This window comes from Vigna umbellata, chromosome 10 (genome assembly GCF_029865625.1).
Source record: "Vigna umbellata cultivar VRB3 chromosome 10, Vumbellata_1.0, whole genome shotgun sequence".
In the NCBI taxonomy this organism is placed as follows: domain Eukaryota; kingdom Viridiplantae; phylum Streptophyta; class Magnoliopsida; order Fabales; family Fabaceae; genus Vigna; species Vigna umbellata.
Genome location: NC_142174.1, coordinates 13,280,640 through 13,352,728, shown reverse-complemented (window position 1 = coordinate 13,352,728; position 72,089 = coordinate 13,280,640). Strand labels below are relative to the sequence as shown.

Genomic DNA, 72,089 nt, shown 5'->3' with positions numbered 1-72,089 from the left:
CTTAATGAAAAAATAGATTTTTAATCAAGCTAATATGCAACGTTAGACTTTTTAAAGCCTAGAAATATATATATATATATATATATATATATATATATATATATATATATATATATATATATATATATATAAACATTCTTAGAGAAAAACAAATAAAAACGTAGATTTCAGTTTTAACTTTTTTTTAATAAATCGATATTATTTAAAATATTTAAAAACTCTCGTATGAACTGGTCTATTTCCATTTCTTAAAACTACAAAATATGAAAATTAAGAAAATGATAAACTTAACATGATAAAATAGAAAAAATATTGCATTCCATTATTTTATGTATGGTCAACCAAACAATATAACATTTTATTTATTTATGTCAAATAAACTTTTTTCCTAAAAATTTATTTTGAATTGTGTACGACAATGTTTAAATTTTCATTTAAATAAAATCCAACATGCATTTACTCCAACATATTTTCTTGTACGTTTTCTCTTCTACAACTCGTGTAACAATTATCAATAAATAATCAAATACAGACCTGGTTCAACAAATTGTCAATTAAAATAAATATTCTTATTTTTACTAATTTATCGCTAACGCATATTTGTAAACGAGAAATATTAAAAAAAAGGACAATTATTTTCCCTATTTTTCACTAACTGAATATTAATAAAGTACAATAATAAAAAAATTATAAAAACAGTTTTAATATAAAAAATAGTTATTAAATATATGGATAAAGGTTTTAAAATATATTAAGAAAAGTTTGGTGAGTCATCATGATTCCTAACGTCATCCAACCGAGATCTGCCTCTGCTCTCTCCATTAATTCAATTTTAGTGGCTCAGTTGGTAGTTGCATCTAATGTTAGGTATAATTGTACCAAAGAAAAAAAACTAAAAATATATATAATTATTTAGGTGATTTTGTTATTAACTTTTAGTTAAGCTTTTAAGTTTAGTTTTGAAAATTTTGGTATCGAAGATTTGTATTTCAAATATCGAATTGGAATTTTCCTCTTGGTATGAGCGTAAAACAAAAAGTAAAGAAAAAACTTTAAAGATCGTAAATAAATTTTGTCCACTCCATCTTGGGTGCATTACAGGACTGCCTGTCTCGTTCTCTCCTTTTTTTTCCTTACTAATATTAAGCATGGTGATAATTACGTGTTGCTTTAATGCTTTAACATCAAATAATTACATTTTTCACACTTTAATAAACTTTTTCCTTTTATCTCATTTTATTATCATTTAAGGTAACGTATGTATTAAAAATTTAATTAAATCAAATTTTATAATATAATAAGGTCGATGATAAAGATTACTTCAATAAATATGTCCCACTTTCTTCAATAAAATAGTATAATCTAACTCAAATAACTTTATTTCATATATATATAACTATACTATTAACAATATATTTTCTCGTACATTTATTTCTCGACAGTGTTATTGAGAAAAGAGAGCAAGTGATACTTTCTTATGTTCAAAAGTGACTTAACTAATTTGAGACAAACTAACATTAAATAAGGACAAATAAGATGTGATAGAAGGAGTAATTCGTAACAGCCCAATTATTATTAACTACAAATACGGAACTAAACAATAAATTAATAGTTAAATTTGAGCTTACTTAGGAAATATTAAGTTATCGAAAAATTAAAAAGTAGCGTAAGGCAGTTAATTAAAAGATAAAATTAGCCACTAAGAAGATGAGGGGTTTAAAAAAATATGCATGTGTTAGATTCCTACATAAATGAGATCATTGTTTAAAAAGGTAAAGAAAGTGTTGAAAGTCTCACATCGACCACTGATAAGGCCAAATTATAATATATAATTGAGGCGCAAACCTCACCTTACAAACCGGTTGTGTGGGTTGAGTTAGGCTTAAAGTACACTTCTAATATGACATCACATCAGAGTTATGGTTAAAGCCTATCCTAACAAGTTTTAAGTAGACATTTCTGTTTCTATTCCACCCATTTAAGCCTAACTCAACTCTAAGAGTTCATAATAACTAGCATTGTCAAATTTGTTACATAAAAATTTCATCACCTATTTAATCAGATTGTTATTTGTATGTTTTGAATAAATAAATGAGATAAATTTTGTGTCATTTTGTAGAGTATTACCATCAGCATTTTGAAAAATGAATTGAAAGAAGGTATAGAAAAGAGTAGAGAAATATGGTGAATTACGTACATAAGATGAAAAACAAGAGTAAAAGAGAAAAAGGAAAGTGAAGAAGGGACAGGGAGCGTAGAATAAAGCAAAAGGGAATGTCTTTCTCAAGCACGGATCCCAATAGAAGGCGGGAAGTATACCTAGCAATGCTTGCTGGAACACATTCTTTTTGTTTAGTTTAAAGCATTTTGCTTTGTTCCATACACATATCTGTCCATTCACACCCTCGTTTATACACGCACAAAAACTCATTTATTTTTACACACTCGGATAGAATTTAGATTTCGCCTATTCAGTTCTGCAACCATCAAAACATAGGTGTATATTTAACAAAGCAAATATCGGTTTCAAGGGGGAGGAAATCATAAGTTAGATATATATAAATATGTGTGTGAATCGTGACTTAGTAGTTTATCTGTTTTCCAATGATTGAGTTGTCTTGCCTTAAATCTGCCTACAGTTTCTGTTAGCCAGTGAAGTTAAGTACTCTACTGATACTCAATCAATCTACAAGATCATGAAGCCTGTAGAAAATGGTGAAACCGTTGACATAAACTATCAAAATAGCTGGTTAGGTTTCTCCCTCTCCCCGCAAATGAATATAACTGTTCCTTCACACTCTCATCAAACACACCCTTCATCTGCTGCTGCTGCTGAAACAGTTCCACCAACGTATTACCACCACACACCTCTTCATAACTATGGAATCCTAGGTGAACATGTTGGAATGTTTTCTTCCTTGCCTATCGTGCCCCTTAAATCCAATGTCTCGTTCTATGGAATAGAGGCTATCAGCAGGTCACAAGCACAAGGTTAGTTCCAACTCAAACTTCTGCTTTTTTTGTATGACTGTACTAATTATTCAACTCGTTCAATACTTTTCTTTTATCTATACATTGTGAAGAAATGGCAACTACTTCGGCAATACCTCTGAGCTTGGATAGTATGTTTTACAACCAACTCTCATGTCATGGATCGAACGATCCAAATAACCAAAACCATGTACAAGAGAACATCAGCAAGCAACAGCCACCATATTATTCTTCCTTAAGAAACAACCATGATGTGATTTTAGAAGGGTCTAAGCAGCAACTCCCTTGTATAGCTGAGGATGAAGTTGCTTGTCTGAAAAGTTGGTTCTCGAGGGACTTTCCTGCTTGTCAAGCGCAGGAGTCAAGGATGTTTGTTCCTTTGGAGGATAATGGAAGCAAATCTGGACCCAATATTGGATCAATAACATATGGGGATTTACATTCGTTGAATTTGTCTGTGAGCCCTACCAGACCATCAAGCCGTGTTACAGGTTCGCCTGCCATCAATGATACGAAGAAAAGGGGGCTTGAAATGGTGGACCAGAATCAGAAGAAAATAGTACATAGGAAATCCATAGACACCTTTGGGCAAAGAACATCTCAATATAGAGGTGTAACAAGGTCTGTGCTCCTCTGGTCATTTCTAAATCTTATTAGCGCTTCAGGCACATTTATTTTAAACGATAAGGCTATAATGATATTCTCTAACTTGCTTAATAACTTTTAACTTCTGTTGTGCTCTTTGCTTAAGAAGTTAAGATTTTTGTCAGGTTTCATGCAGGAACAATGCCAACAACATATTTGATTGTTTATTTCCTTGTTATTTTTTGCGTCGATTTCTAAGAATGTTTGTTCATCAGGCATAGGTGGACTGGTAGATATGAAGCTCATCTATGGGACAACAGTTGCAAGAAGGAGGGCCAAGGAAGGAAAGGAAGGCAAGGTAAGAAAGCGACTATTTTCCCATCACTTTACCTTTTTTTCTTTTTCGGTGAATATTTTTGGTCAAACAAATCCATTGACTTCATTTTTATTCCCCTTTGAAAAGCTCTGCATTTAGTGCTGATCCTCTTTTTTTTCTGTCTTTGATTCGATGATGATTCCACTCGAACATGCAATGCATCTCAGTGTATCTGGGTAAGGTTTTCCAACGCCAGAAAATTTTATTTTATTTTTAATATTGTTCTTAAGGATAGATTAACTGGAAGTTTAAGATATCGTTTTTATATCTTGGTCGTGATGATAGCAAAAGAAGAAAAACAATTTAAACAAGTAAATTCCAAAAATTTTATTGTAGGGGGTTATGATATGGAAGAAAAAGCTGCAAGAGCTTACGACATGGCCGCACTCAAGTATTGGGGACCCTCCTCTCATATAAATTTCCCTGTAATGATTACTTTCTTTCTCATTTTTCTTCTGATTGAGGCTGTATTCAGCTACCAGGACTTAATTGACAGTAACTTACGTTATTCTTTAACAGTTGGAAAATTATCAAAACGAACTTGAGGAAATGAAAAACATGACGAGACAAGAATATGTTGCTCATTTACGAAGGTAAAATATCTTTGATATCTGCATCATCTTGAACTGAATTACTAATCCATGTTCACAACCATTACATTCAACTTCCAACCATCAGGAAAAGCAGCGGATTCTCAAGAGGAGCATCCATGTATAGAGGAGTAACAAGGTCTCACAGGCTAGCATTTACATTGTATATGCATTGCAATTTAACTTAATACGATTGAAATCTGAAGAATAATTTACTTTGTTCTAAACTCGGTTCATTATTCTTATTAACTTGGTAGCAGGCACCACCAACATGGAAGGTGGCAAGCTCGAATTGGGAGAGTGGCTGGAAACAAAGATCTATATCTTGGAACCTTCAGTGAGTTCTTTCAAATTATTTGCTTTATTGTTTTTTTTTACAGTTAAATCATTATAATATTTCCTACACTACTCACCACTGTTCTTTTCATGTAAAATGTTTTAAAATAGGAAATGACTAAGAGGAAGCTTTATGACTTAAAAGCCAATCTTTGATTGAACTTTTCTTTTCAGTCACATATATAAGGCTGATCATGAGCCACTTTAATATTGTAGAGCACTGTTAGTCTTCAAGGCAGCTTTTATCAAAGCTGTTAGTTCAGAAGGATAAACAATCATGCTTTCAACTAATATTTTTAATTATATAAAATTCTGATTTCGTTCTCATTCTCATGCTTTAGGCCAAACAGTAATATAATACTCATCCACTGTCGGTACGGAAAAAGCTAATTCTTACCTTCATTGAAATAAAACTTTAGGCACCCAAGAGGAAGCAGCAGAAGCCTATGATATTGCTGCCATTAAATTCAGAGGAGTTAATGCTGTTACTAACTTTGATATAACAAGATATGACGTGGAAAAAATTATGGCGAGCGACAACCTTCTCAGCAGTGAACAAGCCAAGAGGAGCAGAGAGAAGGAGGATGGAACAAGAAACGAGGCCTTCGTTAACCAAAATCCTTGTGCATATGAACACAATAAAGAAACCATTGTAATGCAGAAAAGCTGCAAGATGGTTCCTTATCCACCCCACCAACAGCTTGACCAGAATCCACCAAGAATCGAGAGTTGCAGAACTCATTCCTTCTCAACGGCTATAGATAACATATTTCATCAAGAAGTAGAGGAATCGAGTAACATGGGAACACACTTGTCAAATCCTTCTTCTCTGGTGACAAGTTTGAGTAGCTCAAGAGAAGAGAGCCCAGATAAGACAAGCTTGCCAATGCTCTTTGGAATGCCTTCAACAGTGTCTAAATTATTCACTAACATTCCAACAAGTGACGGAGATTCTTGGGAGCTATCGTCCAATCTCAGGCCAGCTCTTTCTTTGCCTCCGATGCCAATTTTTGCTTCCTGGACCGATGCCTAATTCTATGTTTTTTTTTTCCTCTAGCAAAATGGCAAAACCTTGTTTTTTGCATGCATGTTTACGAGAACAGGTGAATTTCGAGCTCGTAGTGCAATAGCGAGCCTGTGCACAAGTTTTAAATGTTAGCTTACATTAATCATTTTGATCCCACAACACAATTCGTATCATTAATTTTTGGAAACTTGTTATCTAAAAGCTATTTGGAATATCAACTATAATTCTAATCACGTTTAGTTTGTGTTTTTTTTTTCATATACAAAAATTGAAAAACCTGTTTTTCATACACAAAAGAATGAAGTTCTTTAATTTTACCAGTCAGAAGTCTAAAATGGCTTCTGGGAAGGAAAAGAATTTCATTAAAGCATGGTTAGAAACTGACAAGAAGACTGAGAAGGATTATGATTGAAAAGATAAAAAGATTATCTTGGGCAATAGAGGGGAGACGCTATTCGTCATTCGTTTGAATCCATCATTAGCTTCTACTTTGTTGGTCGTCGCAAGTACAAAAACAGCTCATTATGGTCTCAATCATACAAGGCTGGGCCTGGGATTTCTCTTTATCATGTGAAATTCTTATCACAAGTGCATTCCCCGGGGACTTCAATCATATTCATTAAATATATATCTTAAAGATTTTAAAATATTTTACATTTCTTTTGAAGAAATTTTGATTTTAATTTTCTCATACTTTACTGTTTGTGTTATAGCATCGTTTTCGAATAAACTATTAGAATGGGCGTGTTAAAGCATCGTTTTCAAGTAAACTATTAGAATGATTTAAAGACTAAAAGATGGATTATTAATGTTTGTAAAGGACTGATGTCCATTCTGATGATTACTTAATCGTTTATTCTGATTGAACTTTGTCTAAAGGCAGCATGACATTAATTCCTTACCCAATTCAATCAAAGAGGGGGTTATGTTATGTTATGCTATGTGCAAAAAATAGATTCCCTCATAATAAGCTTAAGGTGATCTGATGAATGACCTGTATCGAGTTACAAATTTGTCTGCTACTTTAAAGAAAGTTATTGTTGAAAAATCCTTTCCAGAATCTATCTGTAATCTTAATGATGGTGTTCATAAAAGCAATCTGATCTATATTCTAATGGGGTTTGGTCGTGGCAAACTGACCACTTGACATGAGCAAGTTTGTTCCAACGTGGGCTATTTATATGTAGTATTATCAATTTCCGGCACATGTGTGTGCTTATGATCTAAATTGAATCACCGAACAACAAGGAAAAAACCAACACGTAAGTGCAGTAATGTATATAATAAACTGACACCCGAGACCACTATTTTAATTTGAACGACAATCATAGTTAAATCATTCTCTCAGGATACTGGCTCAAAGTTTACCCTTGGAAGCCAACCGACATAATTATCATTCTGCATCCTAATCACTATCCAAATTAACCACGCAATTAAGGAATTGTACATATTATTAACAGTATAAAAAGGGAAATTCTTAAGTACTTCTCCAGTAATTTGTAGCACCACCTACAGAAAGACCTATTTGAGCAAAACAAATGATATATTAATAATATTTTAATTTCTGTTAAGCAAATATTGTACAATAAAAAACACAATTAAAGCTTAACCAGTTTTTTTATGCATTAATAGAAAGTTTATTGGTGGAAATGGACTCCTCTAAAGTACAATATGCTATTTAAAAAGTTGTGTGTGTGTATATATATATATATAATTTAGAAAAATGTTGGAAAATACTTTTTTTTAATATTAATTATATTTAATTAGAATATTGTCATATACATCTTAATTTAAAAAAAGCAAACCAAAGTTTATTCGATGGGATTTTAAGAAACACAATATATATATATATATATATATATATATATATATATATATATATATATATATATAAGTATGCTAGCCACGGGAAAGAATGATATAAGCACATTTAGAAATGTTTAATGATCAATAGTGTTGAAGAAAATCAAGAAGTTAGTGGAAGTAAATAATTTGAAAATAAAAATATAATATCATTTTCTGATTTTCTAACTCATTTCGCAAAAACACATCTGTATTATTTAATATATTTTTTTCAAGAAAGTAAGAAGGGCCTAAATAAATTGTTTTGTTCTACAAATATGTGACTTTTTTTTTCTGTATTGGGGCTATGCCCCTTTCACTTCACCAAGAAAATGTTATGTTCATAAAATACTTTTTCTTTGAAAAATTTATAGGGTGAGTTAAAATTATGGTAAATAGTTTCAAACAAAATTAACTATGAGCAAAATTAAAAGAGAATAGGCTAAGAAGGTGATTAGAAAAAATATAAGAAAAACCTTTTCTAAATACTTATCTAAACACGACCACACTTGTTACAAATTCAAGGCTTAGTTACCTATTCAACATTTTCATTTATTTTCCCTGACAGATTATAAAGTAATCCAGGACTAGTTTACAGGAGGCAAAATACTTTCATTATGGTGCGCAGTTACTAAGAAAAATTGAGAAATGGACTAAAAACAGTATATTACACACTGTAAAATTATAAAAAAAAAAAGTCATGATAATTTAAAACTGGACAAATGTCATATAATACATGCTCAGAGCACCACAAACACAGGTTTTGTTTTGCACTCATAACTTTTTTTTTTGACATGGATGGTTAAAAACCTGAAATTTCTTGTTGTCGTTACCATAAAGGAGACTGAAAATAGCACAACCAGAAAATATACATAAACTTAGGCAACTATTTGAAAATGGAACATTAAAGTATTTGATATAGTTTTTGAAATAAAAATGTGGTCCTTTTAATATTAAAAAAGGTGTTGTCGAATCCTACTGATGGATGGATCCTGGGCAGGAAGAAATGTTTGGTTGTGCATGTCGATGAATAATGAAGAGTGACATTTAATGAGAAGAAGTATTTTGGTGTCCATCCTTTTAGCGCAGACATTCTCCCGTAGTGCATGGCTTTAATGCCAAGAGGAAAGGTTTTTTGTGTGCCTCATCTTCTATTGAATATCCCATTCAGGCCAAAAAGAAAACCCTTTGTCCAACATTATGCCGCCAAAGTCTCCTTCATGAATCAAGATATGCTATTTTCATCCTCAAACCCTTTACACCCAAAACAACCAGAATGCGACTTTGTCTTCCCTTCCATCTTTTTTTTCTTTGTTGTCGTTACATGCACTACTAGTTTTTCTCTTCTTAATTCCTATCAAATCTTTTATATTATGTTCGATATAAATTTGATGAAAATAATCCTAATATCTATTTTAATCCAATTAGTTATAAAAATCAATAGACGACTAAAAAGATAGAAGGGACATATATGCTTTTGGAGATTATAAATGAAACTTGGGTTTGTACTATTCTTTTTACAGTAAGGAAAGTGATAACAAAGATGGGAGAAGTGCGGGATAATATAATTGATGTGAAGGCTGATGAAAATAGGATAGAAAGAAAAATAGCATTATAAATGTACATGATAATAACATTATATTAAAACAGTTTTATAAAAGTAAATGCTTATGTTAAGAATGAATGGGATGTGTGCTCCCAGGTTATTTCCCAGGTTATTTCGACACATACTAAACTATGGGAATTATATATATAAAAAACAACATTTTTATTAGTTGTACTTTGATTATATTTAAAAAAAATTAAAATAGTTTGAACATACATTTTAAGATCCAAGTTGGTCTGTGTTAATGATTATGGAGCTTGATACACAATTATTCTCATTTTCAGAATAAATTCGTTATAAGTTGTATTAAATATTAAGAAAACTAAAATTATCATGATATATTTCTATGTAAATGTGGGTGTATAACAACTAGGTCTGTTCTGTATGTTTATTACAAATTATAGTTCTATGAAAATTATCATTTATCCTTTGTTAAAACTATATTTTAAAACAATGATGATGAAATTTATGTTTGTTTGTTTTTTCAAAAATAAAGGAAAAATCAATATCATGCTCATCTACCTACCAAACAAGAACAGAGAATTAAGATTTGATTTAAATACTGTTTCTGGTTAGTTAAACATAGGTCACATCCAGCAGTGTAACAGACAAAGTCAAAAATATCCAATTGTCTCGCATTATCGCATAAACCAAAACCAAGATGCTATCCATCAAATTCAAAGCCAAGAATAAGATTACTCTTGTTCCATTGTTGTGGGACCATATTGGGCTGTGGGAGGTGCACGATCCATGACATTTCAGGGCCTCATTTTCAGCATTCAACTCAAGGCCCGTATTTCTAACCACACGAGGGTCGTGGGCCCCTTTATCATCCTCAAACAACTCTGTTTTACAGTTGCAACCTTAGCTGCCGTCCCCGAGAGTATGTTGTTGTGTCTACAAACTACACTCACGTTGGGCCCTTTGTTACCTCCGTCAGAGGCAAATACGGGCCCGATAGAAATGGGACCACCTTGCCTAATAAATAAAGCCCAATTAGATAAAGCCGTATGACCCAAACAAAAGAAAAGAATTAGTCCTAAACAGCTTATCTTATGCTGTTTCCGTAGGTTGGATTTTGTGGGTTAAATGCTCCGGCAAAAGAGACTAAGAGAGTGAAAACGGCGTGCGTAGGTAGCGTAACAAATTTAAATTAAGCCATCTTGTATTTTAAATATTCATATTCCCTCAGATCAATGCAGCCATTTAAAAATTATACCTTTGACTTATTGACTATACGGGAAATAAGGAAGGTGCTGCAATGCATATCCAATTTTTGTTTTTTTCTTATTGCAAAAAGCATATCCATTTTCATGTTGTTCATTAGGGTTTTTTATTTGGCCAAACTCCACCACCACTCTTACTTTCTTGAGATATTATTAATGAATGAGTCAGAACTAAAAGAAATTATTAAAACTAGTTAATATATTCTACGATTTTTAAGATGTATTTTCTAGCATGAATTTAAATAATAAAATTAGTATTGATTCTTAAACACGTATTTTACAAAAAAAAAAAAAAAAAACCTTTACCCTTTCTTCCATATGAATTAATGAATTGTAATATTTTCATTTGGAACAATTCCCAATCCGCAATCTCTCGTGGAGGGTGCAAAACAAAGAAAACGTAGCTATTATCCCCATTCTTCAAAGGTGCAGCATGCACGCTTCTTTTAGGTGTTACCAATATGGTACTTCCCAGTGCACACATACTTATATATATAATATATATTTATAATTTACAAAATGTTCCTCCAAGTGGAGTTTGATTTTCAATACCCTACCTATGATTAAAGAATTATTGATAGACACTTTTTTCTGTATTGCAGTGAATTAAAATTGTCGCAGGTATAACAATAAGAAACTAAAAAAGTTTACCTCATTATATTTTATTCATAACCATATGATCCTTCCTTTTCTTATCTCCAATTAATACGAAGTTGTTTAAGATTCGCTTGGATTATATCTACTTAGTCTATTTGTTTTCTTTTAGTAAAATTTCTTTAGATGCTTAACATTAACCTTGCAAATAATGTCACTGTACCTAAATTTAAAAATTCATTTGCATCCAATGGCCTTGGTGGTATGAGATAAATCATACATTATCTACATAACTTGAAAAAAATTCAAGTTTAATTAGATCTTGTTTTACTATGGTTGGCTCAATTTTATAGTCATAATTTGAATTGATAGCAACCACATGGGTTTTGATCATGAGTATGTATACCAACCATAGACCCTGAAGTCATGGGATGTATATTTGATACAATATTCTGAGATTAGACAATATGAATTATTTTTTGTACTTTAAATATATTGTAATTGATTGCTTTTATTCTTACTTTGATTAAGTAGATAATTTATTAGAACTGTTTTAACCTTATTTAAAATATTAATTTGTACTTTAATAAATTAAAACGTGACTGAAACTTATTGCTTCCATGCGTAAGACATGACTCTCATAATAGAATTTGAGAGAAATTAATAGTTTCAATGTTCGAGGACCAAAAACGTTTTTTATGTTAAAGTCATGATTGAACTTTTAGTTTTTAAGAGACTGTATTAGCATAAAAGCAATATACAGAACAAAAATAAATAAGAAAAAGACGATTCGATATATCAATACTACTCATAACATAAAACTACATTTATATAGTGAAACAAATTCAAGAACCCACTAACCGTCACATAACACGGGTCTTTTAAATTATTAGAAAAAAGATTAATTTATTTATGTAAAATTAAGTTAACAGATAATCTGAAAAGTATGTATATCTCTATGGAGGGAGAATTGTCATGATCCTAAGGCATTGGTTTTGGACATAAATTCTAATAAGTCTATATTGAGTTGAAAAGTATAAATTTGTGTTTATGTGATACATTTTTAGACTTCGATTTACTAACTGATGTCAAAAGAAGAAAATAACTTAGTTTTTTTTTTAACATAACTCATACACTTCGTGAAAATTACAAAAATATCATTACACTTTTTATATTTTGTTTTCATTGAAACTAAAACTCAATAGACAAGTTAAAAGTCATATTTTGGACTGGTGATAATAACGTTAATTTTTATGACTTATATGACTTATAAGTGTTGAGTTTAAGTGAATTTTAATATTGTTTGAACATTTATCATATTTTAATTATTGATAAGTTTCACTTAAACTCACTCAAATTTAATTTGTTTTTGCATATTACCGCACTAGAATAGATAATGAAAGAAAACTATAATAGTTAAATGAAAATACTAAAATTAAAACTAGAAGAATTTAACTAATCATTTTCCTCCTAATGTTACATGTTAAGATTATATCTAAAACTTTAGCTTATTATAAAGTTTTTATATTAGTACAAGTGATTCATTTAAAAAGTTAGTAAGAGATGATATTGAAGTTTGATGATCATCTTAGGATCTAAGTGTCTAGAATATACTTAAAGTTACATTTGAGAATACTCTTAAGATATGAATAATTAGTTTTTTTGTGAATAACAAGGAAAGTAATACATGAGAGGTATATCCAGGTGAATTTCACCTCACTTTAACATTAAAGTGTCCAACAACCATATTAACTATATTAAATTGTCAAAAAACATGTGGCTAACATATGATAGACATCGGTTAACCACATGTAATTTTTTAAAAATTATTTTTACATTTTATTTTCTTTTGGTTACAAAGAATGTATTTCATGCATTATTAAAATATATGGGTAAATTTTGTATAAACTTTTTAAGAGAAACAAATTCCATGTGTAAGTTAAGAGACTAAATCATTTAGTAAAATGTGTTTATTAACCAACAAATATCCAACATTTGACTTGTCATGTAACATTAATAAAACATTTAACATTTACCCAGCGCACTATAATGCAGGTTGAATTCTTTTTGTAAACATATAACATTTATCTGGTATGGATCCTCGAGGACCGAAAATTGTATAACCTAATAAATAATATTCTATATGAAAAAGCATAATAACAAATTATGTTAAGAGATACATTAGGTTTTATTAAGTTTATCTAGTAGCTTGCTTGGCCTATGCACACTTTGTTGTACATTGTGTATAATAAAGTTAGTAAATTAATAATGCCATACAACAACTTTTTTGTTTCATTATTTTCCTTGTCATGAAAAAAAAAATTAAGTGAAATAACATTAAATCTAATTATTTGACTTTTTGAAATATTTTTCCATTTAAAAATATTTTTTTGACACTTCTTTTATTATACATTCACTTTACAACTAATTTTTATAATAACATACTAAATATATTTTTAATCTCTCAATTTATATACAAATTTGAAATTCATTTTTCTTGAAAATTTCATATAAAATTCATCTTTATATTTTAGTAATACTTAATAATAAATGAAATATGTCATCAAGAATTGATAGGAAAAGTGTAAAACAAAGGATAAATTAAAAAAAAATTATAGATATCAGTCATATGTCATGACCTTTTAATTTAGTAAACATATTACATCTAAAAGTTAACCTTCTTAGTTTTAGAGAATATATTTCATGAATTACTAAAGTATATAAATGTACTTTATATGAACTTTAAGACTAAATTCTCTTAGGAGGATTTGTTATTCACAAGTAGTGTGAAGCACCTATTTATGATGGATAGTCATGTTTGTTTTGAGATATTTAAAGGGGAGGGAAGGAATGGATATGCAAAATACAATATTTTTATCTATCACATCATATTATTCACAAACTTTTATAAATTTCATTCTCAATCTCATTTATTTTTACCTCTAATTTTAAATTTTAACTTCTATTAGTTTATGATGCTATTTTTTGTATAACTATTAATAATGACTTTCATGTTTTTTAAATTTTGTTTATAATCTTAGCTATTTTATAAACTTTCACGTATATGTCAATAAAAATTCTTTTTTAATTTAATTATTATATATATTTTAATAGATTATAATATAATATTATTCTTTTGTTTCTATAATTAAAATGAATAAAAAAATTACATTATTTTTACATTAATATTATTTTTAAAAGTTTTATATTTATTATTATTAATTATTACAACTATTAATTAAATAAATAAAGTTGTAATATATAATCTCATTGTTTGATGAGAGTTGTTTGCAGCATTTAAATAAAAACATAATTACACATAAAAAAAACTCAATATTTCATATAAAAGTATAAATGATTTTTATAAAAGCATAATACATCAACTGACATCCTGCTCTTACTATAGCAGCTCATAGCTTCCATCACTGACATCCTGCTCTTACTCTAAATCACAACAGCTTATAGCTTTCATCACTCAAATTCACATTTACAATAATAATATGCAAATTCTTTGAAACAAAAATGCTAACTTACTCATATTTTATTATTCATAAATAGTATATCCGTTAAAACAAACAATTGGTTGATGTTTAATTCTTCACATGTTACCATTGACTCATAGTTTAAACTAATTAACTGAAAAAACACTAATTTTATATGGGTTAACGTTATCATTATTAAGATTATATACATTATATATCTTAGAGAATTTGTAAGCAGATTCTTTTATACTTCTAATAATTTTTAAACAGAAAACTTAGTGCAATATTTTAAAATATTTTAAAAAATTAATATAATATGTAAAAAATACTGATATAGTATTTTCTTAAACACAATTAAAAATCAATAGATAAATAGTATAAACAATTAAACTACTATTATTTTATCAATTTCACCCAATAAACGAGTGAAAGAGTGCAGAATGCCAGACACACAATGGAATGATTAGTTTAATGTGATTGATCGATCATCAGCAGGCGTACTCAAAAATATCGTGCAAATTATTATGTCTCAGTCTAATATAATATATATTTTTTTACTTGGAATATTTGAATTCCATACATGATATCTTCAACGTATATATTTTTTTAAAATGCTTTACCATCCACTATTAAAATATTTATAAATACTAAACTAGTAAAGTTAAAAGCAACTCAAAATAATTATAAAAACAAAATAATTAAATTAAGGAAAGAAGTTAAGTTCAAACAATCTTCTCTCCAAACATAACTTTGATTACATATAATAAAAAGTATTACACCTAAAAGATATAACTTTAAAAAAATAAAAATAATTTTAAAAAATAAAGAAACTTATATTGTTCTGTGTAATGAAGAAGATGGACAGACTATAAAGAAAGCAGTATACAGGGTTTGATTGTAGAAGAAGAGAGAATAAGAAAGGAGAGTGTTTGTGGTTGTTGAAGGTATGAAGGGGGGAAGTGCAGTTAGTAGTGTGGAAATGAGAGTGGCGTGGAAATAGAAAAAGGTGGTGATGTAAAAAGTCAATAATGTCCTTTGCGTATTGTCGCTGTCTTAGGCTTCGTATTTGCAGGTCATCGCCCCCCACAAACTCCAATCGGAAAGGTCCCACACAGACAACAAACCCTTTAATTTTCCTCTCTCCATCCAACCCCTCAACTCATTTCACCTTCCTCACACGCACGCGCTCGAGTGAAGAAGACCAGTTTTTCAAAGAGTCTGCCCTCTTTCTCTCTCATTCCCTCATCTCGCTTTGGCCTAAGACAACAATAACAACATCAAAAAATCCGACATCTCTCGCTTTCCCAACTTCACACCCTGTTTCTTTTGGATAGAAGGAACCCTTAAATACACAGTCTCTCTCTTCTTCTTTCACTCTTCATGCTTCTCAATTACTTCTGTTTGGATGAATCTTGATCTCTGTCTCCACCACTCTCCTACAAGGTAACAAAAGCAATCGGAGAGGGCGAGGTTGTCTGGTAATGGATGTGGGGTGCGTGCTGTTACTGTGGTGGGTGACTTTGATTCCGGGGATTTTATCAGATCCAAGCGACGAGGCATGTCTGACACACCTCAGCAAGTCCTTGGAAGATTCCACCAACTTGCCCCATAACTGGAAAGAAGAGAACTTTGCCAAGCCCTGCAACGATTCCACCTCCATTCTCCAAGGTGTCATCTGCAACAATGGCCGCATTTACAAGCTCTCTCTCAACAACCTATCGCTCCGGGGAACCATATCCCCATTCCTCTCCAACTGTACCAATCTCCAAGCTCTTGACCTCTCCTCCAACTTCCTCACCGCTCAAATCCCCCTGGAACTTGAGTCTCTTGTCAACCTCGCCGTTCTGAACCTCTCCTCCAACCGTCTCGAAGGGGATATTCCCCCGCAGCTGGCATTATGCGCCTATCTCAACATCATCGACCTCCACGATAATTTGCTTACCGGGCCTATTCCCCAGCAATTTGGCCTGCTCGCTCGTCTTTCCGCCTTCGATGTGTCCAATAACCGCCTCTCCGGGCCCATCCCCGCCTCCCTGTCGAACCGTAGCGGGAACTTGCCCAGATTCAACGCCAGCTCCTTCCTGGGGAATAAGGATCTCTACGGTTACCCGTTGCCGCCTTTTAGGAATAGGGGGTTGTCCATTTTAGCCATTGTTGGGATTGGCATGGGGAGTGGCCTCGCCAGTTTGGTTCTTAGCTTCACCGGAGTTTGTGTCTGGTTAAAAATCACCGAGCGCAAGATGGCGCTGGAGGAAGGCAAAATCAGCCACCTTATGCCCGATTATTGAAACATTAATCACAAATTACAATACTTTCAAATATTCCAACCCATCTCTCATTCAACTGCATCCAAAAAAAAAAAAAAATAGTGCCCGTACCAGGTACTTATTTTTTTTGTGTTTATAAAAGCGAGGTTGGGTGTGGGCTACCCCTAATTTCTTCGTACTTATGGGTGGTTCAGATCATTGTCTCTTATCTATCACGGGGACATATTTTATTTTGTAGTAATTTATAAATTTATAATTTCTCTCTCTCTCTCTTTTTCTTTCCATCATAAGTATTGACTGTTTTAAAATTTTGCGCTTACCCGATCCCGGTTGGCTGTATTATTGTTGTTTCCATTTATTGAATAGGATTAGCTTAGCAGCGTGAAAATAAATTTTGAAAGAGGTGCATGGGTGGTATGGTACTGATGTTGTGCAGCTTTAATTTTGTTGCTTGTTGTGTTGATGCATGGATTGGCAATGCGATGTCTCGATTTTCGTAATTTTGATATGAATGAATCTGTGGGTGGGTTGGCGCTTGGCAGGAGGTAGGGTAGGTTTACTGGGTGAGGTACTGCCATGGTAGTAGTGGTAGTGTTAGATGAAGAAGCACTGCTGCGCCGTTCACCTGCAAACCTGTCTGCCAGTGTGCTAAAATATATCAAAACCAACACAAACAGCTGGTGCCATTCTTCTCACACAAGACTGCCGCGTTTTCCTCTCAGTATCGGACTTCTTGGTGGAGCCACATGGATTGGGACTTGTCTTCTCTCATAATCACTTGTTCTTCCACTCTTCACTTGTTAGTCCAACGTCAACTGGTCAACCCTGTTTTTTAGAATCTGCTTATGTGTCTCTCCCCACATACCATTAGGATCATTATTTTTAGACTACACACAACACTTGACATACGTGTTCTGTTTTACCACCAAACACGTCAAACCATTACACTTAATTACTACTCAATACTAAGTCAGATATAAAATCATTTTTATTTCCCAAGTGTTTCTTACTTTTATTTTAGGTTTACAACTGTATCAAATATTCGTAAACAGTTTTTCCAGCTCTAATTTCAGCCAAAAGAATATACCACCATACTTAAGTACAGTAATTAAGTGATATGGTATATTTAATGAATTTATTGTTATTTATGTATATTTAATGGCACTTTATGAATGATGATGTTGGAGAAAGTGTGAGCAAAAATTAAAATTTACAGCAATAAAGTTAAGAGGGGTTAGCGTGAATGTGGTGCTTCCCATAATTATGGCCAGTGGGTTCCTTTGTTTGTTTATTTGCTCTCTCTCATGCTATTCTTCTTTCTTTAATTTTTTGGTGAGTCCTTCTTCCTGTTCTTCTTATGGCCTGGTTTTATTTCTCCTAAAAGCTAAGTGGGCCTGGTCTCTCACACCAGGTTTGGTTTCTTTTTAAAGCTATACTGTTCATCTGGAATCATCGCTCACAACAAAATAAAACGTGGAATCGTTGCATATGCTTCCTGTTGCGAGAAACTGACAATACATTTTCCTTCCTTTAAAGATCACACTGAATTTATTCGAGGAGGAAAACTTTGACTGGGCCGCATGGTGGTGGCACCCCAAGATTTTTACAGGGTAAAGCCGCGTTACAAATATTCGATAGAATTTAGGTGAAATTTGTCAAGATTCAAAAGTGGTGATTAAATTTTCTTGGTTGGAAAATAATTATGTTGTCTTATGCACGTTAAGGGGATGGACTAATGATATTGTCCAGCCGAGAAGGAAGTAATGTATATATGTGAGTTGTGAAAGCAAATCCATGATCCATCCAACAGTTGACAAGTAAATCTAGAACGATACACGAAAGAGTTGGTATGATTAGTAAAAGGTGATGATTAATGGGAGACTTTTACGTTGAGATTTAGCAAAGCAGTTGAATGTGACAGGATTGAATTTGGGGAGAAGAAAAGAGAAAGAAAAAGAATGAGAGCAAAGAAACATGTATTGCTAAGATTGGAGTGGCAGGGATAGGATGTGTTGCTAATCCTGTGTATTCCGTAATAAATCATTGTGACGTATAAAATATAATAGATATTGAAGTTAGATAGACCGAAAGTGAGAAGGGTGAAGGGTTCTTTATTGTGTTTTGGGGTGAAAGTCAAATATGCTTTCATTGGGTTCATTAATGGGTTCTCCGAGATTGGCATGAATGCGATGATGGAGCTGGGGCCATAGCCCCACCCATGTTGTTCGTTTTATTTTATGCTCTAAAAATTGAAGATGATATTTTGGCCCAGTTCCTCCTACCTAATTAATGGAATTTCATCATTCTCACTCATCTCATACCTTCACAAGGAAACTGCATTTGCTTTTAATCATCTCTTGCTTCCCCAAACACAGCGAGACGCGTGACAAAAATTAATCTTCCTATTCTCTCTACCCCATACCTCATCTTAAGTCAGATATTCAATTTCGATATTGTCTAATTTTATTATTATTGTTATTAGAAATTTAAGTATGAGGTAAAAGTTTTATTCCAATAAAAAGGAACAGATTGAGTATGGTGATGTTATAATCCTTGTATAAACTTACTTAGGCTAATCGGTGATGAATTTTCTTTCCATGATACGATTGGGCGTTTCTTGTTCACATTTTGAAGCCCGTCTTGGCTTCTTTTCTTAAAACCACTTAGATTCTTCCTGTACCTCTATAATTCCGACGTTATAAACCTTAAAACTTCAAGTTTATCCAATAGTTTAGGATTTCAATTCCGAGTTCTGGATGGTTTAATCGGAGACTTTTTCGTGATGTACAATATAAATATATATATTCTGAAAAATAAAATAAAATAAAAGATGAATCTGGATTGGATAGTTGAAATATAGAAATACAAATTTTATGTTTTAAATTATACATTTTAAAATTATTTTTGTTTTTTATTTTAAATTACACAGAAAAAATTGAGTTTAATGATTATATACAGTCAATTAATCATAAGTTATCATTGATATAATTCTTAGCATAATTATTGGAAAATTAAAAAGAATAATAATGGTTTATGATTGGTCAATAGTATAAAATTGGTTTATAATGCGGGTGTGTATACTTTCTTAGTAAAATCTCAGTGATAGTATCAGTATTGAAAAGCGGATGTGTGTATTGCAATAACATCAACTAAAAATTGCTACTATTGTATAATAAAGTTGGACTTGTGATTTCTTTTGAAGGTACTATTGTTTGTAGCCCATTTAAAACTAGACTCCATTATTTTTCTCTTCTTGGGTTGGTTGGTGGTGTGGACTGAGAGTTTTCTCTCAGAACCCAAGTTGCGTGGGTTCTTCATGGCACTAGTTTAACAATTTCTTTTGGATTCACCAAAATTCTCAGCCCAAAAACTTCGTGGTAGGTGTTTTCAAAGTTCCAATATCCTCCAAGTTCCAATTACTGTTTTTTCTCTTAATTTTTTGTTAGATTCTACAGTTGGAAAGTTATTTTTGACTTTCGAATTGCATAGTAAAAAAAAAAAAAAGTTTCAGATTTGAAAAAGAAAATGGAAAAAAAATATTATACAGATACAATAAGAAAGTTATGTAGGTGCAGAAAGATGCTCGGGTGTTGCTTCCTCTACTACCGTCCTATACTTCCTCCACCTCCCCACATTATTTTAAATACAATTATATCCTTAAATTAAAAAGAATTTTACTTTTACCCTATTTTAAATAATTTGAAATCCTAATTTTACTTTCCCCTCACCCACCCACGGAACTCTCTTCTCCTTTCTCCATTTTCGTTTCACCTCCCCACCTCCCGCACTTCCATTCCTTTTTCTTTCCAGTTTTATTTTTGGTTTGAAAGCTTTCATTGCCGCCGTGGTGTGAAGGAGCGTCGCTGCCGAGGTGTGGAGGAACATCGAGAAGCGTCCAAAGCATCAACCAGTGTGAGGAAGTATACATCAACGAAGGTGACATTCTTCAACGGATGTCCCCTAATAAAACAAACTCTAAAATAAAAAATGTAACCTTTAAACGAAGGTGACATCTTCAACGGATGTCAACATCCGTTTAAGGTAAAACGGATGTCGACATCCGTTTTTCCTTAAACGGATGTTGACATCCGTTGAAGGATGTTGACATCCGTTGTCCGTTGAAGGATGTTGACATCCGTTAAAGGATGTTGACATCCGTTAAAGGATGTTGACATTCGTTGAAGGATGTTACCTCCGTTTACGTTTTTTATTTTAGGGTTTTATTTCAAGGTTTATTCGGATACGAGGAAGCACGACACACACTGCACCACTCCACGCACTGCACCACGAGAGCGACACTGCACCACGAGAGGGAGACTGCTTGACAATTCTTTCCACCACCACCAACCTTTGCAACTTGTAGTTCTCACAACGACGAAAGAAAGAGAGGAATAAATATAATGTTAAAATGAAATAAAAGTATTTTACTCGACTAGAATAGGTTATTAGTGAAATAGGTTGTGAATGAGTAAAATTAACAAATAATAACCCTAAAAATAAAATTTTACTGAGGAACAAAATAGTAAAGAGGAGGTGGAGAGAGAAAGGTATGGTGGTGGAACACCCAAGATGCTGCCATCTTGGAGTTTCAAAACATTTGCAATTTAGGTCCTTTCTTTCCGTAACCATATCACTTTCGTGTGCACCCTCAGAGAAGTAAGTAAAAGACAAAATTGACCCCTTGTTGTGACCGTTCACTTGCCGTTGTCATTTCTTTGTCATCAATGCTCCTTTATGGTCACAATCACTTGTCTGTGTTGTGTTATGGTTAGACTTAATGAAGATAATGTTCGGCATAAAGTTAATTTTATATAAAAGTCCTTCTTTATTGTATGATATAGAAGTAAAAAACTAACTTTTATATTATACAATTCGCAAAACTTCTTTATTACAATGCAGAATTTTTTGATGAAAAAAATATTCTATATTGTGTAATTAAATTTTTCCATTAAAAAAATAACTTTTAGATTTTCTAATTTACAGGTTAATTGTTTTAAGGCTCACGATTCAAAAGTAATTTAAAAAAAATAAAGGGAGAATTTTCGTATTTCTAGAGTATAGGAGAAAAATATGGTGGTATAAAAATGAAATCCCCTGAAGTTCACTGTAGAATGAATTGGGCTACATTTGGTACCTTCGACCCATGTAGAAATGTGGAAGTATAAAACTAAGGGGCTTTCTTCCATGCGCCCCTAAATTTTACTCTGACGCTGTCATTTTTAATATATATATAATATTAAATTAATTAGGCAAAAATTGATTCCTACTTACTAAACGTATTTATTATGGAAGGTGATATATTTATTGATCTTTTCACTCCAAAGTTACTTTTATTTTCATATGCAACTCAAAGCATTCTTTAACTTTCTTTTCGGAACAGTATTGCGTTTCTTCTTTCATTTTTATTCATCTTCGTTTAAATTTTTTTCATCTTTGTTTGTCGTTTAAAATTTTTTCATCTTTGTTTGAAAGAGAGAGGGTACACATATTAACTTCATTCTTCTTTAATTATATTTTTGTTTTGTTAACGTAAATTGGTATTTATTTTTATTATATTTGTATACATCAAATTTTAAAATATAATTTGTAAAAGTTTTCATTGAATTTCGAAAGTAGTAAAACTTCAATAATAATCAGATTTCAAAATCTGGCTCAAGAGTAGTGCCGAATTTTGAAATTCAACTTAAAAGAAAAAACAAAATTTGAAAATCAGTTGATGGAAGCACCTAATTTTAAAATCTTATTCATGTAATTACTAGATTTTGAAATCAACTGTAACTCGTTGAATTTTAAAATTCAAGAAAAGAATTGATTTTCAAATTTGGTTAGAAACTCATTAGCTTTTAAAATTTGATTTAACAACTCATCGTATTTTAAAATTCAATTAAAAATATTATTGAATTTCAAAAAATTCAATTAAAAATACTATTCAAAAAAATTCAATTAAAAATACTATTGGATTTCAAAATCCGGTTAAACATTCTTCTAAATTTCGAATTTCAATGTATTTTTTATTTTTAAATTTATTTTGCTTCTTTTCTTTAATGATTTTCATTTAGTTTATTTTGATTGTTTTGTTTTGTGAATTTGTTGATTTTCAATTGTTATTATTGAATAAATGAGGTATTATGTATTAATATCATATCGAGGGTGTGTTGAGTCTTCATATTTAAGATAAGAAATCGTCTTTCAAGTTTTATGAAACCACAAGTAATTTCAATTTTATGTCAGATTTATTTCTTTTATAAATAAAATGTGAGAGAAAATTACATAAATAACTTTACAATTAATCAAAATTTTCCACATGTGATTAATTAATTCGGCAAGTTAAGAGATTACTTTTTATCTTAGTTTTATTGTTATCCTTATAAGATCTGCTAAAACAAATGGTCAACATGGGAGAAAGAAAATTTGATGTTTAACTTAGTATATCCAACACAAAAAATGTGATTGTCCTCTTAAATCGAGAGACGATATTGTATGAAAAATGTTTGTCTCTCTTTGTCATCTCTTAACTAACACTAATGCTAACTCCTTATTGCCCTGATCATACAAAATAAGTTATAGGGGCATTGAACCTTAATTCAACACATAATTCTGAATAATGAGATTGCATGTTCCAAATTTGTTGAATTTATTTTCATTGGAAACCAACTTTATATTCCTTTAATCCTACACATAAGAATAGCATGTAAATTTTGAACAAGTCATCGACCATCAAAACAAAAACAAAAACATTACTAAACTGGTCTTCCACAAAACATGTTCAGCATATCTCGTTAACACGAAAGTGTTGTGTGAACTTCCAGGATATTTAACCACTTCATTCTCTTGATGAATAATATCCTCTTGCTACTCATCAACATTATGACCAACTGATGTTGTAAACTCTCTAGTTTCACCATCACGATCCCTTTTACGAGTAGATATTGTAAGTTTTTTTTAGTTTCACCTTGTGTTGAACTCCTAACTCGGTACGTTGAGGTATCTCATGTTTTTTTCCATTTGGAGAAAAATAAGTTGGAGTGTGTGAGATGAAAGAGAGAGTGAAAGAACGAGCGTGAAAGTGAAAGTGTATGTTTTGGAGTGCACGACTGGGTAGAGAGTGAAAAGTAAAAGAAATTTGGAATGTTGTCTAGTTGAACACTAGAACTGAGATAAGTGTTGCAGAAAATAAATATAAGAAAATAAATATAATAAAAAGAATTTAGATTTTAGATTTTTACCCTACTCAAATTGGGATGCAGGATGAAAGGATGAAAAATTGGAGCTCATGAGGAAAGCTGCTAAAACTAATTTAAAGGGTAAAATTAACTTCAGATGTCATTGGATCGAGGGGCATTTGGTGGAGGATAAGATGATCTATAAACAGCAAAAAAAACATAACTTAGTTGTAGGAGTCGTAGACTCATTAATTTATAATTTTAAATAAGATGATCTATAAACAACATAAAAATATAACTTAGTTGTAGGAGTCGTAGACTCATTAATTTATAATTTTAATTTACTTAAAGATTTGACTGTATATTTGATTCTCTAAATTTCAAATTAAATAATTATGATTTACGCTCATTATCAATAATAAAATTTTGATAGGTCCTTTCATCATCAAAACAAGGTTTAATATTTACGAAATTGCATTTTTTTTCTATAAATTAAATGATGTATCGAAAATTAACTATAATTTCTTAGGTTTGAAAGAGTAAATTATGTGATTAAATTTAAGCCTGCAAGTATTTTGACTTTAACTTTTGTACCATGATAAAAGATTGTTTGTATAATTTAAATTTGTTACACAAAAATACGTATTAATATATAATGAAAAAATGTTTAATATCAATTTTGATCCTAGTTCTGTTAGTTGTATTTAAAGTGGTTCTCATATTTTTGAGTTTTTGAAAGTGATCCATGTTTTGTAAAAATGATTCAAGTTGGTCTTTTCTACTAACGGCGTTAAAACTTATGGTAATGTCCTAGTGAATGACTTGTCCAGTTATTCATTACGTGGCAAACTCAGGTCAATTGTTGTCTAAATGTTAAAAGTTAAAGTTATTAACGTAGAAAAGTTAAAGAAGTTAAAGTTAAGGTTAATGGAAATTACAATTAGGTTAGAAGCAATTCACTATCAAAGAGCTTTATTTCAGAAACAGAACCCAACGCAAGATCACATATTCAAAAAACCAAAAGTGCAAGATCAGAAGAATACAATTGAAATCTGCAGAAGATAAACAAGACACAAGAAATTCCAAAATCAGAACCCTCAATTCCAAACGAAAACCCTAAAATCCCCAAATCACAAGATCAACAAGAACCCCAACCATTGCACTACCAACCTGCAGAGAAAACAAAATAGAAACCCAATCCAAGGAAGGAAACCCAACGTCGCGAGATCAGAATTCCCAAAACTAGAACCCAATTCGAAGCCCTAATATGAGAAAAACCAGAACAAGAAGAAGGAAAGAAAAAAGGTTCCCTATGCCAACTCAGAAATAGAGGAGAGGAAGGAGGAGGGTGTCTCCTTGTGCAACAATGAGAAACCCACACTGCTAGGTTAGTTCAAGAAAAATGAAGTCCCAAAAATGGAAGCCAAACGTTTCTAAAAATCTGATTAAGGTAAAGAGTAATTCACATGAGCTTATCACCTAATGAATCGGACAAGTTATTCACTGTTGGCTAAGATGAATATTAGGCTTGTTAGCATTTTTAACGCTATGAGAAAAAAGAACTTTCTTTACAAACTATTTTTACAAAATATTGGATCACTCTTAACAACTAAAAAATAAGAAGATTACTTTAACCACAAATAACAAAACTAGACACTAAAATTGATATTAAACCTAAAAAAAAAGTAAACCAATGTTTTCAAACATGAAAATTAAAAGTTTTGAATTGTTTTTCACTTTTATTTATTTTTAAAATGGCGAAGAGAACGAAACAAAGTTTGAGCTGTTTTCATGCATCTGTTTTTTTTTTTTTTGTTTTTTTAACAAAAACAGTACTGATATTGAAAGCATTTTTCCAAATGACCCAGTGAGTTTTTAAATTTTAGAAAAGTGAAAAATAGTTTTAAAAACATTAAAGAAACAGGAGGCTGATATTTTTTTCTTTATCGGTCTGAAGGAGTGGTTTGAGTGGCAGTGGCTGCATCTTGTTCGGGTATTGGTATGTCTTTGGGCCCAAAACCCAAAGCTCCAATCAATTTTACCAAAAAGGCAAACCAGACAATAGGTTGGCCCAATAATTCAGCTCCAAATGGAAACCCAACGGCTATTAATTTTAATGTCCCCACGTGGCTACACCTGGTCATACCAACCTTATAGACGAGTGTAGCAGAGAAATTCTTGCTACATGTTTGTTAACATCACATGTTTATCCAGTTCTTAGGAACTTTGATCGTAACAACTAATACGTAACTATTCACTTCTGCAATCGCTTTCTTGATTGTTACCACTGATGCTATCGTGCTCTTTGATATCATAACAAAGAGAAGAAATAACTTGTCCTAAGCGTTTGACAATTTCGTTTATTTCTTCGGCAAGCGTCTCTGTTTAACAGCTATACCTGTTAAGAAAATAAATAATGTTTTTTAACGCGATGTGTTGAAAGATGAAAGAAGGTCATAGAATAAGAGTTGGAGAAATAAAAGAACGAAAGGAGAAGGAAAGATCTAGACGAAGAAGAAGAAGTGGATGCCTTCGTTTTCATGTTGGGCTGGAGGAGTCCCCATTTCGAAATGCAGACTAATTAGGGCTTCTCTTAATTGATTTGGACAGCTGATGCAAATAATTTTCCTGAAGAGGTTGGTTTTTAAGTGATATGCATAGCCCACACTCACTTCCATTTTCTGTCTTCATACTTACTCACTCTGACCCACATGACTTTAATAAGACAATATAACAATTGGACTGTAGCAACTATGTCACTCTCACTTTTTTCTTCCTTTATCTCTTACCTTCTGACTTTCATCTAACAACTTGCCTTCTATTATTCATATTCAACAACATCGTTTCGTTTTTCAACTTAAATATCTCCCACATTTACAATTACTTTCAAATAATACATATTTAATAGTAAAAACTTCGGTTCAGAATTATAATGTACAGTTTATCTAGTGAAAAATAAATCATGGACATGCTGCAAGAAACCGGGCTTCGGCCACGTAGAAATAGATTTATCACATGCTTTTGTTGGAAAGAAAACTCAAACTTTTACACGTTAAATATGTGGTTTTGATCCATTGTCAATTATATAGAGTTATTGAAATTTTTATTTTTATTTTCGAGAAATTCAAATTTAATTTTAGATAAAAGAGAGAGTTCTGAGGTCTTAGAATTAAACAATAATTTACACTTGCATGCAAGGACCAGATTCCATCTATTGGGCCCCGATTTTCTATAATAAATACGTATTGGTATAAAATATCATGTAAAACATTTTTAAATAATTTAAAATATTTAAATAGAAGACAAATTAAGTAATTTAATTATAGATCTAAAACTACAAATCTCAATTCTTAGTTTCACATAAAAATTGATAACTGTGTGTAACAGTTATAAGTTTACAGTTATTAAAATTAATTTTTATGTTATAAGTTTACAGTTATAAGTTTCACATTAAAATTATAGATCATAAACTGTTTTGATACGAAACTACGAATGAAAGAATGTATTAAAATTACAATTACAATTTATAAATAATTAAAGAATGTATTAAAATTATAGTTAAAAGTGAAGTGTTTTACAAAGGAGCTGTATTAAATTTCTAATGTGGAACACACGTTTACGACATGAAGTTTATTGTTGAGAGAGTCCAAAATGGTAGGAATTTGGTTGAAGACAGTGGTTAGGAATGGTGTTCAGCAGATATTGTTATTTGAATGTGTGAGAAATATATTTATTAAAGTTGGTAGAGGTAATTTTCGTTGACCTCAATGTACTAATTAATGGATGTGACAGTGATTGAGCTAATTTGTTTTTTCACTGAGAAGTCACGAGTGAGATAGAGAAGCTTTGAGAACGGGCAGGGTCCCAAAGAACCTACTACATTGAATAAAGGGAGCACTCAGCAATGTGGATCATGGCCATGTTTTCCAGTGAGAGAATAATGAACTAATTAATGTTAGCATGGTGTCTTTGCTAATTAACATTTTAGGCAAATTCTTAACCTATGCGGGGTAGTCTTAACTCAAATCCTAGTGTGAAAGATTGAAACATTTGTACCATGAAATTCCCAAAGTTACACATTTGAATAAGTTCGATGTAAAAAACAAGGCATTAATAAATTGTTTAAATAAAATGTTGGATTCAAATCAAAGGTTAGAAAAGAAAGACAGTTTAAAAGACATTTTTCACTAAAAAATACTAATATTTTCTTGAAAAGGTAGTTGATTGTTATTCGGTATAGCAACTTAAAACATTCCGGAGGCATGTATGTAATGAAGAAGAAAGTATGTTTTGGAAATTTTACTAATAATGATTCATTGATTTGGGGTGTTCCAATATTGGGTGTAACAAAATCGGAAGGATTTTGTATCCATGTAACACTGGTTTGATCATGATTTGTGTTTGTTAGAGTTAAAATATGATGCATTGCATCAATCAGTTCCTTCTACCTCAATGAAAGACCGAATTTGTTGTTGTTTGCTTTGAAAGAATTATATGGGGTACCTATTCCCATCTTGTCCTTGAATTTCGACAGCATTATTAATTCACATTATTAATTTCTCATTGCACTAATTCACATTATTAATTTCTATATTGCCAGAGTGAAATTAAGGTGTGGGGACTTTAACTACTTTGTCTTTACTCTAGACTACCCCATTCGTCTTTGTTTAGGTCCCTTTCAAATTTCATTCCGTGCTTTTATTTAATTGATTTTTTTTAAATTTAACCTTTTATATAAGAGTTAGGTTAATTTTAAATTACCCCTCATGGTCATTTTTAACTTTGATATAACTTTTTTTGAAATAAATACTCGATAATGAAGTAAAATTTGAGTTTATGTTATCTATATAGAGTTTAAAATTTAAATTACTTTATCCACATAAATTATTTCAAAAGCACACAAACTATAATTAAAACATATAAACTTCCATGCATTCAAAATTTAGATATTTCCATCGAAACAATATCTTATAGATATTTTATAAGTAACGTGCTTAAATCTTTAAACTTTTATAATTTTGTACAACTTTTTTGTAAGACTACAAAAATTATAAAGACTTATTTCTTGTAAATTTTTTAATTTGCAAGAAAAAAATATGAAAAATTCTCAAACAAAAGTATTCTTTTGAAAACTTTATAGATACCTTATTTTAAAACTGCCACGTGGGGTTTTACTTTTTCAAACTTTCATTGTGGAGTGTTGGTGTAATAATAATTACTACTATATTGATTAAAATTGTGATATACATTATTTTAAAAAGAGACAGAAAAACATTACCTAGCACGTAAGTCATTTGTCATTGACTAAAATTGTCATATAAAGGAAGTCTATTAAAAAGTTTTCACGATCTTGCATAAAATTGGTCGGAGATGGAATTTATTTTCAAAATGTCAAATATAGTTATCCATTCTCATTTGGTTGAGTGTACGAATTGAACCATGCTATCCTTTATATAGGCAAACATGACCTGTACTAATATCACTATAGACTAACTTAATTAGTGTAAACTTTTATTAGGCTTACTGTTTCAAACCAACGTAATTCATGGTAAATAATTCTCCCCGATCTAAAAACAATCTTTTGAAATTTGGAAAGCAAATTAACATATAGTTTCATATTTTAAGCATAACGCTTTTCAACTTACACTATAGCATTCCTCACTTATCAATAAAATAAGTTTAAACGGTAAGGTTGTTTTATTAATATAATAATTTATATTGGTAAAACTTAAACTATTAGCCTCTCCGATACACTGTTGCACTATCTCTACTATATCTATCTCTCTCTCTCTCTCTCTCTCTCTCTCTCTCTCTATATATATATATATATATATATTTCTAACAAAGTTATTATTATTATTATTATTATATGTATTAGGTTTGTTGATAATGAAGTTTTTGAAAAAATATTCATTGAAAATATACAATATTAATATATATTTGTAATATATTTAACTCTTTAAATTTTTATATACTTGTAAATAAAAATTTGGGATCCTAAAATATTTTTAAAGAATTATCATATGGGTTCAATTCAAAAAAATCTCTAATCATTTTATGAGATTTTTTATATATATATTAATTTTGTTTTTTAGTATTTCAACTAATACTTATTCTCATTGTTGTCATTAATCTCTGTAACTTGCATCAAGAATTAATACTATCTCCAATCTATTAAGACAATCAATTATTTTTATATCTCAAACGTCTCATTTTTACCCTATACAATACCAGTACTTAAATTTCTAATATATTTAAGATATTATTTATTGAAAACGTGTTTCAGTCTATCAATAAAAAAATATTTATACACATAAGCAATGTAAGATTGTTAAATATATGATAGGAAAATATCCTATTAAAGTTAAATATTAAAATTAATATATATCTTCTTTCTTATCTGAAAACTTACATCGTAAATTTGTTAACATAGTTAGTTACTATAGTTTATTATACCAATAATAACACTCTTTAGACTCGTATGTGACAAATACCGTTTCACCTTCGCCACAAAGTCAATTTGACATAATGATGGAATGAAGAAAGTCTAGTTTAATACTTGATATGATTAATTTGTTTAGCATTTTCATGGTTTTGAATGAAATGGTACTATCCACACATCGAAGCACATTTTACTGCACAATGGATCATTATCATTTAAACTCTTTATTTCAAATCCTTTTGTTCATGAAAGAGTTGTACTCCAGCTGAAATTGCACTATAGGGAAGAGAGCTTGTACAGAAAAGACCCTCAATCCTCTACATTATCAAACCATTTTAGAAAATAATTTGTGGACATTTAAAATATTAATCAACATTCTCTATACATATGGTATACATATAGAGATAAATAAAAATTATAGATTTATAAATATATGGTATAATAAGAAAAAATAAATAAACTTAACGTAAAGGGGAAACTGAAATTATTTAAAAAAACAAAATAATGTTAAAAAGGATAAAAGGAAACTGGGGGCTATGCAAATCAATGAGCGGATAACTCGTGGATCGGTACCAATTAACTACCTCACCAACCTTAGGTTTTCTTACTTTGCGTCAAACAATTACTTATAAAGAGAGAGATTAACTACCGTCCCTTAATCACTTTACTATCAAAAAATAGATGATCTCGCTTTCACTTAGCAACAATAGCTAAAAGGGGTGAAGCGATTCAAACTTCACTTACATGGTAGAAAGTCAGTTTTTTCATTAAAGCATACGTGTGTTCACACTACTTCATCATAAAAAGTAAACTGCTTAGTTTGAACATCATTTTTACCAAAATCTTAATCCGAAGATCCAGTGAGTCTGTGTTATACTGTGACATTCACACAGAAAGCAAATCAAAATTTTCGTTTTCTGTTACATTCGTAAATAACTTAAGGGTAGTGTGAAGGATAAATGTGGAAGAGAGTAAGCACTGGTGATGATACAGAAAGCTAAGTTTGACCACATTTTGATATTTGATTTAGTTTAATGGTTACGTGACAGTATCTGTAGCAAGGCAAGATATGTGTCAAGGTGTAGCAGAAAAAATTAGAAGACGCTAGCTAAGAAAAGAAACAGAGAGAGGTGCTTTGGGATGAATGAAGAAATTGGCCGACAAGATGAGAGGCCAACCAGGGAGCATTGCGGTCCATGCTGTGGGTAACCTAGGATCCAAGTTCAGCTTTATGGACCCTCTGCATCTCTACCCATTTTCCATGTATTTTCCTGTCGGTAAGCTGTTCATATACAGCCGCTACATACTGTATTCCCTTCCCATCACCATTTTTGTCTTTTCTTTTACTCAATTACCCCTTGCATTCTAACCAACTTATTCATTTATAATTCATACAATACAATTTTTTTTTTCTTTTCTCACTTCATATTTATTTTATTTATTTTCAAAAATATTCGATGTCCTGTGTTGTATTGTATACCTTCCCGACACTTTTCACTATTTATATACTAAGTAAAAGTTTTTCTTGAGTTCCGTACTTCTTTTTCAAAGTTCATTTTTCAAATTTTGAAAATACGTAATTTTAGTCAATTTTATACTAAATTTATTTAACGTATTATATATATATATATATATATATAATAGTTAAATTTAACATTCAGTGATAAATTTTATGGTCAAAATTGATAAAATTGAGTAAATTTATATATTTTTGAAGTTTGATAAGTAATTAATAATTTTTAAAGCTGATAGAATGATGGGCGGTGCGGAAAGTGCGTACAATTAACACATTCGTTTGAAGTATTTGCCACCTATTTTCTCTGTAGTAAGCAATTCTCTCTCCTCGTAAGCAAGGACACTGCTTGGTCAAAAGTGTCATATTTAACGTCACGTGGCCCTATGTGGCAATGTGATTTTGGCATGTATACATGACCCCACCTATATCCTTCTTCCCCCACCAATTGCCACATATAAATACCATCCCTTGTGCACTACTTCCCCCACCAATCCTCTTCAACATTTTAGTACAAAAGGATCAAGAGTTACAACCTTCACTTTATACTCTCTCCTATACATTCTTTCTTCAAATCGCTTTTAGAAGCTACTTTTTTGCTTCAGCCTTTCTCCTTTTCAAGGAGCTTCGATTTAATTTCCTCATAGTTCTTTTCAGATAACAAATCCCAGACATCTCTTTCATATCCTTTTTCTACTCTTACCCAGAAAAAACAAAAAAATGAAGTTGTTGTCTACAAAAGCCACATGCAACTCTCATGGCCAAGATTCCTCATACTTCCTAGGATGGCAAGAATACGAGAAGAACCCCTACGATGAGGTTCTGAATCCCGAAGGAATTATTCAGATGGGTCTTGCAGAGAATCAGGTTAGGAATTAATTCTCGTTGTATGCGCATAGTAACCTTCTATTATTTTGAATAATAATTAATAAAAAGACAAAAAAAGAACTACGGAAAAGAAACAAAGAAGCAAAATTCACTGTATACGCTTTTGCGTAATATGAATCTAGCTACAGCTTCGACATGCCATCTTATCAACCTTTATTGAGTGACATTCTAATAATTAAGGTGGTGAGTTTATGAAATTTCTTTTCTTTATTTTCAGCTCTCTTTCGATCTCCTAGAGTCTTGGCTCGCTAAGAACCCTGACGTGGCGGGATTCAAGAGCGATGGCAAATCCATATTCCGAGAGCTTGCTCTGTTCCAGGACTATCATGGCCTCCCTTCCTTCAAGAAGGCATTGGTGGACTTCATGGCTGAGATTCGAGGAAACAAAGTGACTTTTGATGCCAACCACATTGTTCTAACAGCTGGTGCCACCTCAGCAAATGAGACCCTCATGTTTTGTCTTGCTGAACTAGGAGATGCGTTCCTCCTTCCCACTCCTTATTACCCTGGGTGCGTATTAATTTCATCTTCTCGATAGTAACTTGTATAACATTCTGCATGCTTCTTTTGCAATAACTATAAATAATTTCCAAAACGGGGAATCATCTCACATCTCAAATAACATATCATGTTTAAATGTTGTGATAATCTCTCTCCATAAATATTAAATAAGCCTTTTTTATTTATTGTCTATAAGGAGAGAGACAAATGCACTATTTCAACATGATCTTATTTTCCTAAAATTTGACGTAAGAAAAAACAATATATCCTATTACACATATACACATACCCATGTGGCAGTTCTTTTTTGCTCCCCATACATATCTCTGATGTTGCTTGCGCTTGTGCAGATTCGATAGAGATCTCAAGTGGCGAACTGGGGTGGAGATCGTTCCAATACAATGCACTAGCTCCAATAACTTCCAAATCACTGAAGCCGCTTTGAAACAGGCTTATCAAGAGGCGAAGAAGCGCAACCTCAGAGTCAAAGGCGTGTTGGTGACAAACCCATCCAACCCACTTGGCACTACCATGTCCCGGAGTGAATTGAATCTTCTCGTTGACTTCATCAAAGACAAAAACATGCATTTAATAAGCGACGAGATTTACTCCGGTACCGTTTACAATTCCCCAGGCTTCGTCAGCATCATGGAAATCCTTAAGGACAGAAATGACCTTAAAGATTGCGGTGTCAATGTTTGGGACCGAGTTCACGTTGTGTATAGTCTCTCCAAAGACTTGGGCTTACCAGGATTCCGTGTGGGCGCAATCTATTCTGAAAACGAGGTCGTTGTGGCGGCTGCGACAAAAATGTCAAGCTTTGGCTTGGTTTCCTCACAAACTCAGTACCTCCTCTCAGCCATGCTGGGTGATAAGAAATTCACCAAAAACTACATCTCTGAGAACCTAAAGAGGCTGAAACGACGCCAGAGAAACCTTGTTTCAGGCCTCCAGAAAGCAGGCATTAGTTGTCTTAAAACCAACAATGCAGGCTTGTTTTGTTGGGTTGACATGAGGCACCTTCTCCATTCCAACACATTCGAAGCTGAGATGGTGCTCTGGAAGAAGATACTCTACGAGGTTCGGTTAAACATATCTCCAGGGTCCTCCTGCCACTGTACCGAACCTGGCTGGTTCCGGATGTGCTTTGCTAACATGTCCGAAGAAACTCTAAACCTAGCCATGAAACGGTTGAAGACCTTCGTCCAAGAGTCAAATCACGACAACGGGTGCACCACGAAAAGAGTTCAGTCTTCAAGAAGAAAGTCACTCTCCAATTGGGTATTCCGGCTATCTTCTCGCGAACATCGTGAACAAGAACAACGATAGGCCGGCGGTGACGTGAACTGTGCTAAGTCTGAACGCATGCAGAATTAACTTTATTATTTTTTCCTCCCCGAATATTCTTGGCGGAGTTACAACTACGTAGCTATAGGTATTGCTATTTATTACTATTACTATTTTTTTAAATGATGAAATTGTAGCTAGAGAAGACGAACACTCTATCTATTATTGGATGTAAAGGGTGGTCTTTTAATTAGTGAGCTACCATCGTTTGTACAACTTCCATCTCAATCATCAGTTACCTTATGCATGAAAAATCTTATTAGTACCTTGGATGAAAAGTTTGAAATGTACAATTTATCAATTATTAATTAGAGTAGCCTGAGTTTAATTATAGTTAGTAATGAATATATGGTACATAGGTGTGAACATCGACAAAAAAAAATTAATGTATATGTGTGAACACTTACATTGCTTGAAAGCTTACATGTATCTAATATAATAGCACCGGCAAGATAATGGTCTCACACCATTGGTTCTGCCGACGCTGACACCGTGTTTTTATTTTATCCTATGAATTCAAAAGATATAAAGATGTTCAACGAAGCATAAATTCTGGACCTTGACACTGACACCGTTATTACTCACTCACTATTGATCCTCTTAGAATTTTTCACTGACAAGCTATCAGTTTTCAAAGCGTATCGGTAGGAGAGAACACGTTGTAGTTACGATGTGAGACAGAGAACACAAAGTCAATAACGCACCCCATTTTTGGTATTGAAGAGAAAGGTGAAAAGGAAACCATCTATTTATGTTTTAAACATTATTTTTTCTCATTTTTTCTTTTCATCAAATAAAATACGTATTATTATACATTCTCTTTTTCTTCCATTTTTTCTTTCTCTTATCTAAACATATCACATGTTTGGTTTTTCATATAACTGAAAAATAAAAGAAAGTGATGCTAATTGAAAAATATTTATAAAGAATTAAATTCCATTTATAAAGTTTTTTTTTTGTTTCCATTTTACGGGATGAATAGTACCAACTTGATTTCTCAGTCAAACAAAGGTACTAACTTTTATTTCTATTGTTTACAAAGGATGAAATTAAAGGTTACGTGGGGCCACGGGAAAATAAAAACTGTTGTTTTGAAAGTTAGACTTGGAATATTTCTAAACTTAAAAGAAAAATTATATAATTTTGTACATTATATCTATCTGAAACAACATCTATTTAGTTGAGATTTTGGAATTTTTAGAATTGATATTATGTGATTGACCGAAATAGTGTAGATCAATCGGTCTATACGGTACAACATCATTTATTTAATCTGATCAATTTATACAGTAGATATGCACCCGACGTTAGTAAAATTAGGAGAGTACTCTGTTTAGAAAAAAATGTTTGTCGTTCTATTCCTATAATTTGTGAGATTCTTTGAATTGCCGTCATAATATTGCAAACATATAATGATATAGAAAAACACGTGATAAAAATTATATATATTGTATCGGATATAGTGTACACTGGTTACTAATTGTTAACCGGTCACCACCAACATAATGGTCAACCAGACCATTATCTATTGCATTAATTAAGGTCAACGCGTTGGGCCATAATTGCGCCAGATAAACTAGTAGTGGGGAGGATAAAATAATAATCAAAATTATCTGATTAAAGATAATGATAAACTGTTTATGAGCAACAGAATCTAAAGGTAAGTCTGTTTTTATTTTGTTATGAGATGACTTATAAATACAATGTCAGAGCCAACAGCCAGATAGGTTCTACTCACCTTCAACTCGTAGTCCCAAATACTCAATAATGACAATCATTCACTAAATATTCAATTAAGAGCATAAGCTCTTCAATCACACGCCTAACTTGAGTGTCAGAGTATTTTTTGGAGATACTTCTCTTTTTGTCAAGAAGGCAACCCAGCGATCAAGACCGAAGTCCATCGAACGACCAATATTGAAAACAACCGAGCGACCCAGGCTGAAAGAAGACAAGTGAAACACCCAGTTCAAGCATCGAAAAGTTGCAAAGTCACATCAAAAAAGATACGTTTCTCGATTCTACAAATTCCTATCGAAACACATATTTTATTTATATATATACATATTTTATTTATATATATATATATATATATATATATATATTATTCTTTTATATTGATTCATGTATATCTATGAATATTTTTGTTATTTTTATAAGTTACACGATGGAGAGAAAGAATAAATAACTTAAATTACGGGGGAAAGAAATTCTTTTCTAGTATTGTTATATAATAAACTATTTGAAAGCGTTAAACCATTACTAATTAATTATGTCGGTAACTAAAACTATTTATTTTATATAAATAATATCAGACAAAATTAGAATTAAAGGAAGAAATCAATAGATGTGACTGTTAAAAGGTGAATCGTGCAATTGTTTTATAATTCGTGGTCACCAAGTACGCAAGCTATCAGAAAATGGTGATAAAAAGCTAGAGGTGTTTTCAACGACAAATAAAGTGAAAACGCTTTGCTTTGTTGTTGAACTTTTGTGGGAGTAGTCATCACTGCTGAAAAAGTTATTTTGTTGAATCAAAACAATTACGCGGTGTGAAGTTGTAGTATCGTGTATGTGCAGGCCATCACTCTCCATATCGTACGAACTACGAACTTTCTTCAAGCAACTTTTAGCTCAGCCACTTTTCAAGAAACCAATTAACGTGTAAGAAGTTGGAACATGGAAATATGGTTGGTAGGTTGAAAATATTGAGTTGTTGTGAAGCATAAATCATTCTTATAATTTAAAAAAGGTTTTTGTTAGGTCACTTTATTGAAAATAATTGCTTTTGCACAACAACAAAAAAAACATGTTTAGGAAAAATTAATTCTACTAATTTTAGTTTTTTCTTTATATAAAACTTGTTTTTTTTTAATTATAACTATTTTTCCATAATCTATATATATATTCATTGGTCAAATCATGTGTCCAATTTTTCTTATTGTTTGATGATTGCTGGAGATGAAAAATGTGCCCTTGCAAACCTTTTTTCCCCTCCGGTAAGCCAAATGTCAGAGTAGGTGGAGAGATTCCATTTGTTTTCTATAACTGTTATGCATGAAATAATTTTCTTTTCATTTCTCACATTTAATTGTAATGAAATAAGTATGCATTTCTGTTTAAAATATGTATATGTTTGCTTTTAACTCTCTTGGAATAATGGATGGTGTATCTTTGTGTATACTTTCATAAGTATTTGAAAAAGAAATACTCATAAAAATGTGAAGAAAACATATTTGAATATATTTTATAGATAATTGATTATTTTTATTTCTGAAACTTGTTTTAAATTATAATAATCGATTTTTACATGATAATTGATTATTATAAATATAAATAAAATATAGTGAGTAAGTAATTACCACATATGCATATTAGTTGATTATTTCTATAAATAATCAATTACATATAACAATAAAAAGTAAAAGAAACATGATTATGCTTTGAATAGCCAATTATTTAATCAATTACGTAAATGAATTATATTATATTGATTATGTAAATTTGTTTAGTAAATTACATCTAATAAGATCATGAAATCAATTGAATGATGATACGAGTGAGTGAAAAAGTTAATGAATTATGACAAAAAAGATCATGTGGAAGGTTTGGTCATGTAATTATTATGATGAATGAGAAGACTTACATAAAAGCCTATACCTAGAGAAATGTCTCTAACGTGAAATTATATCTGTAAATCTTTTTGAGCAAGAAAACCTACATGACTCACATAACACTATCTAATCTCCTTCAGATGATTGTGTCATATCAATTATCAAAACAAAAAATCGCCATGATAATAAGATTCATTCACATTTATACATTTAAATTTTGTCATATCTTTCAATATTAAGGTAAAAAACCTAATTTCTCGGTGTTGAAATTTACTACTTTGTTTATTTTTTAAACATATTTACTATTTTTTTTGTCGTTCTTATATAAGGTTACATAAACACCCTTTTTTTATTTTATTAAAAAAGGTTTATCATATTTTATACAAAGTAAAATTGTCTCATTTCTACCCATTTATTAGATAAGATAGACAATAAGCTTGTTTCTGTTACTATTTTAAAAAATATTATACTGTTGGCTTAACTAACATGTTATTGAAAATAAGTACAGTTGGAACATCCCATATAAATATATATTAGATTAAATATATTTTTATTTTTTAATATTTTGGATGTAAAATTAAAATTTTTTCATGTTCTAAATTTTAATGCATAAATTTGTTATACATGTTAAATGTATTTTAGACTAAAATTTGAGTTGTAACGTATAAAATGTCAAAATTTTAAATATGAATTTGAAACAAATAAGAAATCATCTAATAATAAATGATACAATATATTTAATAAATAAAAATTTTATTATGATAAATTTTAACTCGTGACTTTAATATTATATTTAAACATAATTCAATTTTACCAAACTTGTAAGATTAAGTTTATATTTACTTATATTATGAATTTGTGGGATTAAAGAAATATGTTTGAGTTAACAATATCGATGCCATAGACTATAAATTACATGAGAAAGTGAAAAAGTTTACTAAATTTGTGAGATATGATAAACACAAACCGATTATACTGATTAAGTATAGAAAATGATGGACGTAATTGAATAATATTGAATATCATAAATTATCCTCCACCCTCATAAAAACCATGTAAAAATAATAGAGAATCGAAAGCATAGTTGAGATTTTATCCTATGAATTTAATAATTAAAAAATTGGGGCTGGGTTAGATGTGACAATTTTGATTACGTGGTATGGGTGACATTAAGTCACATGTGGGTTTCACATGATGTAGCAGATGCTGGGGAACATAGAATACCTGCACTGCACAATTTGAATAATGCGGAAGGTGAGAGAGAAGAGAAGAGAAGGTAATTAGCAATATGAATAGTAGTTTGAGATGGAGGAGGTGAATCATCTTCACACGGAGACAAGAAGGGTCAATCGAACATGGCTCTTTGCTTCGCATAATTATGCCTCTCACCGATAACCCATGCAGGAATTTTAGTACCCTAATCATGGGACCCAGAGGTCTGCTAGATAGACCCCTGCCACGTCACTGAATGATTGATCAATTACAACACTGTCTTCGTTTTTCTTACCATGAAAATATATCCAATTTTGTCTCTTTTATTTTTTTAATGCGATGCGATTGCGAGCCACCCTATCCATTACCTTCTTCGTCAAATTAATTTACGTTGTCTCTCCGATGTCGGGAGTCTTTCACTCTCGTGTCACTTCAAATTCAAATTTCATCCAACGCCTTATTTTAAAACATAACAATTAACGAAAAACCATGTTTTTCTATTGGTTCTTATAAAAACAAATATCTTTTCAAATATTTATATTTATCAATTTTTCCATAACAAATTTTCATAAAAAAGAGCACTATAACTTTCTTGATATAATTCTTTAACAAACAAAAAAAGGGCCGAGCTCTTTTTAATTAATATTTTAATAGAGATTTTGGTAATTTTTTTATTTTTATAGTTATATTTTACTATTAATCTTATATTATATATTAAAATATTTTTCAAATATAAAATAGAAATTTAAATATAATATTAATATGATTGCTTACTCTCAAATATCAACGCATATATATGAGGCCAGCTACTGATAAAAAAAATGGGCTCAAAATAATGTTAAGGGATCGAAATAAATAAATAAAATAACCAGTGTAATGATTAAATAATTAGTATAATATAATAAATACAAAGCAAGAAATAAATAAAAACTTTTATCATACATGTAAAGGTGAGAATTAAATTTAAAATAAAATATAACGCTTAGTTTTGACCGGATGTAAACATAAAAATTAACACTGTACTTGAAATAACCTTATGTTTATACAAACCTGAAATAACTTTTTGTAAGTGGTGCAAATTATTAAAAGAAATTCAGTTGCACATTATGAATTAATAGATATATAACTACAGATGTAGAAAAGGTTTGTGATGTAATGCCAATGATGTAAAATGTGGAAACTTGTAAAAGAGGCTCTTTTGATGGAGTAGATATTTTGAAGTAGTCAATAATATTGCGAATAATATTATTCTCACAAGGAGATACAAGGGATGAGACACATTTGTTTCAAAGGTCTATGAGGAAAATATAAGAAATCTTAATATTTAGTATTTTTCTTTGACTGAGCTAATAATCAAGATAACTTCATGATTTTGATTTTAGACAATTTTATGCTAATATCGCAATTTTAAATTTTTGTTTTGATAACACATCACTCCTTATAGTTGACTCAATAACCCTTTTACATACTTACTATTTTATTAAGTAATTAATACTTTATCATATAATTTTGTTATAACTTTTAGGTCCTCGTTATGCTGTAAGAAAATTTGTACAATATAAGTTGAGCCATGCTGATTTTTCTTGTGAGTTTTACAAATTTTCTGCAAAATGTCGTCCGGTAACATTATATGATGAAATTTACTTAAGTTAAACTTTACATATCAAGATATTTATTTCTATTAATATTATTATGAACATATTTTTTATAGTATTTATGGTAACCTTTTAAAAAAAATTATCGATAGTATGAGTAAAAGTGTACTGTTAGTAATTTAATTTAAAATAAATTATTTTATTAAGTACGGAAGATTTCATTAATGGAACTTGGGTTGAAAAATTTAAAAGATTGCGCATTTGAAAAACATAAAAATAGCAATAACGCATGGTTTGGTTAGTCAAAATTGTGATTGAGACATTGGTATGCTTTGAGCGTGTAATGAGAAAAAAAGAAAGTAACCCATTTGATTGTACTATTCTTGGTGCGAATGCAGTGATCCGTGACCATGACTAAGTTGCTAGCTAGGTGACACAGCATAGTGCAGATTTTGTCCCTTGAGCAGGCTCTACTGAGAATTCAACGAAGAGTTGCTCTGGTCTCATCCACATTGAATTCATTTATGTTGAAAGCAGAGAAAGGAGACTATGAATCCATTCTTTCTCTTTAGGGAAAAAAATGAAGTGGTGGATCTCTGAACTTGCATCGCCATTACCAGTATGTTATGTTTCCAATCGTTATTGGTACATTGCAAGGGAGGTATAGAGTCAAGAAATAGGTGGTTATAATATTCAACGTTTGCAGTATTTATTGTTGTGCCTTGTCTTTTCCACGAGCAATGAAAAGGAAAAAACGTGGGTCAGTGAGCTAGAGTGGGATGTTTCCTTTGCGGGTATTAATTAATTGATTTGAATACGGTTGGGAGTGATATGTTACTGAATTTGCAAGAAACTTTAGAGGCAATGCAGAAAGAGAGTTTGCAGGATTCTGGTGCATGCCATGGGGTGTGTCCACTTTCACACTCTTTTCAAATTGTTTTGCCTTTTCTTGAACCCAAAAGGGGTACACATATCCACATTCTCATTATACTAATCTATAGTCTTGCCAAAAACCAAAACGTAACCAATCACTCAAACACATTTTTCTTCCATGCAAGATCATTGTCGGACTTAATTTAATGTCTTTTTCAATCACTTGCTTCACCCTATTTCTCTATCACTTCTATTATTACCATTATTACATTCTAAATTAACCTCACCCTATTTCTCTATCACTTCATTATTGTCTGTGTCACCGTATATAACTATTCACATCTTCTTATTATGGTTTTCTTTATCTTTTTGGCGTACGTGTATTTTAAAAATAATATTCATGAAATACGTATCGATTATGGTTCCATTATTTGAGCATCATAAATTGACAATATATGTTATATCCATCATACATAATTATTTCTATAACTGCATTTTGAAAATATATTCATGTAGACCAGAGAAAACATGATTTTTGTCCTCCAACTTTAATGTTGAAGTGAACATTTTCGATTTGTCTATACACAACACGATGTGAGAATGCACTATTTCAAAACAGAATGCCGTATTCAAAGAAGAAAAGAAAAAGGAAAGAGTCAACGTTTGCCACAAAATTCAATTCTAATTCGTTTTCAAGACCTAAAATTTTTATGACAGAGAAATGGCAAGGTTGTGTTTATATTCACTGTACCTTATCCCTTATATCTCACTTCAATGCTTGACGATGGATTTTTCTATTCTAAATATTGAATTATTATATAGAAATGATGAGATAACTATTGCAAAAATGGTGGCGAAATGTCATAGTTGAACCAGCCATAATATACCATGGTTTTCTAATCTTGTTTTAAAAATCAAGGTTTACTCAATATAGAATCATGGTTTACAGTAATATCTTAGTGAATTAGAAATTTGTTATACCTTTTACATACCTTGTCAAAATTCATGGATGACATTGTCTAATTCCCCTAAACTGACAGCATCGTGATATTTTGTTTTGAAGACCCATACTGAAAATCAAGCTCGGCCCAAAATTAAGGTACTCATTTCGTAATGTCATTTATAGTGGATCATAAGTACGGCCCATTAATGTTGACCGTGGCAATTTCTTTATTTCTACTCTTATATACTTTATTCCCGTCTTTCCAGAAGGAAAAGTTTAAATTATCTCAGTCAGAAATATTCAAGACTGTTGGAAATTTATTATGCATAATTTGAAATATACTTCTATCTCTAAAAATATATTTTTTATTACATGATTTATAATAAAAATATTTTTAGATTAAAAATAAATTTTGTTATACAATCTAAAATATATTTCTAAAATGTTAAATTTGCAATATATTTCTAAATTCAGTAATATCAAAATGCATTATATATTTTATTATTAAAATTCATAATATATGTCTAAGTTCGAAAATATATTTTAGATTAATTAATTTATAATATATTTTTAAATTATAAATTTTAAAATATACTTTTAAATTTAAAAATACATTTCAAATGGTACAATTTAAAATATACATTCCTTTTAATTTTTTGTATTCTGAACATGAATAATTTATACTTTTTCAACACTTCTACGTATGTGTATGAAAAAACTAGAATGGCAGAGGAAGAAATAGCCGTCGCATGTTGGTATAATTGAGCTTCCAAAGTCTTTTCATGCTAGAGTGTTATTCTCTACCCTATCCTATTTATTTCCAAAAAACCCTACACTTCCTCTCTTTTTCTTCAATGGTCTATTGAAGAACTTTTCTTTTAACGAATCTCAAAATTCATTGAATTTTTTTTAAAATTTTTAACAAATTTTAAAATTTATCGAAACTTTTAAAAGATCTTCAATAAATTTTGAAATTCATTAAAGAAGAATATTGGAATATAGGGTACAGAGAGAAAAGAGGAGAGATGCAGGGAGAAAAATTACAATATGATTTCTAAAAAGCCCAATTATGTATGGGCAATGGAAATTCCAAAGGGTGTTGCTCCCTCCACCTCCACAGCCTTCTCCCTCCACCTCCTCAATTATCTTTAATTCCAATTATATCCTTAAAGTTAAAATTTTTTATTTTTATTATTTTATTATATTAATATTTTAATATTTAAATATAAACTAATATAAATATACATTATTAAAATACATTAAAAAGATATTCAAAAATAATAAATCAAAATATTAAAATATCTAATAAAATAATAACAGAAACATAAAATTAAAACAAAGCTTAAACGGATGACATCCTTCAACGGATGTCAACATCCGTTTAAGGCAAAACGGATGTCGACATCCGTTTTGCCTTAAACGGATGTTGACATCCGTTGAAGGATGTCATCCGTTTAGGCTTCGTTTTCATTTTACGTTTTAGGGTTAAAGGATTATTGGAAAGATTATTGGAAGGATTATTGGAAGGGTTTAGGGTTTAGGGTTTAGGATTATTGGAAGGATTATGACTACGTACCTGGAGAGAAACCACGACAAGCACATTACACCACAAACGCACTGCACCACGTACTGCACCGAAAGCAAGAGGAAGATTGCTTGATAATTCTTTTCACGATCACTGAGCTTTGCAGAAAAATATTTTACTCATACAAGGAACTACGTAGGTTATCAGTGAAATATGTTATAAATGAGTAAAATTAAAAAACAATAATTCTAAAAATAAAATTTTACTGAGGGGCAAAATAGTAAAGGGGAGGTGGAGGGAGAAGGCTGTGGTGGTGGAGGGAGCAACACCCAATTCCAAATAGAGGAGGGCCTATGACTGAAAGTTGAAAATCTTCTATCGGGCTCGTTTCAGTAATTCTAAATGGGTCAAAGGGAAGCCCAGCCCATGTAATTATTGATCTATTTTAGTAATTTACAATTACAGGTTTGACTAGCATCGTTGTTTTGGATTTTGTTAAGATAACGGCTTCTAGTTTGTTTGATTTTTGTGGGATCTTGATATTTATATATATTTTTAATTCGTAAGTAATTTAGAATGAAAAAAAGAAAATATTTGATTTATAAAGTTAAGTTAGTTTTTAAATAAATAAATAATTTATAAAAGTTCTGATACACCTTGTCCAAATTCTCATTTTTAACTTGCAAAAAAAACTAATTTTACTTTTTGAAAAATAAAATTTTATTTTTTTATTTTTCTTTAGTAAAAGTGTTCGTAGGATTATTTGTCAAAATAAACTCTTGTTTAATGGATTAAAATATCTTAACACCCTTTCACTTGCTTAAATATGAAAGATAGAATAAAAAGACACAAACTTAAGAAACAAAAAATAAAAATAAAAAATACATTTTGAATTATATTTTTTTAGATAAATAGGTGAAAAGTAACGATATGGTGTTTAGCTTTTTGTTGGAGGAAAAAAATGAAAAAGTTTAGTTAACTTTGAAAACGAACTTTCTTTATATCAAAATGACTATCCACGGATCACACAATGCACATACATCATCATATAAAAAAAAGCATTAGAAAAACGATTTTTTAGCGCAAAAAATGGATTTTCTACTACTCAAACTGCGTTAACAAAGATTAACATATTGATGAGGCTATCGCAAAGTAAATTAAATCGAGGAAGAGAAGTGAATTAGTACAATTTGAAAGAAGTGAAGAAAAATATATCAAAACAAATAAAGATCAATAAAGGGATTAAGAGAAAGTGCCACCAAGATATCAAGAAGAGCTTGATCAAAACAAAGAAATACTGAGAAAAGAAGAATCGAGGAAGAAATTGAAACTGAATCGAGAGAGAAATTATATGTAATAATGGTTGTAAATAATGTATTTTTTTTTAATTTTATTTGTAATGTAATTACTAAATAGAGAAAAATATAAATAGGCTTCAAATGTAAATTAGGAGTGATAAATTGTGTGTACAAATCGAAATTGTTTGATAATATTGCAAACAGAAAAATTAGCTTATCCAGTATTTGTTGTACCAATTTTGATCACAGATGATTTACTTTATAAGTTCTAGTATTGTCCTTGCTAATTTTTATTTTTATTTTTTAATTTACATTTCCGTAAAACCTTTATTTCCACTTTTTTTACTTCTATCATTTTCCAGTTTTATTTTCTTATTCAGCCACCATTTCACTTTTAAAGACAAAAATACAAAAAAATACGATTATTGAAAGAAAATACACAAAATATTGATGTGATTCGTGTTAGAAAAGTGAGTTGAAGATATTTATTACTATAAATGAGTTGTTCACGAATTTAATTTAATATTGGTAGTGTGCTGGTGTGTATTGAATTGAAAAAGGTAAATTTGTCAGTCCATTTTAAATAAATCTACGTGGAAAAGATGTTGTTCATAGAATAATACCGTCAAAGATATCAAATTAAAATCCTTAAAAAAACACATGTAAAATGTAATTACAGAAAGCATGCAGTCGAATATTAGCAGTAACCAGTAGATAATGAGAAAGTGTAGCAGTGTTAAGCATAGTTTAGATCTCCACATTGGAGGTTAGATTTTTAAATAAAAACATTATATTTTGTATTGCTTTGTGCATGTGTGTGGGAGAGATTAAGAAAATAAGGAAATGTTTTTAGTTAGCATCACGATGTCATAGGTTCTTCGGTCTGCCACCGTCAAAATGGACAAAAAGAAAATTTAAGTGATGAACATATATAATTTTTTTTAATATAAAAAATAGAAATTTGGTGACTTTAATGATGAAATGAATACGAGAAGGAAGAAGAATATGTTTGAATAATGTGGTGGTGTGAGTGTGGATATGATGAATAAAGTAAGTAATGGTGACGGTGTTGTTGGTTTTGCATGAAAAGTATAAATCCTTGGAAGAAGGTGGTGATGGGCATTTGTCGTGGCTTGAACAGACTGAAGGCTTCAATCAAGGCTGAGTTTGTGTAATTAATGGAGCATTTATTGAAAGAATTGATGTGGGTTGTGAATTTAAAAGAATATCTTAAATTGAATCATAGGAAGAAAAAAGAAAGTGAAAAGGTTTGTTGGTATGCTCTGAATCTGTTTCCGAAATGGTTGGTCTCGTCAAGGGATTATGCTCTGAGTTCCTACCCACTTCATCAACCTTTTAATTGAATATTCACAAAAGCTATACCATTATTGTTCACTCCACATTGCTTGATGGCACTTCCTACCCAACCCGCTTCCATTTCTCAGTAACATCTAAAACTCTCTCACCCACACCTTCTTATAATGTCTTTCATCATCGTAAACTTTACGCTACTGTATTTTTTTAACAAAATTCAAACCTAATTTATATATCCTCATATATTACATACTCGTTTTATATGAAATAAATTAATTTGAAAGCTGGCGTCCTTCAATATTTCATTTATAATACTCAACAGAAATTAAATATAGATGGTAGCCATCTCCTTTTTCATTCATTTGTCTTCTTGCTGTTGGTTTGGAATGTTGAAAATATGATATAGTTTAAGGAGTGAAAGTGGTATATGCATGGTGTGGCGGAGGGATAAGTAATGATGTGTGTAACAATTTTGTGTTGGAGCTGATGGATAGAATGGAGATTCGTCGGTAAAGACGGTACAGTTTTGTCCACCAAGCGACAACTAGGTCTACTGAGTGTTTTTTCTTCACAGGTTACATCATGCTTTGTTAGATGGAGAATGATTTTAGATTAATGATAAGATAAAATGATTTTATTGGTTTATTTATTTATTTCTTTTATTTCTCATATTTCAATCCTGCAGAAAAAGCTCTGATTAATTATACCTTTTGTTTCCATCTTCATTCTGAAAAACATTATTACTTTTTTAAATTGAACTGAAACTGAGTAAAAGTCATAAAAGTCCTTAATTTATGTTTATAATTTAGTTTGGTTGTGTTTTTTTTTAATCACTTTGACCCTATACATTTGTTATTATTAAGTTATCGAATTAACAAGTAAAATGAAAAATAAATATTGATTTTAAGGTCATAAATAAAATTTATAATTATTTGATCTAATTTTTCTTTACATTAATAATTAGTATGATAAAAAAACTAGATACAGGACCAAATCAATTACTTCTTTCTAAAATTTGTAAAATTAGCGACAATGTTGTGCCACATTATTTTTGTGATTTACTGCAGTGAACCACATAAATTTAAACTTCCTAACTTTAGGTTAGTTTACGTCTACAGCTTGAATTGAAAAAAAAATGCTTGTTTTTTTTTTAATGATGGACAAGCCAATAATGGCTATATAAATAAATATACGAAAAGGAAATACTCGACACATTATTAATTCAAAAGCAAATTAGTGGACTTAATAAAAGTCGGTTCTGAGATCGATAGACTTAATATTTTATTTTAGTTTTTATTTTTACCTTGTTGTGAAATTTTTATGTTTAATTATTGATTATTTAATGTTTTGAAAGAAAAAAAGTTATTTTAACAGGGGTTTGAAAGTTAGATAAGGTGCAGTTGAAGTTTTCTAATGTTGACAAATCAACTATCAACATCAAATCACTTCTAAGATTATGTGGGAAAAGCAACATCAATAATTAAACGTTAAAAAATTGAGAATAAGGTTTTCATTCCAAACGAATTGAGGAGGAAAGTCAACATTAAATGCTGGTAATTTCATTGGAGTTGCATTCTGAGCTGTGAAACAATCATTCAAATATCGGGTTGGCCTGCTTTGACCTCTCAGTAAAGTTTACAGAGTGTCCTCAATCTCATAAATATTGAAAATTTATGACATGATCGATTTGAGATTTTTTTTTTCTTCAAATTATCAAGAATCGTTAGTTTAAGAAATATAATTTATTTCACAACAATAAATAAATAATAATAATTTGTAGTAGTTAATAATATTATTTATTAAATATAATAATTAAATATTTTTAATTTAAAGTGTAAATAATATATAATTAAATTTAGTTATATAAAATCTGTGGATATGAAATCTTAAAAGTATTATGTCTTGCTTTGGAAATACATCCTAAATTAGTTTAATAGTTTTTCTTTATAAGAGTCAAAAAGAATAAAAAATAAAATAGTATGAGAAAAAAATAATTTTTATATTCAAGATACATATGAAATGAAGACACTGTTTTTATGATATTAAATAAACAACGTACAAACTTTCTTTTATCAGACTACAAATTCTATATGGCATAACTTATTTATCTACATCTAAAAAAAATAGGTTTTAACCTTTTGGACAACTTTTTTTCATTATGAAATATTTTCTTCCTGGAACAAACACATATTCTTCTTCCAAATACTACAAAAAGAAACATCAAACCATAATATATTTTTTCAATATATAAACATGTCAGGATTTTTTTTTTGTTGCATTACCCTTATCATTACAAATTATATTTTTATTTACTAAATTTTATTGACATAGGTTTTTGGACTTAGTGTTTTATTTAAATTTTTTTTCATAATTTTATAATTTAAAATAATTAATAGAGGATGTTTGAAAAAATTGTGAAAAAAAAGCGTGGCAATGGCTCTTATATTGAATAAGCTTGCGAAGAAATGTGTTTAATAAAAATGTATAGATTTCACCTAAACCGGCAAAGAAAATATTAATTTTTTAAAGAGATGATCCAAAATCAACGTCACTATCTATTGGTTTATTAGATTTGGTTGGCTAGCTTTAAATCTCAACTTTGGAAGAAATGAATAATAATCTGAATAAAATGGTGAATAAAAGTCATGCTTAATAGTACATGTACAGAAATGTCAAGTTGTGACTTTCATGGAATTCTTTATTTATTTTATAATTAACAATTACATGTCTTGTATTAGGAGTCAAATAAAAGTCTTATAAAAACTACTTACCATCACACCAATTGAAGCCATTTCCCAATTTCTCATATGCATTCATGGAGTCTTTACCATTCCAAAACTTATATAATAATAAATTGCGATAATTTTCAAGTAATAATACATAAATTAATAATTTTATTTTTTCTTAATAAATCTAAAATTATGAAAAAATAACATATTGAATTCTATTAAAAATAAAACTACATAAGTTAACTATTAATAAAAGGACATAAAATTCATTTCTATGCGTATAAATTAATTACGATTTTATTAATTTTAAATTTTCAAAGACGTTTTTGAAATGAGTAGAATGATATTCATCTCTTCAAATCTAAGGGGATTTTGTGTTCCTATTCCCATCCTTACTGGAAAACTAATCACTAAATGCTTAAATGTTTTATTGATTTCTTTAAATTTAGGTTAAGTTTATTTTTAACAAATTTTTAATCACTACAAAAATTATCTGTCATTCTTAAAATTTATATCGAGTTATAGTTGGTTTATATTCTACAATAACACTTAACTAATTACGTTCCAAATTTTGGATGTTGTAGAATGCTAACATTGTTTATTTTTATCAGTAAAGAATTAATTAATAATAATAATAGATTACTTGTTGATAAATATATGTAGACACTCGGAAGCTTGGGAGCTTAAAAAAGAAAAGAAACTCTAAAATGGAATTATTGTGAATTAATAATGAATGAGTACAACAATCTTCTATTTAGAGAATTTATAAGTAATTAATCATGAACAAACTAAGTATAAAATATTTGCTCATCAAATTCTTTCGCGCACAAATAATTTTAAGAATACTTATTAGTAACCGATATCAGTTATACAATTAATTAATAATTACTTACAAAAAAATATATTAAATTCTTTAGTTAAAAGTTAAATAAAGCTTCTCTAATAATGAGTTAGAAGCCAAAACAACCCTTTTTCTAAATCACCCAAGAAACGAGTGAGCCCAACAAAAGGTTTTACTGCATCATTGACACTTTGGAAAATGGGTCTTCCTTATCTTCAAGCGAAGGAACCATGCACGGAGGATCACATCAACCAGAACAACTTTGCCACTATCAATGACACAAATAAGATAAGGACTAAAAAAACCTTAAACATTTGGTGGTGCGCAAGTTTAATGATTGACAATTGTGTTATCAACTCTAACGAATCAACATATCCATTTGAAAAATTAAATACTCAATAAATTTTGAAGAAAGACTTTTAGAAATGGAAGGCTCAGAAATATTGCAGAAAAAGAGTGAAAAATGTGGTGGTTCTGAGGAGAAGTTAACCAAGATTCTGATTGTGGTGGTACTTTTTGAGTGTTACGTATAAGGCGATTGATTTTGATGGAAAAGTTTCGAGTTATACATTTGGAAAGGAATAGTTGGAAGAAAGAGAGAATAATTTAGAAGAAGGGTTTATGATTTTGAATGCATGAACAGGAAGAAAAGGGATAGTGGGTACGTGTGCATAGTTTTAGTTGGAAGTAAAAGTATGTGTTGTTATTGTCAGGCGGATTCTATATGAGGCATCCAAGTTGAGGGACAACGAGGCTTAATGCTCTATAGTTTCTAGTTGGACTCACATGAGATGTACGCCAACTAAATACCAGACATCAACAAAACTATAAAAGAATGCAGCCATATATTTGATGCCTCCGTTGCTAAATCTAACTAACTCACAGCCAAAATGTTATGCACCTTTCAAACTTCCCACAGCTTTTGCTTTGCTTTTCAAATGAACTTTGCGAAAAATACAAATCAATCAATAGAAACTGAGATTTTCGTTCAATCCAAGTACATCACCATAAATGAAAATCATAATTAAACTGCATCTTGTGGTATAAACATATGCACGTATCCAAACAAACTGCACTTGATCCAGCTGCAGTACAAAACTGACACATTATAGGAATTCAAGGCTCTCGCACTATTACTAAGATTCTTTCCTTCTGTACCATCCATATACATAAGGTTATAGATATATAGAAAATAAATCCTCAACAAAAGAGTTGTGCTCAATATGTATAAACATGTGGAAGATGTTCGCAACAGTTTGAATGAAACAAGAAACTACGAAACCAACAAATTATGTAAGCGAATTAAACTGAACTCATTAGGGTTTTGGCCAATACCAATTCTTTTTTAGTGGTACAAGTTTACGTCTACACCACCTCGTATTCAGAGCTGTTATTGCATCTGCATTCCAAAGTAGTTACACTCTTCGAAACCAACAACATCTCCAGGATTTCCCTGTCGGCAACCTTCGTAGTCAGAAACCAAAGGTGAGTAGACCAAAGAGTTCATGTCACCCCAACTAGTGCTTTCTGTTGAAGTTGTGTTGGTGCTACCACCATTGCTCATGACGTCCATGGATTCCCTTCCGTAGTTAAAACCCTCCATTGACCGATCCATTTCTTGCGAGTTCACGCAGACCAGTTCGCAAAAATCACTCGGGAAGTTTTCAAACCCTTGAAATATATTTGATGGCTGATAAGGGACGCTATTGTTTTCATCACTCACGACGGCCACATGATTTACCATGGTTGGAAAAACCTGGTTTGGCAGGGAGGGAATTTCACATGCATTGGTGTATGGCTGCTGCTGCTGCTGCTGATGATGATCGTTGGAAAATCTAATTCCCTCTAGTTTGTTAACCATCAAGTTTCTGAGAGAAGTTTGATTGTTCAGACTGTAGTGTTGAAAGCAAACATCAGTCACTGGGAGAGGCAAAGAAGAATATTCTGCAGACCAATAGGGGACTTGATTGATGACTTCAGAAGCTGCTATCAAATTCTCGGTTTCTCTTTTCACATCTTGCTTCTGCTGATTGTTGCTGACACGGCGAGCTTGAATCTGCTGTTCCTTTCTTTGTTTGCCAAGAAGCTTCTTCTTTAGCCTAGTGTTCCAATAGTTCTTTATATCATTGTCTGTGCGCCCTGGTAACTGTGCTGCTATAATTGACCACCTGCATGTATGTATTCCGGCAAGTTCTAAGCGATCAATTAATTGGGTTTCAAGTTTACATCAGACACTGCTTAATTCTACATAAATAGAGACTCCTTAATTAACTTGAATAACGAATTCAAATTAATTTTAGCAGATCAATAGGGAACTTATTTAATTACCTGCTTCCAATACTGACGTAAAGGCTGCAGATGATGTTGTCTTCTTCTTCTGAGAATCCCCCATGTTTGATGTTTGGGCGAAGATAATTTAGCCATCTAAGACGACAGCTTTTCCCGCATCTCTTAAGGCCTAAACCACACACATACAAAGAAAATAAGAAACAACCTAAAGAATTCTGTGTTCTAAAATAAGATTGGCAAGTTAAATCATTATATATATGTAATTGAGAAGTTTGGTTTGCAATAATATTTAATCGACATGTGTTGATTGATGAATAGAGATGGAGAGCAAACCTATTTTCTGGGGCAAGGCTATCCAGTTGCCACCAGTACCATGGTGCTCAATATAAGCCTTGAGTTTAGCATCTTCTTCAGGTGACCATGGACCTTTCTTGACGTTGGCTTTGTCACAACAAGGAGCCCTTCCCATGTCTGCTCTGCCACCCTCTCTCTCTGTGTCAGTTGGTCTGAGTCTCAAGTAAGCCAATCTTTCTTATGGGTTGAGTATAACGATAATAATGGTGTGTTTCTATATATATATATATATATATATATATATATATATATATATATATATATATATATATTAAGAGGGGGATAAAGAGGAGAGAGAAATAGCCTGGAGAAGGAGAGAGAGAGAGAGAGCTTTGGAAGGTTTCAAAAAGGTGAAGGAAGGAAGAGATATTCCTTTATGCTTAAAATAATGGCTGGAAATAGACCTTTATTTTTGTTTGTCCTTCTTACTATGTATACTCTATAATTAAAAATGGAATTATAAGAAAATGTTTACAGAAAGCATGGATATGAATAATGTATAACTCTTTATTTATGTATCATCATCATGCAGTCTCTCTCATATATTATTTTGTTGAAGGAAGGAAGATATGAATTATTGTTGTGGAAGGGTGATCATAAACCTCGTGCATGGTGCAAGCAGTGGGACCAAAGGTGAAAGGTTAAAGCGGTGAAACCTCATTTCGTTGAATGGTTCTTTCTTTGATTACGTAATGCCCAGATGAGTGACTCTTGGATAAAGAACCAGAATGAGTGTTCATGTTTGTCATATGGAACTACTTTACCAAAAACCTAAATCAGTTCAACAATTTACTCCATTTGGCCACTCATGATAATCTTATGGGGACGACATGTGTGAGACTTTACCACAACTTTTCAAACCTTTTACCAATGCTAAAAAGAAGTTCTGAACTGTCTATGGTTCACTCATTCAATCATAATGGATAATTTATCCACATTTGAAACATAAACGTTGAAGAAAGCTTTCGATTTTGTATATTTGTTTTGTTATTTTGAAATAAATATAAATCATTACTAAAATATATAATATGGAATTAATCTGATTGGTGCTTGATATCTTTGTGTAATGAAAGTGATATATATACCAAGTTTCATCACATCCTCCCAATTATAATGATAATAGGACAGTCTCACGTAAATTAGGGCTAATTAATATTGATGGCTTCTCTCCTCTTTCTCACATTCATTTAGATACATTTACAGTATAAGTTTTTAACAACTTCAAATAATAATAAAATATTAAATTAAGATATTTAAATAAAATATAAACTAAATTGTTAAATAAAAATTAATAAATCAATTGTGTAGAGAGAGTACGCATTTGAGTGGTTGTAAATGTATCAACGCGCATAGTGAAAGAAATTTACATTTTAAAAAAAATTATCCTCAAGATATTTTGTTTTTTTTATTCTATAGAAAATTAGGAAATGACCTTTTATTATATTACTACGTAAACTTTTAAAAATAAAAATGAAATAAGGTGATACTTTTTGCAATTATAAATAAAAAACAATGATAATTTTTTTCTATCTACCCTTAAATTCTCATTTTACGTCCAACATTTCGGACTTCTGATGAATTTATTAAATCACTTTAGATATTTAGCAGAAAGTTAGCAAACATTGAATGAAGTTAGAAAACCATAGTAGGGTGCGAAATTAAAGTTTGAAAAAGAAAGATATGTGACTTTTTATTTTTTGCGAAAAATAATGTTTTAGTTGGTAAGTTTGGAGGAAAATGAAAACAATTTAGTCCAATCAAAGGTACAGAAATTTTGAGTAGAAAATTAAAATTTGAATGTTTTAAGTCAAAGTAAATAGATAGAGAAAGACGAAATTTGCTTAATTTTAAAAATAGATAAACTTATTTATCTAAACATATTTTGGAGACCGAAAATAGCTCACGATTACAATTTTTTATAAACTTATATTGTTTTGAATTAGTAGCATATGTCACACTCCATTAAAACACACTCAAAAACCCAAGTAGTGGGATCCATGTACCAAGAAGTGAGTGAGTGTCTCAGTTAGTGGAGAACAGGTGGTTGCAAGGGAGTGGCCGTTCGTTTTGGGCGACGGCAGTATTTAAGACAAAATTTCAAATGTCATGTCACTTCTCTGCATGCCTTTCTTTTTTCCCACCCTACTGAAAATAATTTTCTCCTTCTTCTCTCTAAAATCTCCTCCTTCTCTCTAAGAAAACCTCACCATTTCTTCTTCCGATCACCTCTCAGGCACCGTCTGAACACTCCCGGCGTCGAGGGCGTTCGTTTGAACCGATCAGTTTTGGATTCTGGACTGGTAAGTTCATCTCTCTCAGCCAAGTGATTTTTCTGTACATGCAAACTTAATTTTCGGTTACCTGAGTTCCTTAACCCAATTCTAAACGCCTTCCTGGTCTTTTCATTTGGTTAGTTTCGTAAATCGTGATCGTAGTCTTCTAAGAGATTTGGTGGTGAGCTATTCTGTTCAAATTGTGAACGTTCGGTCACGCTTAGAGGTAAGGGAAGCTTATATAATTTAATTTAGCTTGTTGTGTTGAATGTTTGTATGCTTGCATGATATGTGTGATTATTTGATGAGTACGAAATATGATTGTATTGCTGGTTTGGATGTGTGGATGGACGTATGATATACGCTGTGAACTGAGTTGGGATAGAGTTTAATCTTCGAATTGTAGTATTATGAGCAAAGGTGTTTAGCAGGGTCGAGCGTCATTAGCGAGCGTTCGAATCTTCTTGGGAGTGCATGGTCTTACTTGAATTATCATGAGTTAGAGATAGTGTTTAAGAGTCTTTCGGTAATATTATATAGGAATATATAATCTGTGATCGAGAGTTTGTATTCATCGTTCAGTTTTCGTTGAGCGTCCGTTCATGTTAAGTTCTTCTTTAGACTTCCTAAATAATTTAGTTAATGTGTTATATACTACATAAAGTCGTAGACATTATCGTTCTTTTCATTCAGAATAAGTGGTGGCCCAATGGTATATATATATATATATATATATATATATATATATATATATATATATATATATATATATATTCATTCTTTTTTTGTGAGTTTATAAGCAATTGGTCTTGGACCAGCGCTCGTCCAATAGTGTTCGATTTCTACAGGGCTCGGTCTTAAACCAAGCATTGGGTCTTGTTTTCTGTAATATAGTATTATTGTGCTTAGAATCAGAGTCTTTATTCAAACTAGCTAGCGTTCGTTAATTCATAGTTTCTCATCAGTATTAGTATTTAGTGTAAATCAGTGTTGGTCTTTAAAAGGTGTTCCGGCCTAGAGTCTTAGTACTCGGCCTAAGCTTCGTGGCGTTCGGTTGAACTCTTAGGAGTCTGTTTATTGTAGTAGATGAGTAGCGCTCAGTCTCGTTAATTTCTAAGAAGCGTCATTCCAGTCGTACTCTGGTTATGATAAGAGCGTATGATCTTATTTCCTTTGAATGTATGGATGATTAAGTATGAGGAAAATTGAGATGTGATGTGTATGAAATAGTTGATTATGAACGAGTATTCCAGGGAAAAATATCTTAGAAAGTGGTTATTGATTGGTAAAGTATGAATGTGGGCAAAGCTTAACGGGTGTTCATCCTGATATTCCATGATTACTCGTTCTCATGTAGAGAGGAGTAAGTCACGTGTGGGAATGGCAGGAGGTCTTAGTCCATAAGGTTAACTTGGACGAAACAGATCAACCTCGGGTGGCAGCTGTTGAGGGTATCCCAATTACTATATCACCCGGATGCACGAACGTCGTAGCTACACAGGATTCATACAGTCCGGATAGTCAGAGTCATGTGGTCGTTATTTGCATGCATGGATGTATGAATTATGATGTGGTCGTTGTTGGTTTTGTTATGAATGTTGTATGTTGTGATTGAATAAATTAAATTACATAAACTTACCCTGTTTATTATTTTTGTCTGTGTTGTGCGTCCTGTCGTTGTCCTGTTGCAATGATCATTCGTGTGGATGTGAGCAGAAGGAGAAGAGCTGCTGGAAGAAGTATTGGAAGACGCGGCAGAAGTGAAGACCGAACCTTAAGGACGTTTGGTCTGTTATTAGCTTTATATGTTGTAAGATTGTTCGGTATACTTTATTTTGTACACCGTTCAGTCTAGTAGTAGCTAGAGTAGTGGTTTTAAATTCCCTGTTATTATGTAAGGTCGTTCGGCCATAATAGTATCTCGTTCTGTGTAGAACTGATATGTAATATTATTAATATGTGATGATTCTCGTATATGATTTTACACTGTATTTTTGGAATGTTAGTTATACCATTGTTTTTGAATAATATATGTGATGTTTCTTTAATTAAAATAATTAATTAAGTATAAAATATACATTCCCAGGATTAAAATTCTTTAAACATAATTGACGCAGGGGGTTGTCTATAAGAAGTTAAAGATGATTTGTACCATATTTATTTTATTTTTTCCTTATTTTATAAAATTAAAAATAATAAATAGGAAATATATTTTTGCTTTTTTGTATTTTATTTTTCATTCAATTTAAATCATTTAATTTTTTTTCCTTATTTCTTAATTTTTTTTATTTCATTTCTTATTTTTCTTTCAGGTTTATTTTATATAACAAAAACATTCACAAAAAGCAGAAAACGGCAGAGCAAGAAAATTTCAGCGAAATTCTTCAAATGGATCTTTAAGCAGTGAAAAATAAGATTTTTATTAAAAATGTAAACTTTTTTTATCTCATAACATAAATATTTTAAATAGTTATGCTTCTATCTATTTATGATAAAATAAAATGAAATACTGACTTTTCATTTAAATAATAAATTTTTTCATATTTATATTTAAAAGGAAAATTATCTTAGGAAAAGCACATGGGATTCTATCTTAGCAGCCTTTATCCAAAAAGTAAATAAAATAAAAGATAAGACAACATTATTAATGAATTACTTTTTTGAGTATGCAGGTAGTCAACAACTAGGATTCCCACTATCACCTCTCTTACGTCGTGAATTATAACTTTATAAGAGTACCTCTCAAAATAGTTTTCTCTTATTCATTATTAATTTATCGATAATAACGAGTATTCTATGGGTTATATAGAAACTTTGCTATGACTTAATCAATTTTTAATAGTTGGGAGGTGATTTAAATAATTAAATATTAGTAGTAACACTTTTTTTCTTTGAAAAATTTAAAATTATATTTTTTTCGAAAAACAAAGTAAATTTATTTTTCTTTTAAATTAATAATGTAGTATAAATATGATTTCAATCTCAAACCGTTAAAAAGAGGTTTGGAAGGACTAAAAAAATGAAATATATATATTCTAAGCTTTTACTCCTGAGATTATTAGAGGTATCGAAGAAATAATAAAAAATACGTAACTTCTATAATTTTCAGTTTAAAATTAACCTGACTTCAATACCAATCGCAATTGTAAATATAATTTTAATAGAGAAAAAAAATCCATGCAATTATTTGACTAAGTGTTTTCAAATTATTTGTTGATTACCTTGAGAATTAGTGTAATAAAATTTACATAAAAAAATAACCTACTTTACGAAAATATATTTAAAAAAATGGCACTAAAGATAGAATGCATTTAAAATTGATGAAGAGATTTAGATGAGTGAAAGTGAAGGAAAAGGAGTTGAATTTTGGGACTAGTTGTGAATAGAAAAGAAAGTTATGGAAGAAAGAAAAGTAGGCAACTTTTCAAGAAGTGAAGGAAACGGTCATGGTGGTTGGCCACCATCATCACTTCTCTCACTTCTCACTCATTTTCTTCGTCATTCCGCCTTAATCAATTAACCATGGTTAAGTAACTGCCTTCTCTTTTCAACAAGGAGAAAAAGTAGAATGGAAGAGTTCCTCTATTTCCACGCTTTGCGTGCGTAATCGTAGACCTAGTTTCTGGTGTGAGACACAGCCTTTTTGACACAGTCATATCTTCATTATTACCATCTAACTTCAAGGATCTTCCTTCACTACCCTCGACTAACCAAAAAGGCAATATGTTCAACTCATCTTAATTGTACTTTCACATGAAGAGATACGATTATCGTTTTTCTCTTTCCTTTTAGTCCGTGGATCAACCCTACATTACTACAATTAATGCAATAGCGACACTGACTCTCAGTGATAAACTATATCACATCTTCCTATACTGTATATGATGTTAATTTTCAGCTATATATATATATATAATTTGCACCTATTTTTGTATTCAGTTAACTAGTTTCTAGAAAGTCTGATATGCAAACCGTGACCAGATCGTGACAGAGAATAATTGTAACTATTGTTTCAACTGTCACATTAACTCAGAACACTTGGTCAACAATAAGACCAAGTGTGACGCTGAAAATCCAAATGTCTGAAACGGCCAACAGAGGTTTTAACGTAAGTTACAGTAGCAGTGAATGTTCTATCATCAACGAACATGTCTTGTATTTAAATGTAATTTACTCAGCAAAAGTAAGCTTCTAGTAAAATGTTTTGAACTGCACCTTCTATCCGAAAGAATCAGTTTTAAGTATACACCGAATGATTGTGTAACATCTCCAAGCATGAATTAGTATGTACTTCTAGAGTTTTGACCCAGTCCAACATAGAATGGAAACTGGGAAAAACATTTAAAAGAAAACTGACAAGGTGAGAGAACCTAATAACCAAGTGAATTATGCAGTGCATATGTTAATTGTCCCAGATGAACAACAATAGAAAAGATTAAAACTTTGGTTCGATTCGGTGCTGAAATCCTTTCTGATTGTTTATAAATTTAGATATTAGAAATTAATAATGATTGTTAATTGTGATTCTTCCATTCTGATTCCTGAACACAAGGAAAGAAAAGCATTGAATCTCTTGTGTGTTATCAAAATGCACTTATTTTCCCAGTGAAAAAGATTGTGATGAGTGAGCTTCAGGTCTCTTGCTGCAGTTGCTTTATGAGGAGTTAGAAAGTTTAAAAATGAAAATGGAGAAACAGAGGTCAAAAGGAATAGGACATATACGAGACAAAGTGAGAGATCTGAGATTTGCATTTACATGTGAAAAAGAAAACATGGTTTGTGAGAAAACGAAAATTGTATCCACATTGATAGTGGCATAGTCTGCGGATTAGGAGACACCTGCGTAGCACATAATGGGTAACTAATTCTTCATTCTACATCTTATCTAATATTAGTTTATTATTTCATTATTGATTGAAAAGCATAAGAAGCAAGCAAGTAGAACAAATATTTCATTTTCATCATTCTTTATTTCTTTCTATGTTTGAACAATGCCCAGAGTCATGGTAATACTTTATGATAATGCTAATTGGGTTAACTCGTTCACTTTATTAGGGGAATTCATTTAATAAAAAACCTTATGTTAATAAGCAACTGGTGTGCAACATGTAATCTCTATTTTTAATTTTTACCAACAACTATTCCAATAGTTTTTATGAAGTTTTATTTCAATGCGAGTCATGTTTAAACGTTTTTAAATTAATCAAAATGTTTTTCTAAAATTAGTATAATTTTATTTCAAACTTGAAGGAAACTTACTTCTAAGAATAAAATTAACTTTGTATCTTTTAAGATAAAATCAATCGTTTAATACTGCTGTTTAATCGGAAAACAACAAAATGCAAGCTTTTAATATAGTAGAAGAAAAGACCAAAAACATGAATTCAAAATAGAGTAAAAGGAACAGATTATGCTAATTAGCGAAGAAAATGAAGATAACTGGCCATTTTATAGAAAGTGAAATCACAATTTTTTGAGAAAAAAAAACTCAAAAAAATTTAGCCAATTTTTTCTACATGGACCATGTCATGTCATACCAATTTCTTTTTTTTTTATTGTATGATTCAAGTGTGTCGAGTAACATCTTTAAAATCAATCATTTTTTATTGTTATGACCCAAGTGTGTCGAATAACATCTTTAAAATTAATCATTATAAAGTTGATCTCTAAGTTATGACCCAAGTGTGTCGAATAACATCTTTAAAATTAATCATTATAAAGTTGATCTCTAAGAGAATGACTCGCTAATAAAAGGTTTAATAGAAAAAAATGTATCATAATCAGTTTCATAGGAATGTCATTGTTTTGATTTCGAGTTCGTCGAGTGATATTTTTAAGATCAATCATGATACATACAAGGTATTGCATTGTTTACTTTGACACATGAAACTCCGTAAAAGTTTTGTTTTTAAAAAACGGTTTAGAAAGTGAAAGAAGTATTTAAACTGCGTTTGACTTCGACTCTTAAGTTATGTAGAACTATTGAATGTGATATAAACACTTTTAATTTAATGTATAAAAAAAATCTAAAAATACAAAAAAGTGTAACAAAGGAAAACAAAGAAATGAAAATTTAATCTAAGAATAAAACATTACTTTAAGAAATACATTTCAAGGAGTCTCGCCTTCATCCATAAAAACAGAAATGCAGGTTTTAGATTAAATGATCAACGCACATGAACTATAAAAACTTCAATTTCAAACTGTCTAAACCATAAGTCTAGCACTGTAATACCAAAATAATAAAAATCCAGAAAAAAAATTAAAAAGTAACAAAAAATATATATTGTGAGAATACTAGATAGTCACCAGATCATTGCAATAGCACAACCAGAGGGAGAAAAAAAAATTCTAGCCATTTCCACCAGTTGTTTATGCTAAAAAGTTCGGTTGCCCCTCCCTCAGATTAACTTCAATTCCCATTTCCCTGCCCAACCATCAAGATCAGCCTTACACGTAACAGCAACCCTACCACGAACTAAAACTGAAACTCTAATTTGCTCCTTAGATCGTGCAAAATGTCATGGTCTAACTTTCACCACGTTAATGCGTTTTACTTGTTACTGCGGTGTCGTGATAAATCGAGTACAATATGATTTCAAAGGAACAAACAGGTCCCGTCAGTCTCAGACTCCAGAGTGCAGGGCTTATTCTGTTGACGCCATGTAATTCCAATACAAGATTCCATTATTACAGTGGATTGCAAATTTCTTTGCACCTTATATTCATCTCAATGTAACATTCTGGAAAATCGATTTAAAAAATGAATAAAACTAGTCCAAAAAAATTATCAAGTGCAGGAAGAACCACCCAGAGATAGTGATACAGTACATTATCAACTACCTTTTTGATTTGGCAACTTCAATTTATGGTATTAACTGAGGAGAATTGAACCATTTCCTATCTCGGAAAGGAATTAACCTAGAAACATAAGCTCAAAACCTTTGGGTAGTTCCATCATGGTAACAGTTTTCGCGAACTTGTATAATATAAAAACTCCTGCTCACCAATTGAGCATGTTTAGCACCTCAACTATTCCTGCTTTTACACCTACTTTTCTACTCTTAACTCAGACACTAGTGCCGTGCCCTTTTCTCTACGTCCGCCCCAAAAAAATGTTAAAAGAAAAACAAGGTACTCAATTAACACATCTAGAAAATTTTCAACCAATAAAAAGATAAATAGTCCACTGAAAATTATTTCTTCAGCTGGCAAGAGCCTTCAATAGCATTAAATACAGCACAGTACTATCTACAGCTAATCGTATGTATAACTGATAGTAAAATTTTGAAAGCAACTTCTAGAGCTCGCAAATGTTAAAAGCAATTATGTGTTCAGCCAAACATGCAACTTTGAACAATTCTTATTGCGCTTATCTCAGCTCAACAGTCCAATTCATCTCATCCGCCGAAAGACCCATCTGTAATCTGGTTAGGACAGTATAAAGTTGCTGTGAAACCACGCCAATACCATCCCCATATGATACCCTGCAGAATTTAAAAAAAAAAATGTCAACCAATTATTCAAACTGGCTTTATAAGCAATGATTGGAAGAGTTTCACGAAAAACTCAGTTGACAGACTACTGGGTTTAAAGCTGGGTTTGGGGCTGGTGGTAATGGTGTGTGTGTGTGTGAGGGGGGGGGGGGGGGGGGGGGGGGGGGGGGTCGGGGGAAGAATCAATGACGAACATCTGACCATTTTTTATTTTTTGAATTACAAGTCTTTGATTTGGTCTCATATCTGTTAATGTACAAAGTGCAAATTGTCTTTCGCAATTACTGCAATGTACCTCTTGCCAAGATAAGTAATACTGCCAACAGGTGACACAACCACAGCTGTTCCCGTGCAGAAGACCTCGTCAGCATCTAGCAATTCATCCACTGATACGAATCGCTCCTCAACCTGCACACATATCAGATGAACCGTGGGAAATTAAGAAAAAAAAAAGTGTGGCTAATAGCATTAGAAACAGTAAAGAGCAGCGTAGTCTAAGGTCTAAATAAAAACTGTAACCTCTACCCTGTTATTTTCCCGGTGATTAAAAAAAAATAAGCAGGTTATAAAAGCCAAGTAAAAAAACATTTAGGTTGTCAAATCCTAAACAAAGGGATATTAAAGAAATGATTGAAGGAGACTCATGGTGAATAATATCCCTGATAATTCGGTTTTTAACTGAGATCAATGACATCTTATGATCTATATAGCCAATCCCACTCAGTGGGATAACGTTGTTTAGTAGTAATTCAGAAATTATAGCTCATTGAGATATAAAATGTAACAATTGTAAGATATTAAGCAGACAGTATTCATCAACCCTCTCCTTAACTTGGAATTTAGAATACCTGGAACCCTTGGCTTCGAGCAACATCAATAATACTTTTGCGTGTAATGCCAGGTAGGATTGTCCCTTTAATAGCGGGAGTTGAAATAAGGTTACCCTGAAAGGACACAGGAATAATGGAAGCAAGACATAGTGAGTTCAAATGAAAAGAATAGTGCTTGGAAACAACGCAATAAAGCTTGAACAATAAAATACACAAAAAAAAACATTAAGGAAGTTTACACAAAAATCCATGTTCAAGAAAACTTGTGAGAAGACCAAATTGAAAAACCTTATTTTTAAAAAGATATTTATATGAAACTAACAATTTTGTTCAGACTTGCGTAAAAAGATTCCTTTACTAAAGCTACCAAGAAGATAAAGAGATATGTTTGTAGAATTTTGTGGGTAGTGGACTCCAAATAATGCTTTTGACCTTGTAGCAAACATGACTTATACAACTGAAAATTACAAATCACGGCGAAATTCTCGTTTCAAAAAGGTGACAAGCAAAAGGCAAATTCATAGAAGAGATGATTTCAGTTGTTTAAAGTTTGCAATTTGCAAAGGCACCGACTAGTTGAAGCAAGCATCATGGATCAAGAGACTACCATTACTGAAAATTTTTGCGAAGTATAGCTCGAAGATACTTCAAATCAGATGATGGGGCTCAGTCAAGAAATTATAGAAAATTCGGAAGTAAACTTGAATGATTGGTAATTCTGACTACAACAAGATATTCATCTTACTATCCCAACAGGTAAATTATACATGCATTTGTGAGAGAAAAGAGATGTGGCAATTGGAAAATAATTCAGTGCATGAAAATGTAACAGCTATGCATATTAACAATGACAGATATATGTGTGTAAACAAGATCTTGATTTCAAACTGGTTGATTAACTACAATACCTTCACAACAAAAATGTTGCAGGAAGAAACCTCCTCCAGATATCTTTTGTGCACACAGTCAAGGTATAAAACATCAGAGTAGCCTTTAGCTTTTGCTTCTGACTGTGCCTTCAGAACCTACAAAGAATACACAGAGAAAGTTAGTAATTTATCGAGAGAGTAGTAAAGTATGTCGGTGGCATGAAATGACAACTAAGAAACCAAACACATAACTCAAGCATCGGAAATAGCTCATATACAGGTTAGTTCTGTCGATAAAAATATAGAAATTGCAAGAGGAAGAAACTGAAGGCAGAAAAAAAAACCGATTGTCTAATATGTAGTAAGTACAAGAAAATAAATATAAATATAAATATAAAATATCAATTGAAATATGGAAAAAGAGAAAAATCCAAAGTTTAAAATTGTTTGATGATTTAAAAATTCAAGTCTATTCAAATAAAAGAGAAGCTAAATCCCTAATGTGTAGAGAGCACATACAGTTATTCATTTATAAATAGGAAAATACAAAGAGATTGGCCTAAACCCGTTAAATCTAACACTCCCTCTTAAATTAGTGCATATAAATTGTATATACCATGTTTGTTACAAATACAATCAATTTTATGTCCCTAAAATGAATTAGTAAAAACATACAATAGTTGATCATTGGTACAGCGTTGAAGAACAGTCATGGGTATCATCAATAAGCGAACAGAGGCAATCTTTGCAAATAGAGAAAAAGTGTCACCATAGTAAAACCCAAAAATTTGTTTATAATCTTTGGCCACTAGACGAGCTTTGAGATAATCAATAGTACTATCAAGATCAACTATGATAACAAAAGTTCCACTTACAACCAACAACAAATTTTGCAAAAGGTAGAGGAACGAGTTCCAAAGTTCCACTATTTTTAAGAGCACTTATTTCATCAAGCATTGCTTGATGCCAACTAGGATGGACTAAGACATCACCTACAAATTTTGGAATTGACACAAATGAAATAGATGAAAGACAAGTATATAGTGATGGATAAAACCTATGATAACTAAAAACATTATAGTGGGGAAAGGGATTACAGGTAGAGTGTATGCCTTTACAGAGGACAATAACTCATTGAAGTCATGGAGAAGAGCATGAACTTTATCCAAACATTCAGCCATTGTACCATCAAGCCAAGACGTCTAGGAACAATACTTAGATTATTTTGACAAACACCATAAAGTCATTGAGTATCATTGGTGTGTGGCAATTTGGCCAATTCCCAAACTTTTGAACAGGTCTCATAAGCAGGAAATATACGTTTCAGTGATGAAGGAATAGTACACTTGACAACAGTACATAATTGAACATCAATTTTCAATCAACGAGAAAGCTTCTTTTTCAGCAATAGTAGCCACATTCTGATTAAGATGAACAACATAACCTAACTCGTAAGCCAAAGTCTAATGTTTGATGCCAGGTACCATAATTAATTCCATCTAATTTGTCAATGGATAGATACAAATTGACATAATTACTATAGATGGACGGATCAGACATAGGAACAACAGAAGAGGCCAGAGAAAATTGTAAAGAGATTTAATAATTCCCAATAGAGAGAAACAACCATAAAAATGTGAAAATGTTCCAACGAACTCCAATCATGATGAAAGTGACAGTTCTGGAAAGAGAACGGAGAGACAAGTTTGACAATAGTCATCGTCAGAAATAATGTTGAACGCACCATCATGCATGGCAACGCCAACAAGGACTGGGACAATGCGTGCAGGTGCGTCAGAGCTCCAATTGCCGCCATTTTTGCAGTGTGGTGGTCACCTGGCCGGAAACAACCATGGTGTCACTGTCTAAACGGTGGCGATGGTGGGAGGATTAGACTAGTTGGCAGTACATTGGTGGCGAAAAACAATGGCTGGAAAAGAAAAATCCTAAGAACAAAGTCGGAAATTAAAAGAAGAGGAACAATTTCAGAAAAACAAAATTAGCACCTGTGAAAAGTGAGAAGGGCAGGCAAGGATTAAACTTAGATCTAGATACCATGCTAAAATAAATAATAGAGGCATAGGTTGAATCCCTAATGTATGTAGAGCACATAGGGTTATGCATTTATAAATAGGAAAATACAAAAAAATGACCAAAGCCTGATACATCTAACAAAATCAGATAGAGAGAACATGTAGGAACAAGTGACAGTGACAACAAATAAGAGAGGAAAAAGGGATGCCGTCTGGCTTACCGCAGCATAGTTTCCAATGGTCTTCACACCTCCGGTGCCACCAGGAGTTGCACGATGTAATTCATTTTCAACAATCAAATTGATCGGGGCCAAACCTTCCTGTGGTGAAATTGATACTTTATTAATTTTTGGAGGGACACAAGTGTGCTTAATATAGCAACAATAAAAGATGCGAAAAAGAAACAAGCATGACAATGATATGTTGAAGATAATAATTATTAAGAAAAAGGTGATACTGTACTGATATAAGTTGTTCAAGTAGAAAATAAATACTGCAAAGAAAATAGGTGGTAACCATCTGGACCCATAGAACACTTTTGCAAATTTTCTTCATCTTTTCATGCTACAATCATATCAGCAAAATCTAATAAAAAAATTTAATTTTCTATTGATGTTGCATCTCATTTCTCATAATATCCAGCTCTCAGACTATAAGTTATATTGGAATAAATCGTTCAAATTTCTCTTAGCCATGGGTATTTGGATCAAAATTTGTTATATCCCAAAGAAGATAATGAAATTGGAAAACTTATAAAAAAATAAATAAAGACGCTGTCTTTCAATGAAACAAAATAGATACCAAACCTTAAAGTAGTTCCCAACAGGTGAAACGTATATTAGAAAGGTGTACTCTGGAGAAGGTGCAAGACCAAGTACAGGTCCACTTCCCATTAGCAATGGTCTAATGTACAATGAACCTTTACCTGGAGGGGGAACCTGAAACCAAAGTTCACCTAATCAACCTGAGGTCATTACAAAATCTACAATGACTAAGGCGATGACATGACTCCATAACACCCGTACCCAACGTTTGTTTGCTAAAACAGTATCCTTCACAGCTTCCACAAACTGCTCCACAGTAGGCGACGGCATGCACATCCGCTCTGCCCCTACCTGCATCCGCAGACCATTTTCTTCCGGACGGAATAGGAGTATATTCCCATCTTGTTTCCGATACGCTTTCAAACCCTCAAACAATCCCTACATTGAAACAGGGAAACAAATTCTCCATAAAACAAGCACACCAGGTAAATTCAATACAAATGATAAAAATAACGATGCAGCTAGTTGGATTTCAATTTTAGAACATTTCAATGTAGCACCAAACACAGTTCACTTAAAATTCAAATATAAAGTAAGCATTGTTTTCAGGTCAAAAGCAATTGAACAAACTGAAGTCGGAAGTTGAATATGTAATGCCTCAAATACAATATAAGCCAACCTGGCCGTAGTTTAGAATTCCGGCGGAGGGGTTTAATTCAATGTTACCAAAACGCTGGAGTTCACCTTTGGAGAAGGTTCCACCTCGAGCGCATTTCATGATATACATATAATCCGTGGGTTGAAGGCCAAACCCAAGGTTGTCCCATTCTATATCAGCTAAGTCAAGCGTTTCACTGTTCCGTTCCAATATTATTCCGATTAAAGAACGGAAGCGTTAAAAAGAAAAAAAAATGATGAAACGGAGAAGAGAGGACCTGTAGGAATCAGAGAGAGTGGCGGAAGGGTTGAGAGGAGAAGGAGCTTCGAGAAGATTGAGCGAAGTGAGAGGAACGCGATTTTGACTAAGCTGCAGATTAAGGGAAAATGGATTAGGGAAGATAACAGAAAGCAGTAAGAGAGTGGGAGAAAGGAAAAGGGAAAAACCTTGAGAGATAAAGAGTGAGAAGAAGGGAAGAGGAAGGGCGATTGAAGAGAAGGAAAATGTCGAGAAGGGCAGATCAGGTTTGTTAGTCGAATGCGTGAGGAGACGGCGCTTCTCTCCATTTTCTTTGCTTCACTGTTCCTCTTTCTCCTTCTCCAAACAATGGAAGGGTTTGTGCAGCACGTGGGTTATATCTACGTCTTTGATTCTGAATCTCTCTTCTACTTTTTTACTTTTGTAATCAATAATAAATGCTATAATTAGTAATTTGAATGGAATCAATGGATTCAAAAGCACGCGGGCGATACTCACTGTTATGGATGGGATTGCGGTAGTTCACACTGTTCTAAGTTCACTCTTACCCCTCCAAACTCCTTTATTTTAAATTAAAAATTATTTTAAGTTTGACAATAATTGTTTGAGCGGTCCAAAGTCAAACTGCATCGGCTGCAGTTTACATTTGAGAGCAGAGGATCACTACAATTTTTATTTTATGAGTTTGGATCATCCTGTAGTAAGCTCATGCTTATCTAAACTCCACTACACTGTATGCTTTATCTAATAAATCCATTACTGTCGGCTAGTTGTCCACGAAAGCATGAATAGACTATATATATATATATATATATATATATATATATATAATATATATATATATATATATATATATATATATATATATATATATATATATATAGATATGTGTATGAATAGGAAATTGTTGTGTTTAAATTAATTTTATTCGTTGAAAAAAAAAATCATAATTACAACCTACATATTTTTATTTTTTGTTACATAATATATCCTTAAATATTAAGTTGACATATTTTACAAGACTAATAAAATTTCTTGATTTTATTTGCTAAATGTGTTGTTTTTACTTTTTAAAAATAACTATCGTTTTATAATTTAAACTTTTTCCACTTTTTTAACATGCTGTTTTTAATCTTAACAAAAAAATATGATCAAAATGGTTATATTAGGCACTTTAACTACTTGTGTAATCAACTTCATTAAAAATACAAATAGATGTATTTTTTTTCTAAAAAATTAAATATGATCATTATAGATATATCAACTTATTATCCATACATTAGTCCAAACAAATAATATAAAACATGTAACTATAAGTCTCCAAGATTATTACAAGAGAAATCGAAATAAAAATATTAATTTTAAATTAATTATTGTACTGTATGGTCAGATATCCGAGTTCTTCAAAGGTCGAGCTTATTTAGGTCAGACTTTTCAAAAATCAAGCTTATTCAGCTCGAGCACTCTAAAGGTTGAAGTCATCCAAGTCGAGTTCTTCAAGGTTGTATAAATGAGCTCCTCGTACCAATCTCTATCATATTGAGTTCATTAGGTTGATCTTCTCTAAGCCGACCTCCACCATGTTGAGCTCTTTAGAACGAGCTCTCCAGACCAATCTCCTCCAAGCCAATTTCTTTCAATCGAGCTTCAACACTAAGCCCTCCTAAAGAGCTCATTTGGTCGCCCAATTTTGATTGACTAATTATGGTGTGACCGTTCGATCACAACATAGTCAAATTAAACAGTATGATCAATCGATCACAACATGATCAGGTTAAATAGCATGGTGGATTGATCACAACATGGTCAAATTAATAATGGTAATGATGAATCAACCTCTTAATGCAAATTAAAGTATGATTGGGTCATTATTAGATCGATAAAAAGGTAAAGGCCCATCACAACTATTATATAAAGGTCTTAGGTGTGACTTTAACATAACATGCACATAGTATGTATCAATTGTTAATCGAACAATCATCTACTAACTTTAACATCAAAGTATTATTTGTTGTTCGGCAAGTGTACCGTATCGCTCAAGTTATGTTAAAAAATAAAAATAAGTATATAAATATAAAAGAGTTACAAAAATATATAATTTTGGTTTTGTTTTTGTTTTTTATGGGCTATAAATTGGTTGAACTTGTTGGTATTGTTGATATTGGTACTCTTGAACTTGTTTGTTATTCACACACTGTATACATTCAAACATAGGATAAAACTGAAAGTATATTCAAAAGAACTCCAAATAATCTGAAATTTGTTCAAAGCATCAAAAAAATCATGAGAAGCCCCCACAAAAAAATTTAGATAAAAATTCAAAGTCTAAGTATGTGAAAATTTATTACAAAGTTTAAAACACAAACTAAATAGACGAAAATAGAAAACAATATTTATTAAAAAAATCTAGAAGGAACAATTGGATACGGGGGTTGAGTTTTCATATTGCGGGTCGAGTTGTCGATAGGTACTATCCGTGTCCAACCCGACTCGTTGTCATCCCTAGTTCCAAGAAGTGCTAAAAAAAAGTTCAACAACAACAAAAATAACAAGTAAATAATCAGTATACACTAGTCACAGTAACATTATTCATTACTACTAACATTATTCATTGCTACTATTCATGTAACACTACTACTAACATACATAGTAAGAATTGACAAAATGACAACTCTTTCTTAATATACAAATATCTACTAACCACATTTCCATTTTCAATTGTGTTACTTTTATAATTTCTTTTTGGGTTAAATATGTTTTTAGTCCCTAAACTATTGACCGTTTTTGGTTTTTGTCCCTCTTCCAAAGTAAGGTACAATTTGGTCCTCAATCTTTAAAAAACGTTCGTTTTAGTCGAAAAAACGAACGTTTTGAGGACTAAAACGAGGACTAAAACGAGGACTAAAACGAGGACTAAAAACAAAATTTTGAGGACTAAAACGAACGTTTTTCTAAAGAATGAGGACCAAATTGTACCTTACTTTGGAAGAGGGACGAAAACCAGAAACGGCCAATAGTTTAGGGACTAAAAACATATTTAACCCTTTCTTTTTTGAAATTTTTTTCATTTTCTTTTAAATAAAAATAATAATTAAAATTTTCTTTTTTAACTTTCCAAAATAATAAAATTATATATTTAAAATATACTTATAGTTAAAAAATTATTTTAAATAAGTTTTTATAAAATCAATATTTATACATTTATATTTAATTAAAAAGATATTAAATATCATGTAAATTTTGAAAATTATTGAACTTGTAAAGTAAATAAAAGAAATAACTAAAAAAACATTAAAAGTGAATTAATTTAGTTTGGGGGCTAGCCCCATCCTAACCCTACCCCAGCCCACTTTATGTGGGGCTTTAGGGGTTGGGGCTTTTAAAAAGCCCCCTATTAAGTGGGTTAGAAAATTGGGGCTTGATTTTAGAAGGGGTCAGGGTCAACCCATGGGCCAGGGGCTCAAATGACACCTCTAATAAAACATGTAATTATAAGTCTCCAAGATTATTACAAGAGAAATTGAAATAATTTATTTTTAATTTGA

At 31.3% G+C, this 72,089-nt stretch overlaps 5 protein-coding genes across 7 annotated transcripts; 3 read left to right on the top strand and 2 right to left on the bottom strand.

Moving 5' to 3' along the window:
* Positions 1 to 2,361: 2,361 nt before the first annotated feature.
* LOC124827576 (AP2-like ethylene-responsive transcription factor ANT) lies at positions 2,362 to 6,125 on the top strand. Of its 3 annotated transcripts, none has more exons than XM_047300657.2 (9): positions 2,362 to 2,991; positions 3,084 to 3,612; positions 3,852 to 3,934; positions 4,120 to 4,128; positions 4,289 to 4,377; positions 4,472 to 4,545; positions 4,631 to 4,705; positions 4,803 to 4,879; positions 5,298 to 6,125. In XM_047300657.2, the coding sequence occupies exons 1-9, from the start codon at positions 2,697 to 2,699 to the stop codon at positions 5,909 to 5,911; spliced, it is 1,845 nt and encodes a 614-aa protein (XP_047156613.1). In that variant the 5' UTR covers positions 2,362 to 2,696; the 3' UTR covers positions 5,912 to 6,125. The 3 variants fall into 3 exon arrangements, with proteins under 3 accessions (XP_047156613.1, XP_047156615.1, XP_047156616.1); XM_047300659.2 differs by having other exon boundaries at positions 2,363 to 2,991; positions 4,631 to 4,681; positions 4,800 to 4,879; XM_047300660.2 differs by having other exon boundaries at positions 2,364 to 2,991; positions 4,631 to 4,681; positions 5,298 to 6,123.
* A 9,432-nt stretch (positions 6,126 to 15,557) lies between these two features.
* Positions 15,558 to 17,188, top strand: LOC124827577 (receptor-like protein 57). The gene has a single exon (XM_047300662.2). It carries the CDS (start codon positions 16,137 to 16,139, stop codon positions 16,941 to 16,943), a length of 807 nt encoding a protein of 268 aa, XP_047156618.2. The 5' UTR covers positions 15,558 to 16,136; the 3' UTR covers positions 16,944 to 17,188.
* A 15,387-nt stretch (positions 17,189 to 32,575) lies between these two features.
* LOC124821753 (1-aminocyclopropane-1-carboxylate synthase 3-like) lies at positions 32,576 to 35,104 on the top strand. The gene is made up of 3 exons (XM_047293687.2): positions 32,576 to 32,907; positions 33,146 to 33,438; positions 33,780 to 35,104. Exons 1-3 carry the CDS (start codon positions 32,761 to 32,763, stop codon positions 34,756 to 34,758), a joined length of 1,419 nt encoding a protein of 472 aa, XP_047149643.2. The 5' UTR covers positions 32,576 to 32,760; the 3' UTR covers positions 34,759 to 35,104.
* A 16,666-nt stretch (positions 35,105 to 51,770) lies between these two features.
* On the bottom strand, positions 51,771 to 53,535 carry LOC124821752 (transcription factor RAX3-like). Its single transcript, XM_047293685.2, has 3 exons — positions 53,343 to 53,535; positions 53,049 to 53,178; positions 51,771 to 52,888 (listed from the first exon to the last, which is right to left on the bottom strand). Exons 1-3 carry the CDS (start codon positions 53,476 to 53,478, stop codon positions 52,111 to 52,113), a joined length of 1,044 nt encoding a protein of 347 aa, XP_047149641.2. The 5' UTR covers positions 53,479 to 53,535; the 3' UTR covers positions 51,771 to 52,110.
* Positions 53,536 to 62,808: 9,273 nt separating this feature from the next.
* On the bottom strand, positions 62,809 to 68,941 carry LOC124822178 (branched-chain amino acid aminotransferase 2, chloroplastic-like). The gene is made up of 10 exons (XM_047294152.2): positions 68,733 to 68,941; positions 68,564 to 68,655; positions 68,308 to 68,482; positions 67,890 to 68,066; positions 67,671 to 67,802; positions 67,086 to 67,184; positions 64,871 to 64,987; positions 63,981 to 64,076; positions 63,428 to 63,540; positions 62,809 to 63,123 (listed from the first exon to the last, which is right to left on the bottom strand). The coding sequence occupies exons 1-10, from the start codon at positions 68,850 to 68,852 to the stop codon at positions 63,009 to 63,011; spliced, it is 1,236 nt and encodes a 411-aa protein (XP_047150108.1). The 5' UTR covers positions 68,853 to 68,941; the 3' UTR covers positions 62,809 to 63,008.
* Positions 68,942 to 72,089: the final 3,148 nt, after the last annotated feature.

Bases quoted from the DNA above. Each gene is read 5' to 3' on its own strand.
- LOC124827576 (XM_047300657.2), top strand. From the start codon at position 2,697: ATGAAGCCTGTAGAAAATGGTGAAACCGTTGACATAAACTATCAAAAT. The intron at 2,992-3,083 runs GTTAGTTCCAAC...TACATTGTGAAG, and splicing joins CAGCAGGTCACAAGCACAAG to AAATGGCAACTACTTCGGCA. The intron at 4,880-5,297 runs GTGAGTTCTTTC...ATAAAACTTTAG, and splicing joins TCTATATCTTGGAACCTTCA to GCACCCAAGAGGAAGCAGCA.
- LOC124827577 (XM_047300662.2), top strand. From the start codon at position 16,137: ATGGATGTGGGGTGCGTGCTGTTACTGTGGTGGGTGACTTTGATTCCG.
- LOC124821753 (XM_047293687.2), top strand. From the start codon at position 32,761: ATGAAGTTGTTGTCTACAAAAGCCACATGCAACTCTCATGGCCAAGAT. The intron at 32,908-33,145 runs GTTAGGAATTAA...CTTTATTTTCAG, and splicing joins TGGGTCTTGCAGAGAATCAG to CTCTCTTTCGATCTCCTAGA. The intron at 33,439-33,779 runs GTGCGTATTAAT...GCGCTTGTGCAG, and splicing joins CCCACTCCTTATTACCCTGG to ATTCGATAGAGATCTCAAGT.
- LOC124821752 (XM_047293685.2), bottom strand. From the start codon at position 53,478: ATGGGAAGGGCTCCTTGTTGTGACAAAGCCAACGTCAAGAAAGGTCCA. The intron at 53,179-53,342 runs GTTTGCTCTCCA...TGTGTGGTTTAG, and splicing joins AGCCTTGCCCCAGAAAATAG to GCCTTAAGAGATGCGGGAAA. The intron at 52,889-53,048 runs GTAATTAAATAA...ACATACATGCAG, and splicing joins TACGTCAGTATTGGAAGCAG to GTGGTCAATTATAGCAGCAC.
- LOC124822178 (XM_047294152.2), bottom strand. From the start codon at position 68,852: ATGGAGAGAAGCGCCGTCTCCTCACGCATTCGACTAACAAACCTGATC. The intron at 64,988-67,085 runs GTAAGCCAGACG...TATTCTTTGTAG, and splicing joins CCATTGGAAACTATGCTGCG to GTTCTGAAGGCACAGTCAGA. The intron at 63,541-63,980 runs GTATTCTAAATT...ATATGTGTGCAG, and splicing joins CTCGAAGCCAAGGGTTCCAG to GTTGAGGAGCGATTCGTATC.